We start from the raw sequence: 61,213 nt of genomic DNA on the forward strand, positions 1-61,213 counted from the left end.
GGATAATGTGTGGGGGAGGGGAAATGAGGAAACTAGTGAAATCCACAATAATCCTGTGTGGTTGCAGGGTCCCAAGGCGGAAAATGTGGCTTTCTTCCTCCAAGCATCAGGGGGTAAGGATTTGGCAATTGAGGAGGCCCAGGGCATGGGAGGGGGAATTGAAGTGTTCACCCACAGGGTGATGGGGTTGGTTGGTGCAGGTGTTCCAGAGATGTTCCCTGAACTGATCCACAAGTAGGTGTCCTGTATCCCCAATGTAGAGGAGACCACATCGGGTGCAACAGATACAGTAGATGACATTGGTGAAGGTACAGATAAATTTCTGTCAGATATGGAAGGATCCTTTGGGACCTTGGACAGAGGTGAGTGGAGTGGTGTGGGCGCAAGTTTTTCACTTCTTGCAGTGGCAGGAAGTGGGGTGTGGGCTGGTGGGGTGGGGGGGTGCTGGGGGTGATGGTGGTGGTGGATCTAATGAGTGAGTTGCAGAGGGAACGGTCTCTCCGGAACACTGATAGGGGTGGGGAGGGAAAAATATATCTGGTGGTGGGGTCCAGAAACTAGCTGACTCCTCTGGGTCATTTCCAATCGCCAATGTCCATCTTTGAAATGAGGTTAGAGACATTTCCTCCAGTTGCTCCATGACAGTGACAGATTGAAGGAAATCTATTGCTGTTATTAGTTAGAGGCAACCCTTTTTGCCACTGAAATTGCTTATCTGCAATGATGAGGCAGCTCTCTCCATACACTGAGTGGGAGCACCATTACCTGTGACACATGATGCTGTAGCAAGGCCTGAAGTTGACCTGAAGGAGACAACTGGCATGGGCCTTCAAGTTCAGTGACATTGTGGCTGGGTAAAGGAACAGCCTGCTACCCGGCTACTCGATCAGTTCCAGGGTCCTGATATTCCTTGTGTGTGTGGAGAAAGGTCAAAGACTTCAGAGTTCCGTCTGCCAACCTTGTATTTGCTGCTTAGTCTGGATACCATGCAGACTTTCCAAGGGTATCAGGATATCTCTCAATACATTCGACACCTCACACTATAAACCCTTGGAGTTTCAATCAAGTCATGATCTTCAAAAAACCTAGGAAAGTGTGATTGAAGAATTTAAGGCAGAGCTTGATGTAACCATGGGAAGGGATCTCTGACCTTACAATGCAGAGACCAGGATTTGGAAGCAATATTGATCAGCTCCCACTCTTCAGCAAGGTGTTCATGTTAAAACTAACATTAATTAGGCACAATATTTCTACCTTGCCAAATTTCAGTCCCACTGTAGGGCATGTCCCTATCACTCTACATAAGACTGAGTTCCTTCCTGAATGAACCTTGCTCCTCTATGTGGTACAGCTAGTATAACACCTGGTGAGAAGGAAGGGCCATCACACTGGACAGGACCCCTGTGCCTGACAGCAATGGGAGTCGGGCTGGTACAGGGCAGTCTCATTTAAAGGGCCCAGCCCTGGCAAGATTCCAATATCACTCGAAAGGGAGCATCCCTCAAACGGGATTGGCTGTGAGGATTACCAAGGAGTTAGGACAGCAAGGAACAGATCTGAGATTGCCATGCATCAATCTGTTTCACTGCCTCTTCAGCCCAGGCTGTACAGCCCACAGTCCTCGTGTTAAGAATGAATTCAATTCTCAAATCCAGATGATATGATCCTATATGTCAAAGAAAGACAACTGAACTTTGTCACGATGAGTTAAGAGTGTGGTGCTGGAAAAGCACAGATGGCCAGGCAGTGTCCGAGGAGCAGGAGTGTCGATGTTTTAGGCATAAACCCTTTGTCAGCCCTTTCTGGTGAAGGGCTTCTGCCTGAAACATCAATTCTCCTGCTCCTCGGATGCTGCCTGACCATCTGTGCTTTTCCAGCACCACACTCTTGACTCTGATCTCCAGCATCTGCAGTCTTCATTTTCTCCTTTGTCACTATGAAGCTTCCTCAAGGTTCTCTTGTACCACAGTCCTTCAGCTGCCTGCTCCTGCTGATTTGGAGAAGGGAGAACAAAGTCGTCAAACAGTTTCACCAGATCAAGGGATATGAAGACCAAGTCCTCACTTTCAGCTTACTTGTACACATACAAATTCTCCTCCAATTGTGTCAGGTTACTGCTGTACCCTAAAGCCTTTGTTTGTGCCATTGTGGACTTCTTTGAACATCTGTGCCTCCTCCTCTCCTGTCATACTTTCCCACATGGGCATCATCTGCTCGCTCACCATAGACTATCTAAACAGCGTTACTACTTCCTTCCTTGTAGTATCGAGGGAATGCGTGTGGGGAGCCTCTATCTCAGTTTGGTCTAATGTCTAATCTCCTCCATTGATGCTTGAGCCTCCAAAGATCTCAAAGCAGCTTCAGCCTCTCTATGGATATTGTTAATTTTAACTCCTTCATTGTCGGCACCATCTCGGCCAAACACATTTCAACCTCAGCCACCATGACGTGATGTCTGTGCTGCGGAATCTTGCTTATCGCAGAAAATACCATTGAAATCAACAGGAATGCTGTAAGTTTAGGAACACAGGAACAGAGTAGGCCATTCAGCCCCTCAAGCCTGTTCTGTCATTCAATGAGATCATGGTTAATCTGTACTGAATTCTGTATACCTGCCTTTGGCCCATATTCCTTAATACCTTTGCTTGACAAAACTTTATCTATCTCAGATTTAAACTTGACAACTGATCCAGCATCCATTGCCATTTGTGAAGCATCTACCACCCTTTGTGTAGAGAAGTGCCCCTTATCATCTCTTTTGAATGGTCTGGCCCTAGTTTTAGACTGTCCAACCAGTAGAGATAAATTATCTTTATCTACCTTATTTTTTCCTATTAATATCTTGAAAACTTTGGTCATATCACACCTTAACCTTCTAAAGTCAAGAGAAAACATACCTACTTTGTACGATCTCTCCTCATAACTTGACCCCTGAAATCCAGGTATCATTTTTATCAACCTAGGTGCATTCCCTCCAAGGTCAATCCTAAAGGTGTGGTGTCCCAGTTAAAAAAAACACCAAACAAGGAAAGCAAAGAAGAACTATGAGAAAACGGTTAACCTGAAGGGGAATACCAAAGTCTTCTATAAGGCGTATAAAAGGTAAGAGAATACTTAAAGAAAGAGACCAAAACAGGGATTTACAGATGAAGGCAGGGTCATGGATGAGGTGTAAAATGGTACTTTCCATCTGTCTTTACAAAACAGGAGAATGCTGCTCAGGCCACATTGACACAGAAAGAATCTGTCACTCAAAGATATCAAAACTAATTAGGAAGAAGTTTTGGATAGATTGTTGGCACTTAAAGTTAGCAAAACACTGGTACCAGATGAGATTAGATTAGATTAGATTAGATTACTTACAGATGTATCTAAAGATTTTGAAGGAAGTGAGGGTAGAAATTGCGGAGGCATGAGCCATTATATTTCAGTCTTCCCTAGACTGCAGGGAGATACCAGAAGACTGGAGAACTGTCAACATTACGGCCTTGTTCAAAAAAGATTGTCAGGATAATCTCAGCAATTATAGAACAGTTAGTTTAATTTAGGTAGTGGGGAAACCTTTGGCAACCAATCGTTGGGATTGAATCAATAGTCATATGGAAAACGGTGAGTTTATTAGGAAAAGTCAGCATCGATTTCTAAAGGGGAAATTATATCTATCTAGCTTGCTGGAGTTTTTTGAAGAGGTAATGGAAAATGTTGATGAGGGTAACACTTTTCACATGGTATGCATGGATTTCCAGGAGGTCTTGTGACTCACAATGACTCACAGTAGACTTGGTGATGGTGTAAGAGGATCAGTGACAATGTGTACACCAAATTGACTGAGTGTTAGAAAACAGACCGTAATAGTCAATGGATATTTATTTGGTTGGTGTAACATTTGTCGTGGAGTTCCCCAAGGGGTCAATACTGGGGTCCCTAGCCTTCCCTGATATATATTACTGCTCTGGATCTCGGTGTGTCGGGGACAATTTCAAGCTTGCAACAATTGGACCAATTGTAAACTGTGAGGAAGATAGTTTGGAACTTCAAAAAGACAAATTGGTGAAGTGGGTGGATATGCAGCAGATGAGGTTCAATGCAGAGAAGTATGAGGTGATACATTTTGGTCAGAAAAACACCAAAAGAAAAGATAAAATAGGAGGCACAATTCTAAAGGGAGTGCAGAAGGAGAGGGACCTGGATGTATATGTGCAGGACAGGTGGAGAGAGCAGTAAATAAAATGGATGACATTCTCAGCTTTATTAATAGGGGCATTGGTAGGTAATGTTGAACTTGTACAGAGCACTGGTTAGACCTCACCTGAAGTATTATGCACAGTTGTAGTTGTCACATTGTAGGTTAGATGTGAATGCATTGGAGAGAACACACAAATGATTCCCTATATAGTTCTGGGGAAGAAGATTGAAGAAGTTGGGACTGTTCTCCTTGGAGACAAGAAAGCTGAGAGGAGCTTTAGTTGAGGTTTTCAAAATCATGAGAAGGCTGGACAGAGATTGAATCTGATTCCACTTGAAGAATCTGCCACTGATTCCACTTGTAAATCAAACAAGAATGAGAGATCATGAATTAAAAGTGACATGCAAATGAAGTAAGGGTGATGTGAGAAAACTCTTTTTCACACAGCAAGCAGAAAAGGTATAGAATGAACTGCCTGGAAATGTGATGGAGACAGGTTCAATTCAGGCATTCAAGTTGGTGTTGGACAGTGATTTGGACAATAATGGTGTGCAGGAAAATGGGGACAAGGCAGGAGACTGGCACAATCTAATAGAGTGGTAGAGGCACAATGGGCCAAATTGTGTTAAGAGGTAAAAACAATGACTGCAGATGCTGGAAACCAGATTCTGGATCAGTGGTGCTGGAAGAGCACAGCAATTCAGGCAGCATCCGAGGACAGGCAAAATCGACATTTCGGGCAAAAGCCCTTCATCAGGAATAAAGGCACCCTCTCCTCCCTGACCTATCACCTTCATCTCCTTCCCCACTGACCTATTGTACTCTATGCTACTCTCTCCCCACCCCCATCCTCCTCTAGCTTATCTCTCCACGCTTCAGGCTCTCTGCCTTTATTCCTGATGAAGGGCTTTTGCCCGAAACGTCGATTTTGCCTGTCCTCGGATGCTGCCTGAATTGCTGTGCTCTTCCAGCACCACTGATCCAAATTGTGTTAAGGTCATTTTATCAGACGTGATAAGTGTAAGGAGGATTAAAGTAAGTGCGCCTGAAGACCAAATATCAACTTGGCAAATTGTAAAATTGAATTCAATAAGTTTGATTCATTGTGATTGGCACAAGAAATAAATAGCTTGATTGATTTCCCTAAAAGTTCAAGTAGTTCACCATTATCTCCAGGGTACTCTTAACTAACTTGGCCTCATGAGATTAAGGCCCCATATTATACAGGTAGGGTTGAATCATATTAAAATCTGAAGTGGACTTACACAAATATAGTCACTAAGTAGGTAACCCAACACCTACAACTGAATAAACGAGAGACAAATATGGTTTTGGCAGTGCTGCCCACATCTTAAAAATGAACTCAATTTTTTCAATAAATCAGAAATGGAACTTATCAGTCAAGGCGGGAAAAGAAAAAAGTCACTTTTGTTCATGAGTCAGATTTCACTTCTGGTGGTAGCAGAAGAATAATGACTCGTAAGCCAGAGGTATGACCTACTTAAGGGGCAGAATGAGGCTGCTGGTTTTGGTGAGACAGTTTGTCAGGATGGGATGGAGCCATTGTGACTTTGAAAAGCCATGTTCTGCAATAAGGGTGCATTGAACTGCATAATCCAAAATCACTTTTCATCAGAATGAATTTAAAGAACAACAAAGAGGAGATGGTAGGTTGGAAATAGAAGTATTCAGGAAAGCTCTGTTGTGTTCCATTGAATAGACACATAATCACAATGAAAATCACATAATTGTGCATAATCATAATCATATATAGTCATGCTAAGTATTAACTGTGTTATTTACAATAGACACAGAAAACTCTTCATAAATTATGGTCATGTATGTTCAATGGCCTACGTCAGGCATTCATACCTAATCAGATAAATCTTTCACATGTAAAACCCCCATCTGATCTGGTGTCACTTTAAAAACCCTGATGCTATTTCTGAGAGGCAGGATGAGGGTGAAGAATTAGAACAGTTGTGGTGAGGAGGGAGGGGCCATTCATGGTATTACAATCCTAGTGATGTAACAGAATGAACAACCAATGCTGGAAAACCAGATCCAAGAGGATCCATAAGGTGCACTCATGAATGATTATCCTTGTTTGCATCTGAGGAAAAATGCTACAATAAATGTATATAATAGTAATCTTAGAAATCATCAGGAAAGCAGCAATATCCCTTTAAATTACATCCGTACCCTTCACTTTTAGAAGTGCTGTTGCTCAGCAACTGGGAATACTTTCCAGCAACTATGGTGTCAAACTACAGCAAATTGACTGTCACTAAGCAACATTTGTAAATTCTGTGGCTTCCTGTACATTGGAGGTACTAAATCTTGCTGAGGGATAATCTTTCCATTGTCAAGAAATGTTCAGGCTATCGCCTTCCCTACATACCTAGACGTATCCATGGTACTTAAAACCATTTAATCTAGGTCAAATGGACACTTTGTGGTATCAGCATTTGGAGAATTGAACTGCTCATGTTGTTAGACTTCTGAAAACATATGAAATGGACGTGGTTACTGCTTTCAAAGCTTTCCAGCAAGAGATGAAGGCTTTGTCTCTGAAAGGTTTTCCTTGTGGTATTGGAAGTTGGGTAAGAATGTACAGCCTATTCCAGTTAAACAATTTTAGAACTTGGAAATTAATTCCCAGTAAGAATACCAGTTAGGTATTTGAAAAATTGGTCTAAAATTTAAAATTCTTAACAAATTTTCTTGCATGTTGTAATTTGCTAAAAAAAATTTTAACGAATAAACCAAAGATTATTTTTGTCACATTCTTGTTTGTCTGATCAATGTATAAGAAATTTTCCAATTGTAATATGGAACAATTTGTAACATTAATATGGAGAATTATCAGGTTGTACAAATATGACTTGTGAGAAAATACTTTATTCATTTGTGTCATTTATCTGCTACTGAAAGAAACGGTCACGTCCATGTTTAAAATAGGAAATCACCTATCTAGTCACAATTGAGTGCTTGCATTAACATTAATTGAAAAGTTGCCACTTACAGAATCTTAAGTGCTCTGTTTATTTCGGGCAGAAACAATTTATACAATAGTTCATGCTTGCTCAGATGTGCATGTGTATAAATGTGACTCACTAGATGAGCAACTCGAATTTCATCCATGAATATTCTAAGCTGGACATTCCTCCAGTGTCAAGTATTGATTCCCAATTTATATTTAATAAACTAGTCGGATTATTTGAAACCATCAGCTTGCAAAATAAATAGCTCATAAGTTCATAAGATATCAGAGAAGAATTAGGCCATTCAGCCCGTCAGGTCTGCTCCGCCATTTGATCATGGCTGATATGCTCCTCACCCCCATTTTCCTGCCTTCTTCCCATAACCCTTCAAATCTGTCTAACTCCTCCTTATATTTACTCACTGTCCCAGCATCTACAGCACTTTGACGTAGTGAATTCCACAGATTCACAACCCTTTGGGAGAAGTAGTTTCTCCTTAACTCTGTTTTAAATTTGCTCCCCCTTACCCTGAGACTATGACCTAGAATGTCCCACAAGAGGAAGCATCCACTCCATGTTTATTTTATCATCTTGAATACCTCAATTTGATCTCCCCTCATTCTTCTAAATGCCAGAGAGTACAAGCCTAAACTATTCAATCTCTCTGCATACAACAAACCCCTCAGCTCTGGGATCAATCTATCGAACCTCCTCTGAACTGCCTCCAATGCCACTACCTCTGTGTTCAAATAAGGAGATCAAAACTGTGCTCAATACTCCAGGTGTGGTCTCAGCAATGTCTTGTATAGATGAGGATTAATTTTTAAAAATGTATTCATAAGATATGGACGTTGCTCACTATGCCAGCATTTATTGTCCATCGCTAATTGCCCTCGAGAAGGTAGTGGTGAGTACCTTCTAGAAGCACTTGGTGTGTAGAGCCACCCACAATGCTGTTAGGGAGGGAGTTTCAGGAACTTCACCCCAAAGACAGTGAAGGAATGGTGATAATCCTCCAAGTCAGGAGGGTGAGGGGCTTCAGCTGGTGGTGTTCCATTGCATTTGCTGCCACTATTCTTTGAGACGATAATAAAAGGTGTGAGTTTGGAAAGCAACCTCACTAAGTTGTTGCAGTACATCTTGTAGATGGTATAAACTGCTACCACTGTGCATCTGAGGTGGCTTGAAGGAATGTTGAAGGTTTTAGATGGGGTACCATTCACCTTTATTGCTTTGTCCTTAATGGTGTCAAGCACTTTGAGTGTTGTTGGAGCTGCACTCCAGACAAATGCAGAGTGTTCACACTCCTAACTTGTGCTTTGTAGATGATGGAAAGGTTTTGAACATTATAACTGTAACTTGTTGATTATAGATGATATGGCTTCTCTCACATCGTCTGGCATACTGCCAAGCAAATTTAGGTTTCACCCACTAACATTAAATCCGGTGAATCTTCCTTGTCTTCAACAGAAGGAATAATCACTCAATAAGACAGGCTGACTTATAGTTCAATCAATTAATCGTATTTAAAGGTAAACATGAAGCACATTAAAACAGTTAGCTCAACCAGGTTCACTACCTTACAACATAAAGCTATTAAGTCCTGATTGTTCAACAATAAATGACCTATACTCACTAACTCTTTTGAAAACTCTGAACCTGGAAATTACTCATTAAAAACTCAAGAATATGAGGTTTAAGTCACCTCACAATGTTCACTGACAGAACCTGAAGAACGACTGAGCTCTCCAAAAGCTGAAAGATACATTTCTCTACTGGCGTTAAATTGTCAGCCAACAATGGGGGTCAGTTTGCACAGTTGGCTGGACAGCTCATTTACAATGCAGATTCCCATACTGACTGAGGTCACCAGGAAGGCCCTATCTTCTCAATCTCACCTGAATTGTAGTGACCCTCAGGTTAAACTTATCACCAGTTCTCTCAAATAAGGGAGCCGTCTTTGGGACTATGGCAACTTTCATTTTCTTTAATCAAAAATCAGAAAATCCCACAGCTGAAAGACCTGTTAATACCCGACTTCCTCTTCGCTAGTTTGGCAATGATCTCTGTTTTAGTAAATCGGATCTGAAACAACGTCTTGGTCCAACTGAGCATCGCAGGCTATTTTTATAATCTGAACATATTTGAACCAATATTCCAAAATCAAACCCTTCAGAGTGATATGTTTCTACAATTGAAATCAGGCATCTGAGACACCTGAAAACATCTTTAGATGTTAGCCTGTTGTAAGTGAATATCGATTCATTTCTAACACTGAGAAATATCATCTGTAACGATCAATTTAAACTGAATATCTCACTAGCATTAATAATTTTAAAAAATCATAGCTTGGACTCTCCTGTGATATTAAACATGACAGGTTTCTGATTTAAAAATAGAAAATGCTGGAGAAACCCAGTTTCAAAATGAGTCACATTGGATCCAAAACTCTGTTTCTGTTTATCTGTTTGCATAAAAAGCTGCCAGACCTGCTGTATTTCTCTAGAAGTTTCTGTTTTTATTTCAGATCTCCACAGGAAGATTCAAACAGTCTCCACAGAAATTTCCTTGTGTTTTAGGTTTCTGGTTTGTTATGACTCAATGTGAATCACAAGATACCACATTGGAGACTGTTTGCCAAAACCAAGGTAAACAAGGATGTTACCAAAACTGGAAGGTTTGAGATATAGGAAGAGGTTGGACAGGCTGAGACTTTTTTTCCCTGGAGCATTATCAACTAGAGGTTGATAAAATCATGAGAGGCATAAATAAGGTCTTTTACCAAGGGTAGGGGAGTCCAAAACTATAGGGTCTAGGTTTAAGGTAGGAGAGGAAAAATTTACAAGGAGCCCTAAGGACAACTTTTTCATGGAGATGGTATGGTGTGTGTATGGAACGAGCTTCCAGAGGAGATGGTGGTGACGTGTACAATTAAAACATTTAAAGACATATGGACAGATACATGATTAGGAGGGGTTTACAGGGATATGGGCCAAATGCAAGCAAATGGGACTAGTTCAGTTTAGGATATCTGGTTGGCATGGACAAGTTGGACCAACGGGTCTGTTTCCATGTTGTATGACTCTGTGATTCTATATAGTTAGGGGGAAACCTTAAAGTGTGGACAAAAAACTAATTGGGAAGCTGATGGCAGAATATTAGCATGACAAGAACCAGGATACATTTCACCATGACAATGGCATTGGCCAACTTTTATATGTTTAATGTGAAGGAAAATTTTCTTGGTTGTACTGTAGCTGGGCTTATCCTATCCACCAGGACTTTGCTCACCTGACATTTTCAGAGGTTTCCTGTTTCCAGTGAGATGCTAATCCAAGCCTCCCTCTACCTTCCTTGATGGATGCAAAAGCTCTCATAACACTACTGTACAAAGGTCAGAGGAGTACTACTGGTCTCCTAGCCAAAACATCAACACCACCAAATTTGATTGGTCATTTCCCTCATTGATATTTGTGTGATTTTGCTTTGGGAACATTTATTCATGCTCTTTCTATAATTGTTTTCAATTTTTTCCCCCCAAATTCTTGGTACTATCTCCAGTTTGCATACAATACTTTATGATCTGAAGTACACTTCTCCCTCTGCTGTTCAACTTGAAATATTACATTACAGGTGAGTAATAGGTGTGAATGCATCTTGACATAGACAAGATTACAGTGCACTGCATTGTCTGAATGCTTTTTTCTTCATTTTATCATCCAATAAACTGGGCAATTTACAGTGTACGATATTTATATTATATATAAATCTATTTTATAGATTTTTGAATTAGAATTAGAATTAGCTTTATTGTTACATATACTCAAAAGAGTGCAGTGAAAAGTTTGCAAGTCACCACTTATGGTGTTATCTCAGGTATAGAGGTACATAGGTACAGATTCTTAAGTACAAATTCTTAGGAAAAGAATTTTGAAAAATAAAGAAATAAGAAGTCTGGCATTACAGATCACAGGGACAAATTAGAAAATAAAGAAATAAAAAAGTTCAGAATAACATTCCTTTCAACGAGGTAAAAACAATGACTGCAGATGCTGGAAACCAGATTCTGGATCAGTGGTGCTGGAAGAGCACAGCAATTCAGGCAGCATCCGAGGACAGACAAAATCGACGTTTTGGGCAAAAGCCTTTCATCAGGAATAAAGGCAGAGAGCCTGAAGCGTGGAGAGATAAGCTAGAGGAGGGTGGGGGTGGGGAGAGAGTGGCATAGAGTACAATAGGTCAGTGGGGAAGGAGATGAAGGTGATAGGTCAGGGAGGAGAGGGTGGAGTGGATAGGTGGAAAAGGAGCTGGGCAGGTCGGACAAGTCCGGACAGGTCAGGGGATCGAGTTGCTGGAGGTTAGAAGCTAGGATGAGGTGGGGGAAGGGGAAATGAGGAAACTGTTGAAATCCACATTGATGCCCTGGGGTTGAAGTGTTCCGAGGCGGAAGATGAGGCGTTCTTCCTCCAGGCGTCTGGTGGTGAGGGAGCGGCGGTGGAGGAGGCCCAGCACCTCCATATCCTTCCCTAATTACACCGGCACCACTCCCCACCTCTTCCTCCGCTACATTGATGACTGCATTGGCGCCACCTCGTGCTCCCGCGAGGAGGTTGAGCAATTCATCAACTTCACCAACACATTCCACCCTGACCTTAAATTTACCTGGACCATCTCTGACACCTCCCTCCCCTTCCTGGACCTCTCCATCTCCATCAGTGACGACCGACTTGACACTGACATCTTCTACAAACCCACCGACTCCCACAGCTACCTGGATTACACCTCTTCCCACCCTACCTCTTGCAAAAATGCCATCCCGTATTCCCAATTCCTCCGCCTCCGCCGTATCTGCTCCCAGGAGGAGCGGTTCCACCATAGAACACACCAGATGGCCTCCTTCTTTAGAGACCGCAATTTCCCTTCCCACGTGGTTAAAGATGCCCTCCAACGCATCTCATCCACATCCCGCACCTCCGCCCTCAGACCCAACCCCTCCAACCGCAACAAGGACAGAACACCCCTGGTGCTCACCTTCCACCCTACCAACCTTCGCATAAACCAAATCATCCGCCAACATTTCCGCCACCTCCAAACAGACCCCACCACCAGGGATATATTTCCCTCCCCACCCCTTTCCGCCTTCCGCAAAGACCGTTCCCTCCGTGACTATCTGGTCAGGTCCACACCCCCCTACGACCCACCCTCCCATCCTGGCACTTTCCCCTGCCACCGCAGGAACTGTAAAACCTGCGCCCATACCTCCTCCCTCACCTCTATTCAAGGCCCCAAAGGAGCTTTCCACATCCATCAAAATTTTACCTGCACATCCACTAATATCATCTATTGTATCCGTTGCTCCCGATGCGGTCTCCTCTACATTGGGGAGACTGGGCGCCTCCTAGAAGAGCGCTTTAGGGAACATCTCCGAGACACCCGCACCAATCAACCAAATCGCCCAGTGGCTCAACATTTCAACTCCCCCTCCCACTCTGCCGAGGATATGGAGGTGCTGGGCCTCCTCCACCGCCGCTCCCTCACCACCAGACGCTTGGAGGAAGAACGCCTCATCTTCCGCCTCGGAACACTTCAACCCCAGGGCATCAATGTGGATTTCAACAGTTTCCTCATTTCCCCTTCCCCCACCTCATCCTAGCTTCTAACCTCCAGCAACTCGATCCCCTGACCTGTCCGGACTTGTCCGACCTGCCCAGCTCCTTTTCCACCTATCCACTCCACCCTCTCCTCCCTGACCTATCACCTTCATCTCCTTCCACACTGACCTATTGTACTCTATGCCACTCTCTCCCACCCCCACCCTCCTCTAGCTTATCTCTGCACGCTTCAGGCTCTCTGCCTTTATTCCTGATGAAAGGCTTTTGCCCGAAACGTCGATTTTGCCTGTCCTCGGATGCTGCCTGAATTGCTGTGCTCTTCCAGCACCACTGATCCAGAATAACATTCCTTTCAACCCAGTCCACACTGGCACTAGTCTCGAGAGTTATTTATTGAAAATCCTCCCAGACAGGAGAATAATCTCCAGTACATTAAAATGAGCAACGATAGGCGCATTTAAATATTTGATTTGTCATTTTCTTTGAAACATTATATTTATTAATGAAAATGTATTGGAAATGGAAAAATGGCTGTTTGATTGACAGTCACACACTGTCCTAGTGAGTCTTGAGAAGATTTGTAGCTCAGGTTGAGGTTCTGGATGTAGGTTTGCTCACTGAACTGGAAGGCTTGTTTTCAGATGTATCGTCATCATACTAGGTAACATCTTCAGTAAGCCTCCAGATGAAGCACTGGTGGTGTAGCCCACTTTCTATGTATGTGTTTGGGTTTCCTTGGGTTGGTGATGTCATTTCCTCTGGTGGTGTCATTTCCTGTTATTTTTCTCAGGGGCTGGTAAATGGGATCCAAGTTAATTTGTTTGTTGATAAAGTTCTGGTTGGAATGCTATGCTTCTAGGAATTGTCCTGCGTGTCTCTGTTTGGCTTGTCTGAGGATTAATGTGTTGTCCTTCCTCATCCGTATGTAAGGATACTAGTGAGAGTGGGTCATGTTGTTTTGTGGCTAGTTGATGTTCATGTATCCTGGTAGCTGGTTTTTTGCCTGTTTGTCCAATGTAGTGTTTGTTACAGTTCTTGCAAGGTATTTTGCAAATGACATTAATTTTGCTTGTTGTCTATTTAGGGTCTTTAAAGACTCTAAAGACCCTAGGCAGACAACAAGACATAGCCACGATAAGACATGACCCACTCTCATTAGTACCTTTACATAAGATGAGGAAAGACACCACTTTGACTGGGACAACATACCCAACCTCGGACAAGCCAAACAGACACACGCAGGAGAATTCCTAGAAGCAAAGCATTCCCACCGGATGTCTATCAACAAACACATTGACTTGGATCCCATTTACCACTCCCAAAAAAAAGAACAGGAATTGACACCACCAGAGGAAATGACATCACCAACCCAAGCAAACTCAAACACATAAATAGAAAGTGGGCTACACCACCAGTGCTTCATCCGGAGGCTCACTAAAGATGTTACTTAGTATGGTGACAAAATGATTGAAAATGAGCCTTCCAGCTCAGTGAGCAAACCTACATCCAGAACCTCAACCTGACCTACAAATCTTCTCAAAAATTGCCAATACCTAAAATGCACTAAAACTGGCCCAAAAATGGGAAACCAATGCCATCCGGCAGAGCACCACCCGTGAGCAGCTGGACTTCCTGCACAAATGCCTGAGGAAATATGTTCTACCTAAATGTCTTAAATACAAACCTCCCCTTAACACCCCACTAGCTAAAAGAATAGCAGAGCAAAACGGCCGCAGAATGCTTAGAGAAATTAGTAATGATGCCCACAACACACTCCGTAAATACAACCAGGAAATTTTGCACCAAAAATCTTTACTCACTAATGCAACAGACCATGAAAGGACAGACACAGTACAACAAGCCGTAGATATTAGACAGCGACAAACACAGAAAATGAAAAAAACTGGACCTGCAGAAAAAAACTAGACAAACTAGACAAAATAACAACACTGACAACACAGAAGTGTGGATGAAAAACTTATTTGACCAACCCTTAACAGACATTGAAAAAGCTGCCTTGTTAAGAGGCTTAAATTACAACTTGCAGGATGCGGACAAGAAAGATTTCTTAGCAGCATTAGAAACAACACTGAAAGACAACCAACTCACAGAAGAAACCCAGCAAACCATCAGACACACAGTCATACCAACATTAGGCAGGAAAAAGAAGGAAACACACTCAATACACAAGAAAGGAAAGCACTAGAAAGACTAAAAAAAGATAAAAACATTGTTATCCTACCTGCAGACAAAGGACGCTTGACAGTCATTTTAAATCAAAAGACTATATTGAGAAAGTGAACACATTACTTGCAGATACCAACACTTACCAACAAGTGGTGATAGACTCAACCGCACAACTAGAGAACCGAAACACAGCCCAACTCAAAGTTCTTCATAAATCTTGAGAAATAAATAAGACCGACTTCCAAAAAATGAAACCAGACAGATCCAACACACCACATTTCTATGAATTACCCAAAATTCACAAACCAGGAGCCCCCCTCAGACCCATAGTCTTGCTACCTGGAACACCAACTTACAGATTGGCCAAGGGCTACACCAAAGACTAAAAAACTTAGGAGAAGACTCACACCACTCCATCCACTCTACCCAAAAATTCCTGAAGACCCATCAATGACACTAAGATAGAAGAGGATGAAATAATGGTCTCCTTTGATGTAACAGCTCTGTTCACATCCATCAACATCAACCTGGCCAAGGAAACACTGACTGCACTATTAGAAGAACCAATGACACATACACCAAACACCACCAACCTGATCAACAAGGACAATATTTTCAAGGTAGTGGACCTATGCCTTACCACCCATTTCACCTTCAACAACAAAACCTACAGACAAACCAATAGAACACTCATGGGAGCTCCAATATCAGGGTTCTTAGCAGAGGCAGTAATGCAAAGACTCGAACAAATAGCTCTGCCAACCATCCAACCCAAACTTTGGGTCCACTATGTGGATGACACCTTTGTCATCACTAAATGAAACAAATTAGAGGAAACCTTCAAGACCATCAATAATACTCTTACTGTCATAAAATTCACTAAAGAGGAGGAAATCAACAACAAACTGCCATTCTAAGGTGTTGCAGTAGAGCAAACAGCCAATGTGGAACTTCAAGCCAGCGTCTACAGGAAAACAACACATACGGACCAAATACTGAACTGCAGAAGCAATTATCCCAACACCCACAAACAAAGCTGCATCAGAACATTATTTCAATGAGCCACCACACACTGCAGCACAGAGGAACTACACAGGGCAGAGGAAAAATCACCAATACAGTGTATTCAAAAAGAATGGGTACCCAATGAAAACAGTCTGCCGATTTCTCAGCAACAAACCCAAACTAGCAAACAGAACACACCCAGAAACCCTCGCCACTCTCCCCTACATTAAAGACATGTTGGAAATGACAGCCAGACTATGCAGACCCTTGACATCATGGTAGTCCACAAACCCACCAACACACTAGAACAGCAGCTAATGAACTTGAAAGACCCTATACAGACAACAAACAAAACTAATTTTTATGAAATACCTTGCAAGAACTGTAACAAACATTATATTGGACAAATAGGTGGAAAACTAGCCACAAAAAGACATGACCCACTGTCACTAGTATTCTTACATATGGATGAGGAAGGACACCATTTCAACTCGGTCAACACATCTATCCTCAGACAAGCCAAACAGAGACATGCACGAGAATTTCTAGAAGCATGACATTCCAAGCGGAAGCTTATCAACAAACACATTGACTTGGATCCCATTTACCACTCCCCAAAAAAAGAACAGGAAATTACACCACCATAGGAACTGACATCACCAGAGGAAACAACATCACCAACGCAAGGAAACCCAAACATGTAAATAGAAAGTGGACTACACCACCAGTGCTTCATCCGGAGGCCCACTGAAGATGTTACCTAGTATGGTGATGAAACATCTGAAAACAAGCCTTCCAGCCCAGGAAGCAAACCTACATCCAAACACTATCCTGTTTGGTAATAAATAGTCTTCACATTTTCCAATTGTTGCATAGTCATGATTTTAACTCTGCCTCCCTAGCTATTTGTGTTCATTTTAATACCTGGGTTTTCAGGGGTGTTAAAGCTTCAGATAAGATGTGACCCTGTGATTATCAAAATATTTGTGTTAATTGATATTATTCAAAACCTGTACACTTTTATTTAGGAATGGGGACTGCAACAGCAATTTTGAGGTTGCCAGGGAAAACGTTATTTAAAATTTGTTCATGTTATCTGCTCTGGATTAATTGCTGGTCAGCTCATTAAACTGTTTCTGTCGATTTGATGAAGGTGGAGAGTTTAAGAATTTTGACCTGAGGCCAGAGGACAAATATTGATATAGTTCCAAATCAGGAAGTGGTGTGAAATGGACAGAAACTCACAGGTGGTTATGCTAGTTCTTCTAGGTAGTAGAATGTGTGGGTTTTGAAGGTACTAATGAGAAACTTTTAGTGAGTTACAGCACTACACCTTGTAGTTGGTATACACTGCTGCCACTGTGTGTCAGTGGTATAGAGAATGAATGATGAAGGTGATTGATATGGTGTTATTCAAATGAATTGCATGTCCTGGATGGTGTTGACCTTTTTGAGTGGTGTTGACATTACATCCACTTAGTCAAATGGAGAGTAATCCATCGTAGCCCTGACTTGTACTTTTTAAGTGCTGGAAAAGTATTAGGAAGTGAGTTACTTGCCATACACTTTGTAGGCTTTGACCTGTCTGATTTGACTGGTCCAGTGACTTTTCTGACCAGGATGTTGATGCTGGGAAATTCACTGATGGCAATGCTGTTGAATGTCAAGGGAGGTATTTAGACACAATAAAGTGCTGAGGATGGTCATTGCCTGACACCTCTGTGTGCGGTAGTTACTTGACACTAATCAGCTCAGTCTGAATAAGGTTCAGGTCTTCCATATGTGTATAGACTGTTCAGAGAGTTAAATAGGTTTTAATCTAACTGGTGAAACAATTGAACGCGGCACAGTCCATGTGTCTGCACTGTGACGATACATGTCATCAGTAAATAGATAGAAGACTTGGCCGTGGTTACAAAGAACACAATCTCAAACTTTGCCAATCACACAGAAGAAGGGGGTTTGGCAAATAATATGGAGGACTATCTTCCTGGTGATATGATGTGGAGGAGCCGGTGTTGGACTGGAGTGGACAAAGTTAAAAATCAAACAACACCAGGTTATAGTCCAACAGATTTGTTTGGAAGCACTAGCTTTTGGTGTGCTGCTCCTTCATCAGGTAGCTGTGGAGCAGGACCATAAAACACAGAATTTATAGCAAAAGGTTACACTGTCATGCAACTGAAATGATATATTGAACAAACCTAGTTTGCTGTTAAGTCTTTCAACTTTTAGAATAGTTTGCAGGTTTCGATTCATTAATTTGTAAATCCCAGAACTTCTTTTAAGCCACATTCTCGAGATAACTTAAGGTTTCATAAAAAAAAGCTCAAGATAACTTAAGGTTTATATAAAGATTAACAGAATAAACTAATTGATAGCCAATACAATTTCAAATGGATAAATGTGAAATTATTAACCTTGGGAGAGAAGAAAAGCAGTGGGTACATACACTCAATGTTGGAGCATTGAAAGAAAAGAAAGATGCAAGAGTTCAAATTGACTAAAAATGTATGTAGGCAAATAAAGTCATAAAACAGGACACAAGGGCTTTGAATTCTAAGTGCAAGAATGAAACCTTTGCTGAATTTACATACGGCCTTGGTTAGGCCCCGTTTAGAACTATGTCGAGAGTGTGGCGCTGGAAAAGCACAGTAGGTCAGGCAGCACCTGAGGAGGAGAGTCAACGTTTCAGGCATAAACCTTTCGTCAGGAACACCTCATTCCTGATGAAGGGCTTATGCCTGAAACATCGATTCTCCTGCTCCTCAGATGCTGCTTGACCTGCTGTACTTTTCCAGCGCCACATTCTCAACTCTGATCTCCAGCATCTGCAGTCTTCACTTTCTCTCCGTCTAGTACTGTGTCCAGTTTTAGGTGACTCATAAAATGACATTAAAGCCATAGGAAATGAATGGACCAGATTCGTCAAGATTACACTATGGGTGAGAAACTTGAGGAATGAGAAGGAATTTGAGGCACTGGAACAATCTCCACTGCAGCATTGAAGGTTCAGAAACAATTTAACAAACATACTTAAAATTGTGAAGAACTTGATGTGGTGAATGAAAAAAGAACTATTCCCTCTACCTTGAGAATTAGTTATGAGGGATGACAAGTTGTCAATATGAGGAGAAAAGCTGGTAGAAAATTGCAAGGGAAAATTGGATAAAAGCTGAGAAGGAGTCAGATTTACCTTACTTGCTTGAGTAAAGAATTGGCATTCAGAAGATGGGTTGAATGGCCACCTTTATACTATGTAAACCTCAATGGTTCCACTACAGTAGGAATGGTGTTGGAACTTATTTTGAATGCTATTCAATAATTCTAATGTTTAAAAAAATATGTAAAATGTTTACTTTTTGCTGGCACTAGTTTATTTCATTGCTGATTAGTTGCCCCTCAATAGTAACTGAAAGGGTTTGAGTTGAATTAACATTTCTAGATTCTTTTGTGAACTGAATGAATATAAAGCAATGTTAATGAAATAGAAATGCCCTGGCCTATTATTATAATAATTATTATAATATTATTATAATAATCCAAATCATTTCAACAATTAAATATAGATTTTTCATGAACAATCTATCCTTGGTATTATAAACAGAAGTTTATTTTGTTTTATTGAAGTTATTGAATCAAAGCTATTCACATACATACACAGACCATCAAAGATGTCATTGCAGTCTAGGACATGGGAAAGAACCATTGTCTCTTAAAATGACAATGATACTCTTCTTTCTTAAAACTGCAGCTATTGTTGTTGCTTGGCAACTGAGAGTGTACCCCTTAGCAACTGCAATATCAAGCTGAGTGAATGATTTGTTACTAAACCTCATTCACAAACAATATGGCACACGGGCATATTTGGAAAAGCAATTCTTTTAATTACAGATTTATTCTTGCTGAACTGTGTATATCCACAGGCTGTAGATATATCTACCATATCTGGAGCTCTACACTTGAGATCAAATGGTCATTGTATGACATTAACACCCAGGAAATCACCTTCTTGAAGGTTTAGAAATGAACACTGTTACAGCTTTCAAAGCTTTCCAGCAACAGATTCAGTCACTGTGTTTGAATGACTTTCCCTGTGGTACTGGGAGTTGGGTAAGGAATAACCAATCTATTCTAATCAAAATATTTTAAAACTAAGCTGAAAAATTGTTCAAGTACAATTAGATTATTCTCGGCACAATTTCATTGTGTAGGTGCTTTAGTTTTATCCTAATCACAGAAAATAAAACGTGTGTATTTTTAAACTGCAACAATGCCAGGTGTAAGATAACAAAAGATCAAAGTGTGAAATGCAGAGGTGTGGAGATGGAACCTCCAGAGGCAGGCTGAAGTGCACAGATGGCCAGCACTTAAGTTTGTTTTGACGAAATCTAATCCACCTCTGCATTCATGACCCTGTGCCATGTCGCTCTGTCCTTTTTCACGTTTGGGAGTCCCTAGTGTGTAAAAAGTACACTTACCCTCATGATGTTGAGTCCCAATGTATATGGGGAATGAAAACCGTTTACATCGATGGTGCAGGGATTTTGGAAGCCCATTCAAAGCACATTAGGTTTGAGAATTCATGAAGGAAACAGAAGTCTAGTCTAGAATCTGGGACATTCTGAAAATAAGTATAATAATATTTTCATATCTTCAAATGCCAATATTATTACGCCGATTTTATAAAAATCATTAAGGGACTTTTGGGCATAGATGGTTGGACCAGCATTTATTGCTCGTCCCTACTTGCCCTTGTGAAGGTGGTGGTGAATGTCTTCCTGAACCGCTGAAATCCATTTAGTGTAGGTTAATCCACAATGTTATTAGAGGGAATTCCAGGATTTTGACCCAGTGACATGAAAGGACAGTGATATATTTCCAAGTTAACAATTTCCTCCTGACTGTATATCACTGTCACCATCTCTGTGGGTCCGTCAGGTTGGTGGGACAGGGCATATCCAGAGCTGGTGATGGTGGTGTCTAGGACATTGTCTGTAAGATATGATTCCATGCGTATGTTTATGTCAGGCTATTGATTGACTAGTCTGTGAAACAATTTTGGTACTAGCCCCATATGTTTGTAAGGAGGACATTGCAGGATCCAGAGGCCTGAGGTTTGTCATTCTCGTTCTCAGTGCCTTAATCAATGCCAAGACATCTGCATGGTTCAATTTACTTTTTGAAACTTTTTTTTGCATTTGCACCTAAATCCCATTGCTGTTATCTGGTGTCACGTGTAAGCTAGCTCAGGTAAGACAAGTAGCTTTCCTTCCCTAAAAGACATTTGTAAACCAGATGGAATCACTTTCAATTCCAGATTTGTAGTGAGTTCAGATTCCATCACCTGCTGTTGGCTAGATTTGAACCACAGATCATAGTCTGGATGTTTGGATAACAAAGCCAGTGATAATACCACTACCTTCCCCATGTATTGCAACCTAGATATACTTTTAATACAGTGACTCATCATAAGGATTTGCCCATTAAAATTAATTTGGCTCTTACTTTGACCAGCCTACTGTATGTTTTCACATGCACTACAATGCTTTCCCAATGAAAGTATTATCAAAATACCAAAGCAGCCAGTGCTGTCATCTTTTCAACTGTGATGTAAATGGCTCTAACTGATAAGAAAATAAGCTCAGCTTTGACATTTGAAAAATCTAGCTAACTTTGTCATCGATTGACAGATATTCTGTTTTGAAATTGAATCAGGCATTAATTCTTTCCTCTGCAGCGAGCAGTCTTATTACTGAGACATAAGTGGTCAGCATTAGTGCTGCACAGTGCTTCAAAGATCTCAACGCAGCAGGCGTTTCATTCATCTGTTATGGACCAGGCCAGACCCCTCAAAACCTTTCAAGAAGGTAGCCCAGATCCTAGCTTTGCTCGTTGTTTTTAGCAAGTGTAAAGTGGGTATTCCAAAAGAGAATCAGCTGGTCAAACCACTTAGTGTTAAACACAACAGAATTTATTGACAAGATTACTGAATGAAACACAAGGAACAGAAAACAGAATACCAAATAACTTCTCCTATCTGGAAACCTAACAGACCATCCCACTTAATGATGCTGTTCCAAAATACTTGTAACAATCCCCAAAACATCCTTTGGCACAAAAGGTAAAATCAAACACAAGTTCTTACAGGATTGAAGACCTAAAGAGAGGACCTGCCTGAGTTTGCTTATGAATTCCAGCAGTTTTTCACACAACTGCTACAAAAAAAAACAAACCAGAGAGAAGTGAGCTAGGAGAACTGGGCACTCCCCTTTCATTATATAAGGTTTGTAAACTTGAAAGCCTTCTGTCTGAGGCAGTATCTGTTAGCTGTAAAGAAATTGGTCCTGAAACCCATCCAAGTCAGACTTTCCGAAACCTATTTTTATGACCTTCTGAACTAAAATAAAACCCAAAGACAACCTAACCTTGTTTAGTGAGCAGCTGCATCACATATCTGAGTGTGAGTGACAATTTCAAAAAGTTAGAAGAACTGGTATAGTGTCTTATAGGTGGTTTATGACCTGTTAATACAAAAAGCTTTCAGAATTAGATGAAATATAAATGTTTCTCCTATGGCTTACTTTCTTAGACCTTACTTTCAATGATACACAGATTTTTGTTAGATAATAAGAGGTTCATTTTCTTTCTCAGGGAATGCAAAGCATTTTCTACTGTTAGTGCAATGATTCTGAAGACTGTATATCTTCATACTGTATGAGTTAGTATTGAAGATATCTGAGGGAATAGAAGTGTCATAGGTAACCTGAGAGGACATGGAGGATACATGAGCACCATAGAGGCAGCATGACAGAGTTTTATGATGGAGGCATAGAAATAGCATAGGGAATCCAAGGAGGCATAGAGAATGTATGGAGGACAATTTGAACGGAAGGGAGTTGTGAATGGGCAAGGTAATTGAGGGATGAGGTTTAGGTGGCCTTTAAACACTGGTGGAAGGGCAGAGGTTGGCTTTCTAACCAGCTTGCCTCTGAACCCGACCTCCTTACACACTCCACTGTGACCCACTGACAACCCTGGTGTGAAAAGGCAAAAATGGCATGTGAAGTCACAAGTGGGTTGAGTGTGCAGTTTGAGTTGTGAAAGTGTGCAGGTCAGATCTTGCCCAGTCCACAGGAAGATTCAGTACCAAATCTATGTTAGAAGATCCGTGTTTAGCAGAGAAGGGAATGTTTCAAGAGCTTGTAATCATACTGCTGGCCAAGATTATATTTATTTATTAATTCTCTAAAAAATTCATCAAATTTTTAATGCATGTACAAAGTCAGCTCCAAGCTCTTACATATATGTAACATCCTAAACATTTACTGTAACAATATCAAGATCAACATAAGGAATACCATGTTACAAATCTTTACTGGATTTCATTTGTAGAACAGTTCAAGGCATTCAACAAAGAAGGATAAAAGTTTCAAATTACTGAAGGGTCATGGAGAGAAGGAAAAGACAAAGGGCAAAGATGTAAATGAGGAAGAGCCTGAGGCCTTGAAAGAGTACCTGACGTGTGAGCAATCACCGTGGAAAACAGAAAATGTGACCCCAGAGACCCAACATCTAAAGGAACTGGCAATCACTTCACCATCTCTCATTAATGAGCGCTTCCTTTGTTCCTATTTACAATCCTTAAGACTTGTTAATAAGCAGGTGAGCAAGTTATTTTGTTCTGTTTATGTGGGCACTGGGAATATCTGCTTATTTTACTTTAATAAATAGCTCAAAATGGAATGAACTAATCTTTCATTGTCATCACAGCTCCAGAGAAACTGCACCGATTCCGGCAGATCTGCTGAATCTTTCCTGCACTTTCTGTTTTTATTTCAGATCTCCAGCATCCAAAGTACAGTACAGCCTCAATTATCTGAACATCAATTATCTGAATTTCACATTATCTGAACGAGATCTCAAGGTCCTGTAAAAATGGCATTAGCTTTAGGCAACTCAGCGTTCAGTTATCGGTTAAACAGCATAATGGAGTGCATTGCCAGATAACCATGAAATGTTCAAAAACCAGCGCTCATAAATTACTGCTTGTTTACAATCAAATCGATTAACCAAATGATCAATTATTCGGGCAAAATGCTCCCCGTCCATCTCTTTTGGATAATTGAGGTTCTACTGTAATTTGCTTTTATTTGAGCAGCTAATAGCAAGCTTGGTTGCGGCCGCAAAGTTGTCAGACTTCTAAATATAAGTATGCAAATAATTAGCAAGAGTAACGCAGCCTCCCCAATTCAACACTAATTACAATGAATAAACAATTGTACATCATGCTTTTATTTTTCTTCTGTAGATCTGTGAGGTTGACAAGCAAATGTTGAAATTTCAGAATCTGGAAGAACTTATATTAAGTGTCAATAAAATCACCTCGTTAAACTCAGCAAATCTTCCGAGAAAGCTAGAGGTAAAACTGAAGAGTGGAACATTCACACATTCTCTCTTATAATACTAATTTTGTATGAGTGCTGTTTTTACTTTTTGTGAGCAATAGCTTTATGAACAATTATTTTGCTCTATTTGTGGAAAATGAAGTTTAACATCAGCGAGTGCCACGTTTGGAATACAGTCTTTGTTCTTTTGCCCTGTTTAAGATTCTTGAGCTCTGCTCCAATGAGATTTCCTCTTTGCAACAACTGAGCTCCAGTCCACCACCAATGTTGCAATACCTTGGGCTGTCATACAACAAGCTTTCACTGCCCTCTGACAGCAGATATCTCTCAAGCATGTTCTGGTAAATATACTAAGTCTAGTTCTGCTTGATTTGTAATATAAGGAGATGGAATGTACTACTCTTTACATATGACAGGAACAGCTTATATTGGGTTGCCATCCATTCAATGGCCTTCTGAAGAGCTGTGTGGAGAGATCAGGGGCCATATACAACAGATCTTTGTGGGCAGCTGGAGTGAAGCACTTAATGGTCTGAGACTCTGCAAATTGTTGACATGGGTGAAAAATCTTCTTGGCATTTTCACGGGTCAGGACCATTTGTGGCCCCCTTGTATTAGCAGGGCTCCCTCCAGGACATTCTTGCAGGAGCCATCCAGTTACCAGGCCACCTCCAATTTCACTTTCCAGTTAAGCACAGTGAGTGGTTGTAGAGCTGGCCTGCGAGGGAGAATACTAGTGGGAGGGCAGTGCAACTACAGCATTTGGGAAAGAAGAGGAAGCACCAGAACATGAGAGCAGTGTGGGAAAAGGGGCCAGAATGATCTGTCTGAATCCAACCACAGAAAATAAATGCAAACTCAGTAAAAAAGTTTCAGATTTCGTCTGTAAGATTTGTGTCGGATTATTTAATGTGTGTGGTAATTGTAATGAGGTCAGCCAGGGGGACCTCATAGAAGGGGCGGCACAGTGGCACAGTGGTTAGCACTGCTGCCTCACAGCACCTGGGTCCCAGGTTCAATTCCAGCCTCAGGCGACTGTGTGGAGTTTGCACGTTCTCCCTGTGTCTGCGTGGGTTTCCTCCGAGTGCTCCGGTTTCCTCCCACAGTCCAAAGATATGCAGGTCAGGTGAATTGGCCATGCTAAATTGCCCATGGTGTTAGGTGCATTAGTCAGAAGGAAATGGGTCTGGGCGGGTTACACTTCAGAGGGTCAGCAGACTGGTTGGGCCGAAGGGCCTGTTTCCACGCTGTAGGGAATCTAATCTAATATGAGTTCCCTGATTGGGACTGTTAATCTGGTCCAATCAGGGAGTCTTGGCTGACAGATAAGAACAGGAGTATCTGAGGTTCTGTTCACTCTAAGAGCTGGCTCTGAGGGAGCTGGATTAGACTCAAGAACTCTTCACATGGAAATAAAGGGTGGCTTGGTCTTGGGATACCAGCCTCTGTTGAGTTATTTCAGTGTGTTCCTCGATATTTTATATATTTTAACATTTGTTAAGAGGATCTGGATGCTTTCAGCATTTTTCAGTACTAATACTTTCTTCATCTTTTTGTAAAATAGGCCTAATTTAATATCCCTTGACTTGAGTTTCAATGACTTTGTCAATCTGCGGGATATTGTAGCTTCTCTCTCTTCCCTGCCAAACCTGAAGAACTTTATTCTCCTTGGAAATCCATTGGCTCTTTTTCCATATTACCGGGGTTTTACAATAGACATTCTGCAGAATCTTGTTTCTCTAGATGACGTTTTGATATCCCTTGATGAAAGACATCATTTTAAGGGTATTGCTTCACATCAAGGTAAGCATTTTAAGTATATGAAACCTTGATTGTAATTTTCCAAAAATCATTTAATTTGGAAAAGTATCAAAGGATTGGAAAACTGCTAATGTGACGCCCCCTATTCAAGAGAGAGGGAGGCAAAAAGTGGGTAACTCTAGGCCAATTAGCCTAACATCTATTGTTGGATTAGTATTGGAATCAATTATTGAGGATGCAATAACAGCACATTTGAAAAAATGTTATTTAATCAAGCAGAGTTAGCATGGATTTATGAAAGGGAAATTGTGTCTAACTAATTTGTTAGAGGTTTTCAAAGAAATCTCTACCAGAGTGGGTTGAGGGGAGCCAGCAGATGTGTTGTATTCGGACTTCCAGAAGGTATTCGACAAGGTACCTCTCAAAATGTTAAATCATAAAATAAGAACCCACAGTGTTTGAGGTAGTATACTGGCAAGAACAGGGACTTGGCCTATTGGTAGGAAACAGCGAGTGGGGATAAAAGTTGGTGATCTGTGACCGATGGGTTTTCACCAGGATCACTGTTGGGACCACAACTGTTTACAATACATTAATGACTTGGAGGAAGGAAGTGAATGTTCTGTAGCCAAGCTTGCAGACAACACAAAAGTCGGTGAAAAAGCAGGTTGTGAAAGGGGTACCAACAATTTACAAAGCTATTGATAGGTTAAGTAAATAGACAAAAAGTTGGCAAATTGGTGTATTAAGTAGGAAAATGTGAAGCTGTTCATTTGGAAGGGAGAACAAAGAAACGGAAGATTATTTAAATAGAGAAAAACTGCACAAAGCTGTAACACAAAGGGACATGGGATACTTGTACATGAAACACAGAAAGCTAGCACAGTGCACCAAGTAGTCAGGAAAGCTAATGGAATGTTGACCCTTGTTTAAGGGATTGAAGTACAGGAATTGGGAAGTCTTACTGCAACTGTACGTCTGGAGTACTGTGAGCAGTTTGATCTCCTTATTTAGAGAAAGATATAATTTATTTGGAGGCAGTTCAGAGAAGGTTTACTAGGATGAGCCCTGATATGGAGGGATTTTATTATGAGCAAAGACTAAACAAGTTGGAACTCTACTCACTGGAGTTTAGAAGAATGGGACGTGACCTCTTCGAAAAATATAGGATTCTTACGGGGTTTGACAAGGCAAAAGCTGAAAGAATGTTTCCCTTCATGGGAGAGTCTAGCACAGAGGGCATCATCTCAGATTAAAGGAGTCTCAATTTAAGACTGAGATGAAGAGGAATTTATTCTCTCAGGGGGTTGTGAGTGTTTGGAACTCATTGCCACAGAGAGCTGTGAGGACAGAGTCCTTATGTATATTTAAGACTGAGATAGATAGACTTTGATTAGTAGGGGATTCAAGGGTGATGTTGGCAGTGAAGTGGGTGTGGTAAATGATCCTATTGAACGGCGGAGCAGGCACGAGGGGCTGAATGGCCTACACCTGTTCCTATTTCTTATCATCTAATGAGTCAGTGGCTGCAGCTCTAACTCTGTTTATCTGCTTCTCCCTGAAGTTGTTGGCTATCTTCACTTTCAGTGTGAAAGGCAGAGAGTTGTGCGCAAGAGAGGTGGAATGAGCATGGAGAATAGATAGGAAACATTGAGAAGGAGAACTATGAGGAATGGGTGCAAAGGAGCAATAGATTGCAGTTGGGTGTGAGCATTGAATTCCGTGATTAGATTTAAGAAGGATGCTGGAGAGAAAGGAACAAGCAAGACAGATGGGGAGACCATTCACCTTGCTTGACATAATGAGGTCATTGATTCTTAATGGGCACTGAGTCAAATACTGGTGACCACACTGCTGCTGCTTAAAGCCCACAATCATTTCAGCCAAGTCTGATTTGTGAGGCTGGCAAAGTTCAGGGTCAAGATCAAGAACTTGGAATAGTAAGAGATGGCGGAGGAAGGAGGGTCTTATTTTGCCTGGACATTTGCTAGTTCATCTCAGCAAGAATTCCTGCAGTTATTCAGATACCTGTCAGAGTTCCTTTAAATGGAGCCTTTATTTACAAATCCAAAGGATGGTCCCAACCGCCAGCTTCCCTGATTGTTCATGGTACCTGCTAGTGCCATGACTCAATAAAGCCATTCCTGCAGGAAGTAACTCGAGAAAATTCTGCCCAAGGATCTGCACAGATGAGGTAGGGCACACATTTATATCACAATGAGGCTTAAAAGGTCTATTCAGCAACTGTCCACAGGAGAGAGTCATAGAGTCATAGAGATGCACAGCACAGAAACAGATCCTTCAGTCCAACTCGTCCATGCTGACCAACTATCCCAACCCAATCTAGTCCCATCTGACAGCACCCGGCCCACATCCCTCCAAGCCCTTCCTATTCATATACCAGATGCCTTTTAAATGTTGCAACTGTACCAGCCTCCACCACTTCCTCTGGCAGCTCATTCCATACACATACCACCCTCTGCATTGCCCCTTAGGTCTCTTTAATATCTTTCCCCTCTCACCCTAAACCTATGCCCTCTAGTTATGACTCCCTTTTAAGCACCAGGGAAAAGACTTTGTCTATTTATGCTATCCATGCCCCTCATGATTTTATAAACCTCTATAAAATCACCTCTCAGCCTCCGATGCCCCAGGGAAAACAGCTCCAGCCTGTTCAGCCTCTCCCTATAGCTCAAACCTTGTATCATCCTTGTAAATTTTTTCTGAACTGTTTCAAGTTTCACAACATCCTTCCAATAGGAAAGAGACCAGAATTGCACACAATATTCCAACAGTGGCCTAACCAATGTCCTGTGCAGCTGCAACATGACCACCCAACTCCTGTACTCAATACTCTGACCAATAAAGGAAATCATACCAAATGCTTTCTTCACCACCCTATCTACCTGCAACTTCACTTTCAAGAAGCCAGGAACCTGCACTCTGAGGTCTCTTTATTCAGCAACACTCCCTAGGCCCTTACTGTTAAGTATATAAGTTCTGCTGAGATTTGCTTTCCCAAAATGCAGCATCTCACATTTATTTAAATTAAACTCTATCTGCCACTTCTCAGCCCATTGGCCCATCTGATCAAGACCCTATTGTAATCTGAGGTAACCCTCTTCACTGTCCACTACACCTCCAATTTTGGTGTCATCTGCAAACTTACTAACTAGACCTCTTGCACGGACATCCAAATCCTTTATACAAATGACGAAAAGTAGTGGACCCCGCACCGATCCTTGTGGCACTCCACTGTCACAGGCCTCCAGTCTGAAAAACAACTCTCCACCATCACCCTCTGTCTTCTACCTTTGAGCCAGTTCTGTATCCAAATGGCTAGTTCTCCCTGTATTCCATGAGATCTAACTTTGCTAATCAGTCTCCCATGGAGAACCTTGTCAAATGCTTTACAAAAGTCCATATACATCACGTCCACCGCTCTGCCCTCATCATTCCTCTTTGTTACTTCTTCAAAAAACTCAATCAAGTTTGTGAGACATGATTTTCCACACACAAAGCCATGTTGACTATCCCTAATCAGTCCTTGCCTTTCCAAATACACGTACATTGTGTCCCTCAGGATTCCCTCCAACAACTTGCCCACCACCGACGTCAAGCTCACTATCTATAGTACCCTGGCTTGTCCTTATCACCTTTCTTAAAGAGTGGCACCACATTAGCCAACCTCCATCTTCCGGCACCTCACCTGTCCCTAACAGGAATATACTTTCTCTGGACTCTCGTTATCCCATTTCTGAAGGCTTCCCATTTTCCAGCCATCCCTTTACCTGCTAACATCTGCCCCAATCAGCTTTTGAAATTTCTTGCCTAATATCTTCAAAATTGGCCTGTCTCTAATTTAGAACTTCAACTTTTAGATCTGGTCTATCCTTTTCCATCACTATTTTAAAACTAATAAAATTATGGTCGCTGGCTCCAAAGTGCTCCCCCACTGACACCTCAGTCACCTGCCCTGCATTATTTCCCAAGAGTAGGTCACGTTTTGCACCTTCTCTAGTAGGTACATCCACATACCGAACCAGAAACGTTTCTTGTACACACTTAACAAATTCCTCTCCATCTGAACCCTTAACACTATGGCAGCCCCAGTTTATGTTTGGAACGTTAAAATCCCCTACCATAACCACCCTATTATTCTTACAGATAACTGAGATCTTCTTACAAATTTGTTTCTCAATTTCCCTCTGACTATTAGGGGATCTATAATACAATTCTAATAAGGTCGTTATTCCTTTCTTATTCCTCAGTTCCACCCAAATAACTTCCCTGGATGTATTTCTGGAAATATCTTCCCTCAGTACAGCTGTAATGCTATCCCTTGTCAAAAATGCCACTCCCCCTCCTCTCTTGCCTCACTTTCTGTCCTTTGCGTAGCATTTGTATCCTTGGACATTAAGCTGCCAGTCCTTTCCATCCCTGAGCCACATTTCTGTAATTGCTATGATATCCCAGTCCCATGTTCCTAACCATGCCCTGGGTTCATCTGCCTTCCCTGTTAGGCCTCTTACATTGAAATAAATGCAGTTTAATTTATCAGTCCTACCTTGTTCTCTGCTTTGTCCCTGCCTGCCCTGACTAGAAAGGAGAAGCTCATTTATTGCACATAACAAACCTGTTAAATCAGTATCAGAGCACATATTCATTTCAAGGTTAGTTACATGAAGTATCACAGATTAAATAAAACTCAAGGCTAAAAGAAAAATATGAGAGACAGAAACTTCCAGATTACATCCTGACACGTTAATTATTTTTATGCTGCTACTGTATATAAATGTACTGCATATGCAAGTATTTGAAATGCTCAACAGTTCAATTTTCATCTGAAGAAATGAAACAAATTGATATTTTTGTTATAGCATTTGGATCAAATCCAAATGTAGTTGCATTAGAAAAATTAATCTACATTTATTCCTTCATGTGCTATTAGGGTCGCTGGCCCCAAAGTGCTCCCCCAATGATACCTCAGTCACCTGAGAATTATTCAGTTTTACGTCTCTAATTCATTCAACCATTTGTTTTAATTTGTGGTTTTTACAATAATGTAAGGTATAGTGAGTTCAGTCTTTAAACTGGGAAAATGCATTTTATTTCAATTTTTTTTCCAACTGTTGTATGTCTTACTTCAGATTTTATTGCTCCTGAAACCAAGGTAACAATAGAAATTGGAAAAGTTACAGGTATTCCCAACCCCATCGACCCTCTGGATCATCCAGAATTTCCAGTTGTCAATAACAATTACTTTGTGACCTATGAGTTCTTGGAAAGTCCCAAAAGTGCTGACAAAGTAAATGAATTAAATGAACCAGGCAAAGAAGAAAACAAGGTGAGTGACAGACTGCTGCTTTGGAGGGACCAAACATCTCTTTCAATTTTCATCTGTTCTTTTTGAATTCTAGATAAGGTGTCCAGAAGAACAATTTGGTTCCCATCCACTGTCATATTCAAACGAGAGGGCATAGGTATAGAGTGAAAGGAGAAAGATTTAAAAGGGACGTAAGGGGCAACTTTTTGATGCAGAGTGGTGCGTGTATGGAATGAGCTGCCAGAGGAAGTGGTGGAGGCTGGTACAATTACAACATTTAAGAGGCATCTGGATGGGTAAATGAATAGGAAGGGTTTAAGAGGGATATGGCCAGGTGCTGGCAAATGGGACTAGATAATTTTAGGATATTTGGTCGGCATGGACGAGTTAGATTGAAGAGTTTGTTTCCATGCTGTACATCTTTATGACTCTGACTCTATATTGACTGAAGGTAATAATGGTCTTATATAAAATACTGAGAACGAAGAACTATATTAAATAAAACAAAAACAAAGATTGCTGGATATGCTCAGTAGGTCTGGTAGCATCTGTGGTGAGAAAGCAGAGTTAAATTTTCAAGATCCTTCTCGAAGTTTCAGCAATTTCTGGTTTTGTTTCAGACTTCCAGCAACCACAGCTCTTTGTTTTATAACTAGGTTGAATATATTGCAGTAAAAATTGTAATCTTGGTCAAATTTAGGACACTTTCTTGGCAAGATTCAATTAATTGTATGTATATCCCATTAATTTCTTGTTCTAGTAATGCAGATGTATACAGAAAAATTTTACAATTACATAGTACCTTTTATAATCTGAGTACCACTTAAACACTTTTGCCTTTAATTATTGTTGGAGGGAAACATGGAGGTATTCCTATGCATCCACTGTCCTTAGTCTTTTAGGTGATAAAAGTTCCACCCTCGTCAAGGGAATCTTGGTAAGTTGCTGCATTGCATTTTGAAATGTTACACATAGGTACTGCTGTGTGCTGGTTGAATGTTTAATGCAGAGGATAGGATCAAGTAATCAATTCGGCTGCTTTGCCTTGAATTGCATTTAGACTTTGGGAAGCCAGGAAATGACAGCAATCCCAGAATTGTCACAGAATTCCCAGCCTCTGACCTGCTGTTGTAGCTATGATTGTTACGTCACTCGTACAGGAATATTTCTGGATAGTGGTCACCATCAAGAGGGATTCTGTGTTATTAATGTCATTGAATAGTAAGGAGAAGTGGTCAGATTCTCTCTTGCTTGGAAATGGTTATTACCTTGTGTGGAATGAATTTTTATGTACCATTTATCAGCTCAAGCCTGAACATTGTCCAGCTCAGTCTTGCAGTATGTCGGCACACACACTGTTCCTGAGGATTTGTGAATGTTATTGAAAGTTGTGCAATCATCGGTTAACATCCCCACCCCTGACCTTATGGTGGAAGGATTGATGATGTAGCTGCATGTGGTTAGTCCTTGGATATTATGAGGAATTCCTGCAATGATGTCACTGATTGGAAATGATTGGCCTGTGACAAACAGGCCCATCTTACTTTGTACCAGATATGACTCCCTCCAGTGGAGAGATTTACCCATGATTCCCATTGGCTTCAGTTTTGTTTGGGCATCTTGATGCCACACTCAGTCAAATGATGCCTTGATGCCATTGCTTCACTTTTGGAATTCATGTTTCTGCCAAGACTGTAATGAGGTTTGGAATTGAATGACCCAGACAGAACACAATATGAGCATTGGTGAGCAGGTTACTCATAAATTAATGCTGCTTGCTTACATTGCGGATGACACTTACCATCACTTTTCCAATGATTGAGAGTTAACTATTGGTAATCTACTGAGTTGAGATTTGTCCTGTTTTTAATGGACTGAATATGCTTGAGCAATTTTCTATATTGTTGGCAGATGCCAGTTTTTAAATACATTTTGGCAGCCTTGGTTGCAAAAGGAGTGTTGGCCTTAGATACCACAAAAACTTCTTCATTAAATAGTACCTTCACAAGCTCCAAAATCTACTTGATCTCATCCTCGTCAATTTACCTTTCGCAGATGTATCAATTCGTGATTGTATCAATAGGAGTGACCACCACGCAGACTTGTGCAGACAAAATCCTGTTTTCACATTGAGGATACCCTCCATTGTGCTGGGTGGCATTACCACCAGCACACTTTGAAGAGATCTAATATTTCAAAACTGGGCATCCATGGCATGCTGTGGTCCCATCAATTTCAACTACAATTCTCATCTGGTATATCCCCCACTCAACCATTCCCATTGAGCCAGAGGATTAGCCCCAGTTCAATGAGGAATGTAGGAGGGCAAGCCAGAAGCAGCACTAGTCTTATCTAAAAATGAGATGTCAACCTGGTGAAGCTTCAGCACACAACTGCTTGCATTCTACAGCAGAAGCAGTGGGCATTAGATGAGGTGGAGTGACCTCACCACACACTGAAGCTTTCCAGCCCTGCAATATCTAGGCATGAATGATGGTGAACAATTGAACAGCTAAAAATGGGAGACGGCTCCACAATGGCCATTCTCAATGATAGGGGAAGCTCGATACATCAATGCAACAGTCAAGGCTGTAGAATTTACATCCATCTACAGCCAGAAGCGAATACTTCATCACGGCCTCCTCCAGAGGTCTCCATCATCACAGATACCAGTATCCGGCCAATTCAATTCACTCCACGTAATGCCAAGGAATGGCAGAAGGCACTGGATACTGTAAAGGTTATGGGCTCTGACAAATTCTGGCTGAAGACTTTTGCTCCAGAACCAACCACTCCTCTAGGCAGTGGAGTTAAAACATTAAAAAAAAAACAAAACTGAAATCCATGGACATCAGGGGGAAACCCTCCACTGGTTGGAGTCGTACCCAGTAAAAATGAAAATGTTGTGGTGTTGGAAGTCAGTCATCTCCGCTCCAGGACATCTCAAGTTAGTCAGGGCAGTGTCCTAGGCCCAAACATCTTCAGCTGCTTCACCAATGACATCCATCATGAGGTCAAGGTGGGGTAGTTCACTGATGATTCAGCACCATTGGGTACTCCTCAGAACTGAAGAAGTTTCTGTCCAAATCAGCATGAGCTGGACAACATCCAGACTTAGTGGCAAGTAATATTTGTGCCACAGATATCCCAAACAACAGTGAGCTCCAACAAGATAATCTAACCATTGTTCTGTGACTTTCAATATCATTATCATTACTGAATACCACACCATCAACATCCTAGGTGGTGATCATTGACCAGAAACTGAACTGGACTAGCCATATAAATGATGCAGCTACAAGAGCAGGTCAGAGGCTAGGAATCCTGCAGCTAGTAACTCACCATCTAAGTCTCCAAAGCCTGGCCCACCATCTAGAAGGCACAAGTCAGCAGTGTGATGGGATATTCTCCACTAGCCTGGAGGAGAGCATCTCTAGCATACTGAAAACCTGAGACTATCCAGGACAAAGTAGCTCAGATGAGTGGCATCCTATCCACCATTGGTGGCCATCCACTCTCTCCACCACTGCTCAATAGCAGCAGTATGAACAGGCCACAAGGTGTAATCCAGCAATTTTCCACAGCTCCTTGGACAGCAGCTTCGAAACCCACAACCTCTACCAACTGAAAGGACAAGGGCAGCAGGTACATGGGGAACACCATCATCTCCAAGTTCCCCTCCTAGTCACACATCATCCTGAATGGGAAATGCATCACTATGCGTTCAGAGTCACTGGATAAAAATGCTGGAACTCCTTTCCTCACAGCCTTGTGGATGTGCCAATGCCAAATGAACTGCAGTCGTTCAGGAAGCAGCTCACTAGCATTTTCTCCAGGGCAATTACTAATGTTCAATAAAGGTTGACCAGCCAGTACTACCCCCATCCCATGAGAAAATGAAAAGAAAGGCTCCAAACCATTCCTCCCTCCTTCAAATCTTCTCCCCTCTCCTCAAAAGAACCCTCTCATAGCCCCTTTGTTCTGACAAACTATAATCTTACCTCGTCTCCTTCATCCCAGTCCTTGAATATGTTATCAGCTCCCATACCTGCACTCACTTCTTTTGAATTCCTCCAATCAGTTTCCTCTCCCACTTAATATTCTAAACAATTCTTACTAAGGTCACCCTTGATGTCCTCATTTTCTGTGACAAATGTAAACTATCACAGCCCATTTTCCTCAATCTGTCTCCAGCATTTGATATATTTGACTCTGACATTGTGTTCCAATTAACCAATAGGCAGAACGATGCCTGTTTGCTGTTCCAGTCACAAACTCCATTCTCATGCCACCCCTCCATCCCTCTCCCTAGCAAGTGTCTGAAACTAAATCAAGCTGGTTGTAACCTTGGTGCTGAATAAGCTCTAAAATGAGCTTCCAACTAAAAGTCTGTACCATCACTAACAATTTCCATCTTTCTAACATCTTACAACATTGATATGATTGGTTTATTTCTGCTTAAACTCTCATCAGTGCCTTTTTTTAAATTCTAAATTTGCTATCTCACAAACTTGATTGAGTTTTTTGAAGAAGTAACAAAGAGGATTGATGAGGGCAGAGCAGTAGATGAGATCTATATGGACTTCAGTAAGGCGTTCGACAAGGTTCCCCATGGGAGACTGATTAGCAAGGTTAGGTCTCATGGAATACAGGGAGAACTAGCCATTTGGATACAGAACTGACTCAAAGGTAGAAGACAGAGGGTGGTGGTGGAGGGTTGTTTTTCAGACTGGAGGCCTGTGACCAGTGGAGTGCCACAAGGATCGGTGCTGGGTCCTCTACCTTTTGTTGTTTGGATGCAAGTGTAAGAGGTACAGTTAGTAAGTTTGCAGATGACACCAAAATTGGAGGTGTAGTGGACAGCGAAGAAGGTTACCTCAGATTACAACAGGATCTTGACCAGATGGGCCAATGGGCTGAGAAGTGGCAGATGGAGTTTAATTCAGATAACTACGAGGTGCTGCATTTTGGGAAAACAAATCTTAGCAGGACTTATACACTTAATGGTAAGGTCCTAAGGAGTGTTGCTGAACAAAGAAACCTTGGAGTGCAGGTTCATAGCTCCTTGAAAATGGAGTCGCAGGTAGATAGGATAGTGAAGAAGGCATTTGGTATGCTTTCCTTTCTTGGTAAGAGTAATGAGTACAGGAGTTGGGAGGTCATGTTGCGGCTGTACAGGACATTGGTTAGGCCACTGTTGGAATATTTCATGCAATTCTGGTCTCCTTCCTAGCGGAAAGATGTTGTGAAACCTGAAAGGGTTCAGAAAAGATTTACAAGGATGTTGCCAGAGTTGGAGGATTTGAACAGCCTGGGGCTGTTTTCCCTGGACCGTCGTAGGCTGAGGGGTGACCTTATAGAGGTTTACAAAATTATGAGGGGCATGGATAGGATAAATAGACAAAGTATTTTCCCTGGGGTCGGGGAATCCAGAATTAGAGGGCATAGGTTTAGGGTGAGAGGGGAAAGATATAAAAGAGACCTAAGGGGCAACGTTTTCACGCAGAGGGTGGTACGTGTATGGAATGAGCTGCCAGAGGACATGGTGGAGGCTGGTACAGTTGCAACATTTAAGAGGCATTTGGATGGGTATATGAATAGGAAGGGCTTGGAGGGATATGGGCCGGTGCTTGCAGGTGGGACTAGATTGGGTTGGGATATCTGGTCGGCATGGACGGGTTGGACCTAAGAGTCTGTTTCCATGCTGTACATCTCTATGACTCTATGACTCTAATTTCTGGCTTCCTATGATTCTATTTTCTCGAAACAAAAGGTCAATCTAAACGTTGTGACCAATAGCCCTAATTCCAGGCCAGCATTTATTTCCCAACCCTTAACCACACTCAGAGGGTGCTTAAGAGTCAACCACATTGTTGTAGCACTGGAATCACATGTAGGCCAGACCAGGCAAGGGTAGCAGTTTCCATCCTTAAAGGACATTACTGACCCAGATGCCAACAAACAGCAATGGTTTCATGGTCACCACTGAACTCTTATTTTGAGAATTTTAATTCCACCATCTGCCATGGCGGGATTTGAACCCAGGTCCCAGAACATTACTTGGGTCTCTGGATTAATAGCCCAGTAATAATACCATTCGACCATCACCTCCCTATTATGGTATGTAGAAAAAGGTATTTCCATCATTAAAATGCGTGTCAAATATTTCTTCATTTGTTTACAACATTTGACAAAATTCCCCCGAATTAATTCACATCATCATGTCACTCATGTCTGATGAAACCATTGTGGAAATGAAGCGCAAAAGGAGAGTTGCAAGCTGCCTGTTGATGAAGACAGGAACATTTTTGCCTCTTGAGTATGAAACATTTGAGACTCCTATTGGCTGCCATTGAATCTCAGTTTCCCCACAAAGAAAAATGATCTTGATTGAGATTATGGAACCAAAATCAAAAGTCTTTCGCTCAATTACGAGGGTGTGGTTCTGTTCGCCGAGCTGGAAGTTTTTGTTGCAAACGTTTTGTCCCCTGTCTAGGTGACATCCTCAGTGCTTGGGAGCCTCCTGTGAAGCGCTTCTGTGGTGTTTCCTCCGGCATTTATAGTGCCACTATAAATGCTGGAGGAAACACCACAGAAGCGCTTCACAGGAGGCTCCCAAGCACTGAGGATGTCACCTAGACAGGGGACGAAACGTTTGCAACAAAAACTTCCAGCTCGGCGAACAGAACCACAGCAACGAGCACCCGAGCTACAAATCTTCTCACAAACTTTGAACAATTACGGGGGTTTTAAAAATGCTTCAATGAGCAACAGCTTTCTACTTTGTATCTGAAGTATAAATAATTTCAAAAATGGAAATTTATTAACAATATATCTATTTCAAAAGACAGTACTAAAGAATGATGACCCAGACAGAAGAGTTGTAATTTGTGTTTACAGTGCATCTAGATGGTTAGCTTCTCCCTTTCATTTTCAAATTAATGTTAACATTTTTGTAAAATATTTTCCGTAGGATGTGGAACGTGAAAAGTCCTCCAATGCTAAATTAAGTGAGAAAGACTCACCTTCACCTCAAGCACTCCCTGATACAGTTCTTGATAATACTGGCATTAATAGTGCTCCCAGTGACAATGAGGAAAACTGGCGTGGTAAAATAAACCTTGTTATAATACAGAAAGATTTAATCCATGTCTTGGTGGTCATTTTATTTAAATATTGTACTTTGGTGTTATTTAAGGAATAGTGTCTTCGAAAAGCCAGAAAAGTTATGCATCGCTTGAGTCACTCAGGGAGCTGGCTGCAAATCAGGCAGGACCCTTCCACAACCCCTGCCCCAGTGCCCTGTCAACCCCACCCTGCACTTCTGTAATATTCAGCGTGATGATGAGTCAGCAATCTAATGTGATCACATCATTTTTCCAACATTACAGTAGGTGTGCGGGTGGTGGAATTGGAAGCCAAACTTCATTTTTTAGCAGCAAATGACAAACAATTGACCTTCGTTGAAAATCCAATTCAAACCCAATATTGCCCGCTCCATTCTTTTGTTAGGCACACAAGAAAACCTCTTGCAATAAGTTGCCCCAGTATGAGGCGATGGCACAAAGGCAGATAAAATAGGCCTCCAACTGGGACCATGGCTACTCAAGGCACTGGCATCTCCTGGTGAAGCTGGCGCCTGATGGATGCTGTTAGATTTTTGTTTTTAAGGTGCTTTAACAAATAAAAAGAATGAGAGGGCTAGGAGAGGGTCTCTAAATTATTGTTAGTCTGATTCACAGCCTAACCCTCTCCTTCCAGATGTCCAAAATTAAACATCTATTTACTGCTGAGCCCCCACGTTGCCAGGGCTGGTTGGCCTCTGTCCGGTACACTGTCGGATATTTGACTTATGTTGAGATGGTGGGTGCAAGAACAAACAGGCCACTCACTTCCTGTTCCACCTCCCTCACCTGCCAGAAATTGTAAAATCCAGACCATTGCTGTCACCTTTTAGTACAAAGCTGCAAAGCTTGTTTATAAGGAACTGTCGCATGACAACTGTAGCATATAAACAGTCTGTTCAACCCATCCAATTCACGCCAACATTCAACTCTTCTTGAGTCTCTTTACACCCTGCCATATCCAGTGCTGTCAGCATTCCTCTTTATTCCTTTTCTTGTTATATGTTTATCCAGCTTCACTTTCAATGTAGTAACTTTGTGATGAATTATGTATTTAAATTGACAGAAATTTACAGTGCAGACGGCCATTTGATCCATAGTGTCTGTACTGGCAATGTTACAGATTTTCTTTTCTCAAAAGCCAAGTTATGGTTCAGCCTTTGCATACTCTTGTTTTTTGTTCTATGTGTATTAAAATTTAAGCTAGTTAAAACTCACACAACACCAGGTTATAGTCCAACAGGTTTATTTGGAAGTGTAAGCTTTCAGAGCATGCTCCTTCGTCAGGTAGCCAGCTAAGCTACCTTGGCTTAGGTAGGACCCAAGTTAAAAAGTAGAATCTCAGAAGTAGTAGTCTCAAGTCTGCTACAAGTGCCACATGCTAGTCAGATTAGAAATAAAACAATAAGCAGGATTAATGCGCGGCTTGAGAGATGGTGCAGGAGGGAGGGGTTCAGATTTTTGGGACATTGGGACCAGTTCTGGGGGAGGTGGGACTATTACAAACTGGATGGTCTATGCCTGGGCCAGACTGGAACCAAAATCCTAGGGGGTGTTTTTGCTAACGCTGTTGGGGAGGGTTTAAACTAATGTGGCAGGGGGATGGGAACCAAATGAGGAGGTTAGTGGACAGTAAGGAGGTAGTAACTAAAGCCTGTAAGGAACTAGATAATGAGGTCAGCTTGACTAAGGGAAAGAGTAGGCAGGGAGTGGATGATGAATGCAAAGGGACAGGTGGTCTGAGGTGCATTTGTTTTATTGTGAGAAGTGTAGTAGGTAAGGCAGATGAATTTAGGGCTTGGATTGGTACCTGGGAGTATGATCTTATTGCTATTACTGAGACTTGGTTGAGGGAAGGGTATGATTTGCATATAAATATCCCAGGATATAGATGCTTCAGGCAGGATAGAGTAGGTGGTAAAAAGGGTGGAAGAGTTGCATTACTGTTCAGAGACGATATCACAGCTGTACTGGAGGAGGATACTATGGAGGACTTGAGCAGCGAGGCCATATGGACAGAGCTCAGAAATAGGAACAGAGTTGGGGCCTCCCAACAGTGAGCATGAAATAGAGGTACAAATATGTAGACAGATTATGAAAGGATGTAGGAGTAACAGGATGGTGGTGATAGGAGATTTTAATTTTCTCAACATTGACTGGGATTCACTTAGCGTTAGAGGTCTAAATGGAGTAGAATTTGTAAGGAGCATCCAGGAGGGTTTTATAGAGCAGTATGTAAATAGTCCAATTCAGGAAGGGGCCATACTGGACTTGGTGTTGGGGAATGAGCCCGACCATGTGGTTGAAGTTTCAATAGGGGATTACTTTGGGAATAGTGATCACAATTCCATAAGTTTTAGAATATTCATGGACAAAGACAAAGAGTGATCCTAAAGGAAGAGTGCTAAATTGAGGGAAGGCCAACTGTAGCAAAATTTGGCAGGAGCTGGGTAATATGGATTGGGAGCAGCTGTTTGAAGGTAAATTCACATTTGATGTGTGGGAGGCTTTTAAAGAGAGGTTGATTAGAGTGCAAGACAGACATGTCCCTGTGAAAATGAGGGATATAAATGGCAAGATTAGGGAACCATGGATGACAGGTGAAATTGTGAGACTAGCTAAGAGGAAAAAGGAAGCATACATAAGATCTTGGTGCCTGAAAACAGATGATGTTTTGGAAGAATATCAGGAAAATAGGACCAATCTGAAACGAGGAATTAAGAGGGCTAAGACGGGTCACAAAATATCTTCAGCAAACAGGATTAAGGAAAATCCCATAGCCTTTTTTTTATATATAAAGAGCAAGAGGATAACTAGAGAAAGGACAAAGGAGGAAAGTTATGCTGGGATCAGAGAAAATGGTTAAGATTCTTAATGTGTACTGTGCATCAGTATTCACTGAGGAGAGGGACATGACGGATGTTGAGGTTAGGGACAGATGTTTGATTACACTAGGTCAAGTCGGCATAAGGAGGGAGGATGTGTTAGGTACTCTAAAAGGCATTTAGGTGGCCAAGTCCCCAGGTCCGGATGGGATCTATCCCAGGTTACTTAGGAAGCAAGAGAGGAAATAAATGGGTACTTAACAGATATCTTTGCAGCATCCTTGAACGGGATCGAGGTCCTGGAGGACTGGAGAATTGATAATTTTGTCCCCTTGTTTAAGAAAAGTGGCAGGGATAATCCATACAATTATAGACTGGTGAACCTGACATCAGTGATAGGGAAGCTGCTGGAGAAGATACTGAGAAATAGGATCTATTTACATTTGGAAGAAAATGGGCTTATCAATGATAGGCAATAAGGTTTTGTATAGGGAAGGTCATGTCTTGCCAACTTAATAGAATTCTTTGAGGAAGTGACAAAGTTGATAGATGGGGGAAGGGCTATAAATGTCATATATATGGACTTCAGAAAGGTGTTTGATAAAGTTCCCTATGGTAGGCTGATGGAGAAAATGAAGTCGCATGGGGTCCAGGGTGTACGAGCTAGATGGATAGAGAACTGGCTGGGCAGCAGGAGAGAGAGAGTAGTAATGGAAGGGAGTTTCTCAAAATGGAGAACTGTCACTAGTGGTGTTCCACAGGGATCTGTGGTGGGACCACTGTTGCCTGTGATATACATAAATGATCTGGAGGAAGGTAGGTGGTCTGATTAACAAGTTTGCAGATGACACTAAGATTGGTGGAGTAGCAGAAAGTGAAGAGGACGATCAGAGAATGCAGCAAAATATAGATAGATTAGGGAGTTGGGCAGAGAAATGGCAGATGGAGTTTAATCTGGGAAAAATGTAAGGTGATGCATTTTGGAAGATCCAATTCAAGAGCGAACTATATGGTAAATGGAAAAGACCTGGGGAAAATTGATATAAAAAGAGATCTGGGTGTTCAGGTCCATTGTACCCTGAAGGAGGCAATGCAGGTCGATAGAGTGGTCAAGAAGGCATATGGCATGCTTTCCTCCATTGGACGGGATATTGAGTACAAGAATTGGCAGGTCATGTTACAGTTGTGCAGGACATTTGTTCGGCGACATTTGGAATACTGCGTACAGTTCTGGTTGCCATATTACCAGAAGAATGTGGATGTTTTGGAGAGGGTGCAGAGGTGGTTCACCAGGATGTTGCCTGGTATGGAGGGCAGTAGCTATGAAGAGAAAAGGATTATTTTCATTAGAAAGATAGAAATTGAGGGGGAGCCTGATTGATGTCGACAAAGTCATGGGAGGTATAGACTGGGTGGATAGCAAGAAGCTTTTTCCTAGAGTGGGGGACTCAATTACTAGGGGTCATGAGTTCAAGATGAGGGGAAAATGTTTAAGGGTGACATGTATGGAAAGTTCTTTATGCAGAGGCTGGTGGATGCCTGGAAATGTGTTGCCAGTGGGGGTGACAGAAGTGGGCATGATAGTGTCATTTAAGCTGTATCTAGACAGATACATGAATGAGCAGGGAACAGAGGGATACAGATCCTTAGAAAATAGGCGACAGTTTTAGATAGAGGACTCTAGATTGGCGCAGGCTTGGTGGGGAGGGGTGGGGGGGGGAGGGGGGGGGGGGGCGGTGAAGGGCCTGTTCCTGTGCTGTAATTTTCTTTGTTCTTTGTAGAAGAAAGCTAAATTGGGTTCTGACTGAAGTTTTTAAAATCATGAGGGGTTTGGGTAGAAAAAGTGATTCTGCCTGTAAAAGGATCAAGAATAAAAGGGCACAAATTTGAAGTGATTCTTTTAAAAAAACAAATGTGATGTGAGAAAAAAACATTTTTTGCACAACATTATGCACATTATGCACAGAGTGTTGCTGAACAAAGAGACCTTGGAGTGCAGGTTCATAGCTCCTTGAAAGTGGAGTCGCAGGTACATAAGATAGTGAAGAAGGCATTTGGTATGCTTTCCTTTATTGGTCAGAGTATTGGGTACAGGAGTCGGGAGGTCATGTTGCGGCTGTACAGGACATTGGCTAGACCACTGTTGGAATATTCCGTGCAATTCTGGTCTCCTTCCTATTGGAAAGATGTTGTGAAACATGAAAGGGTTCAGAAAAGATTTACAAGGATGTTGCCAGGCTTGGAGGATTTGAGCTATAGGGAGAGTCTGAACAGGCTGGGGCTGTTTTCCCTGAAGCATTGGAGGCTGAGGGGTGACCTTATAGAATTTTACAAAATTATGAGGGGCAAGGATAGGATAAATAGACAAAGTCTTTTCCCTGGGTTGAGGGAGTCCAGAACGAGAGGGCATAGATTTAGGGTGAGAGGGGAAAGATATAAAAGAGATCTAAGGGGCAACCTTTTCTCTCAGAGGGTGGTACATGTATGGAATGAGCTGCCTGAGGATGTGGTGGAGGCTGGTATACAATTGCAACATTTAAGAGGCATCTGGATGGGTATATGAATAGGAAGGGTTCAGAGGGCTATGGGCCAGGTGTTGGCAGGTGGTCGGCATGAATGGGTTGGACCGAAGAGTCTGTTTCCATGCTGTACATCTCTGTGACTCTATGACTCTATAAGTGGTTTGGGTGTGGAATGTGCAGCCTGAAAGTGAGGTGCAGCCAGGTCCAGTTGACACATTCAAGAGTATATTGGATGGTTGTTTAAATAAAAATCATATGCAAGAGTAAACTGTAGGGCTATGGCATTAATTTGTGATGCTGATTTGGAAGCTGGTGCAGATACATGGGCTGAATGGCCTCTTCTTACATCATTACTTTTCCATGGTTCTGTGAGATGATCCCAGCTGATGGTATTCCGGGACATGTCAGATCCTGGAATGAAATCTGGCTTGACAGATCATATACTTTCTGTTTAGTTAATTGGTGTACACAGTTCTCTAGGTATTAAAAATGTCTTATATTAGTTCAACATTGCTTTCTTTCTCTTATATTTTTACTAATAAAGCCCAGAAAACTATGGGTTTTATTAATTGCTCATATGCCCAGGTCCTACTCCTCCTCCACCCCCTATAAATTGTACCCCTTATGTTATACTGTGTGTCCATGTTCTTCTTATCGAAAGATAGCACCTCACATTTCTTTGCACTGAACTTCATCTACCCTCCAACAAATGGTTTCTGCTCTTTCAAAGGTCTACACTTTTTCCTCACAGGTTACAAGTTTCATATTTCCCCAAACTGTGAAATTGTCCCCAATACAAAGGCCTACATCATAACAAATGCCAGGAAAAGCAATTCTTTCCCTGAGAGAACTCCACTGCAAGTTTTTGTCCAGCCTGAAAAATATCCATTAACCATTACACTCTGTTGCCTATCCCTCAGTCAATTTTATATCCATATTGCTACTGCCCCTTTTATAGCATGAGCTATAACTTTTCTCAGAAGTCTGTCGTGTGACAGTATATTGAATATCCATGAACCTCAACAGCGATCCCTCATCAACCCTGTCTGTCATCCTTTCAACAAACTTTCCAGCAAGTTAGTCAAACACAATTTCCCCTTTAGAAGACCATGCTGGCTCTTCCTAAACAATCCAATGCTCTTTCTTTGTGACAATTAACTCTATCTTGATATCATCCAGAATCCCTCCCATCCCATCACATCAATCTATCTTTTTCTATCTATTCTCTTCAAATGTCATCCATTTTTAGTTGTCTACTCTCTTCTGGTATTGAGCTTTACCTTGTAATTTTTCCTTCCTTGTTCATCTCAAATGATGTTGATCTACTGCCAATGGCTGATGCCCAACACTAATTTCTACAATTCTATTGTGCAAGGCGATAGGAAACAAGATTCTACAGAAAGGAAAATGAACCACAATTTTTTTTTAATTGATTTTTTTTCTCTTCAGTATTCCCTCACAAGGTACCTCAAAAACCATGGGGAGATCCTATAGTATACAACTATATCAAGGTTCATACTGTGAAAGACTTATATGCTCTTAAGCAATTGCTACAAAATGGTCTGACAGTAACTGTAATAGAAGAAAAGGTAGGCTTTTTGATTATCAGCTTATAATTCTGTTATGATCACAAAATTTGGAACATTGTTTTACAATCTATTTTGATTTCTGCAAACATAATCAAAGAGTGAAAAGGCATGGTAGCTCAATATGCACCAAGGTTGATATGAAAGCATGTTGGATAGACATAAAGAGTTTGCAAGATAGAAGTAGATTGAGTGAGTGGAGTCAAAACTGACAGTTGAAGTATAATGCTGGAAAATCAGAAGTTGCTCATTTTAGCAGCAAGAATGAAAATTCTGATTGGTCACAGCATTGCCATAGCGTTGAAGCAGAAGTTGTCCAATCAGAATCTATCAACCTTGTCTGAGAATTAAGATTGACAGTTAATTTCTCCATGCCAGTGGTGGCCCAACCAATCAGCACCCCTTCTCACCCTTTTTGCAAAATGTTCAAGTCTGTTTCTCATGTTCTAGTTCCGATATGGAACTAGAACATATGGACAAGATGAAAAGCTTCAACTTCTAATCTCCTTTGAACAATATATATTTGTAAAACATTAAAATCTTGTGTTGTTTTCATAACTACTGCATTTCATTCTCTTTAAATATTATGTGTTTGCTTGGTATGCTCTAACACCTCTGACTGAACATTTGTTAAATAATCATTTTATTTTGAGGATTAAAGTCTTGTATATTCTCATAGATCCTGTCATGGCCTATCGAGACAGAAGATGACAAAATCCCAGAAGCTTCCATGAAAGAGAAGGTCCAAGGTCCTGGAAAGGTGGTAGTAATAAATGCAGAAAACTGTAGTATGCACTGCAGAGAAAATTAAAGGGTGCTCTTATACCTCACAGTAGGTGTCATATCTTAGAGAAGATCACCTACTCCTTCAGTCCTTCCCATTAACACATTTTGCTAAAAGTTTTTCTCATTTAGAAATCCTCCAAATATTGGTAAACATTGCTCTTTCATGCCTTTAATTTGGGACACAATATTTAAGTTATTTTGAATGTAGTCAGAGATATCAGTTGCAGACTCACTGGTATCAGATCAATAGGTTTTATGCCAACCTAAAATGGCCAATCATTAAATAGCGAGGTACAAATGTTTTTTGTTTCTTGATGTTTGCAAATATTGATTTAACTATAATGTATCTTTTGCTCTCTGGAGGAATTAGGGAGACAAAGGCAGTGCTAAAAATGCAAAAGGGCAAGACAGCACAAAGGAAAAGAGGAAATCACCTGCTTCATTTCGAAGTGATCCACCCATTCGGAAAATACTAGGAAGTTACCATATGGATTTGTACTCCATTGTAACAGGAAATCATAACTACCAGACGGTTTGTGATTTAGGAGTTCCCAAGATTGAGGAAAAACTCAAGTCCCCAACACCAGAGATAAAGGTAATCTACAAATATGGACAACTTAAGTAACAGGTAGAACAGGATAGTGAAGAAGGCGTTTGGTACGCTTCCCTTTATTAGTCGGTGCATTGAGTATAGGTGTTGGGAGATCATGTTGCAGCTGTACAGGAAATTGGTTAGGCCACTTTTGGAATATTGCATTCAGTTCTGGTCTCCCTGCTATGGGAAAGATGTTGTTAAACTTAAAAGGATTCAGAAAAGATATACAGGGATGTTGCTAGGGTTGGAGGGTTTGAGCTATAAGGAGAAGCTGAATAACTTGAGGCTATTTTCCCTGCAATGTCGGAGGTTGAGGGGCAACCTTATAGATGCTTATAAAATCATGAAAGGCATAGGTAAGATAAAATACCAAGGTCTTTTCCCCAGAGTAGGGGAGTCCAAAACTAGAGGACATAGGTTCAAGATGAGAGGGGAAAGATTTTAAAGGGACCTAAGGGGGAACTTTTTTACACAGAGGATGGTGCATGTATGGAATAAGCTGCCATAGAAGGTGGTGGAGGTAAAAACAATGACTGCAGATGCTGGAAACCAGATTCTGGATCAGTAGTGCTGGAAGAGCACAGCAATTCAGGCAGCATCCGAGGACAGGCAAAATCGACGTTTCGGGCAAAAGCCCTTCATCAGGAATAAAGGCAGAGAGCCTGAAGCGTGCAGAGATAATCTAGAGGAGGGTGGGGGTGGGGAGAGAGTGGCATAGAGTACAATAGGTCAGTGGGGAAGGAGATGAAGGTGATAGGTCAGGGAGGAGAGGGTGGAGTGGATAGGTGGAAAAGGAGCTGGGCAGGTCGGACAAGTCCGGACAGGTCAGGGGATCGAGTTGCTGGAGGTTAGAAGCTAGGATGAGGTGGGGGAAGGGGAAATGAGGAAACTGTTGAAATCCACATTGATGCCCTGGGGTTGAAGTGTTCCGAGGCGGAAGATGAGGCGTTCTTCCTCCAGGCGTCTGGTGGTGAGGGAGCGGCGGTGGAGGAGGCCCAGCACCTCCATATCCTCGGCAGAGTGGGAGGGGGAGTTGAAATGTTGAGTCACTGGGCGATTTGGTTGATTGGTGCGGGTGTCTCGGAGATGTTCCCTAAAGCGCTCTGCTAGGAGGTGCCCAGTCTCCCCAATGTAGAGGAGACCGCATCGGGAGCAACGGATACAATAGATGATATTAGTGGATGTGCAGGTAAAACTTTGATGGATGTGGAAAGCTCCTTTGGGGCCTTGGATAGAGGTGAGGGAGGAGGTGTGGGCGCAGGTTTTACAGTTCCTGCGGTGGCAGGGGAAAGTGCCAGGATGGGAGGGTGGGTTGTAGGGGGGCGTGGACCTGACCAGGTAGTCACGGAGGGAACGGTCTTTGCGGAAGGCGGAGAGGGGTGGGGAGGGAAATATATCCCTGGTGGTGGGGTCTGTTTGGAGGTGGCGGAAATGTCGGCGGATGATTTGGTTTATGCGAAGGTTGGTAGGGTGGAAGGTGAGCACCACGGGCGTTCTGTCCTTGTTGCGGTTGGAGGGGTTGGGTCTGAGGGCGGAGGTGCGGGATGTGGATGAGATGCGTTGGAGGGCATCTTTAACCACGTGGGAAGGGAAATTGCGGTCTCTAAAGAAGGAGGCCATCTGGTGTGTTCTATGGTGGAACCGCTCCTCCTGGGAGCAGATACGGCGGAGGCGGAGGAATTGGGAATACGGGATGGCATTTTTGCAAGAGGTATGGTGGGAAGAGGTGTAATCCAGGTAGCTGTGGGAGTCGGTGGGTTTGTAGAAGATGTCAGTGTCAAGTCGGTCGTCACTGATGGAGATGGAGAGGTCCAGGAAGGGGAGGGAGGTGTCAGAAACGGAAGTCTTCCCGGCCCCCAACGCCTCATCTTCACCATGGATATCCAATCCCTCTACACCTCCATCCGCCATGACCACGGCCTCCAAGCCCTCCGTTTTTTCCTCTCCAGACGTTCCCAACAGTACCCCTCCACCGACACTCTCATTCGTTTGGCCGAACTGGTCCTCACCCTTAACAATTTCTCCTTTGAATCCTCCCATTTCCTCCAGACCAAAGGGGTAGCCATGGGCACACGTATGGGCCCCAGCTATGCCTGTCTCTTTGTTGGCTACGTAGAGCAGTTGATCTTCCGTAATTACACCGGCACCACTCCCCACCTCTTCCTCCGCTACATTGATGACTGCATTGGCGCCACCTCGTGCTCCCGCGAGGAGGTTGAGCAATTCATCAACTTCACCAACACATTCCACCCTGACCTTAAATTTACCTGGACCATCTCTGACACCTCCCTCCCCTTCCTGGACCTCTCCATCTCCATCAGTGACGACCGACTTGACACTGACATCTTCTACAAACCCACCGACTCCCACAGCTACCTGGATTACACCTCTTCCCACCCTACCTCTTGCAAAAATGCCATCCCGTATTCCCAATTCCTCCGCCTCCGCCGTATCTGCTCCCAGGAGGAGCGGTTCCACCATAGAACACACCAGATGGCCTCCTTCTTTAGAGACCGCAATTTCCCTTCCCACGTGGTTAAAGATGCCCTGCAACGCATCTCATCCACATCCCGCACCTCCGCCCTCAGACCCAACCCCTCCAACCGCAACAAGGACAGAACGCCCGTGGTGCTCACCTTCCACCCTACCAACCTTCGCATAAACCAAATCATCCGCCGACATTTCCGCCACCTCCAAACAGACCCCACCACCAGGGATATATTTCCCTCCCCACTCCTCTCCGCCTTCCGCAAATACCGTTCCCTCCGTGACTACCTGGTCAGGTCCACGCCCCCCTACGACCCACCCTCCCATCCTGACACTTTCCCCTGCCACCGCAGGAACTGTAAAACCTGCGCCCACACCTCCTCCCTCACCTCTATCCAAGGCCCCAAAGGAGCTTTCCACATCCATCAAAGTTTTACCTGCACATCCACTAATATCATCTATTGTATCCGTTGCTCCCGATGCGGTCTCCTCTACATTGGGGAGACTGGGCGCCTCCTAGCAGAGCGCTTTAGGGAACATCTCCGAGACACCCGCACCAATCAACCAAATCGCCCAGTGGCTCAGCATTTCAACTCCCCCTCCCACTCTGCCAAGGATATGGAGGTGCTGGGCCTCCTCCACCGCCGCTCCCTCACCACCAGACGCCTGGAGGAAGAACGCCTCATCTTCCGCCTCGGAACACTTCAACCCCAGGGCATCAATGTGGATTTCAACAGTTTCCTCATTTCCCCTTCCCCCACCTCATCCTAGCTTCTAACCTCCAGCAACTCGATCCCCTGACCTGTCCGGACTTGTCCGACCTGCCCAGCTCCTTTTCCACCTATCCACTCCACCCTCTCCTCCCTGACCTATCACCTTCATCTCCTTCCCCACTGACCTATTGTACTCTATGCCACTCTCTCCCCACCCCCACCCTCCTCTAGCTTATCTCTCCACGCTTCAGGCTCTCTGCCTTTATTCCTGATGAAGGGCTTTTGCCCGAAATGTCGATTTTGCCTGTCCTCGGATGCTGCCTGAATTGCTGTGCTCTTCCAGCACCACTGATCCAGAAGATAGAAGGTGGTGGAGTCTGGTACAATTACAATATATAAAATGCATCTGAATGGGTGGGGGAATAGGAAGGGTTTGGAAGAATATGGGACAAGTGCTAGAAAGTGGGACTAGATTAATTTAGGAGATCTGGTAAGCATGTACATGTTGACTTAATGGTCTGTTTCTGTGTTGTATATCTCTATGACTCTATGGCTCTACAGGAGTAAGGAAGTCTTGCTGCAGCTGTAGAGGCTTGGTGAGACTAATCTCAGGGTATGTGTGTAGTTTGGTCTCTTTGCTTGTGAGAAGGTATACTTGCCAGAAGAAATGCATCAAAGGTTCACCAGACTGATTCCTGGGATGGCAATTTTGATATATAAGGAGAGATTGGACCAACTGTGCATGTTGAAAGTTAGAAGAAAGAGAGGAGATCTCATTGAAAATGTGTAAAGTTCTGACAGAACTGGATGGACTGTATGCAGGGATGTTACTTCCCCTGGTTGAGGTCTTTAGAATAAAGGGGTCATTGTCTCAGAATAATGAGTGGGCCATCTTGGACTGAGATGAGAAGAAATGTCTTCACTCAGAAGCTAGTGAACCTGTGGAATTCTCGACTGCATAATGTTGTGGATGCCAAATCACTGAATATATTTAAGAAAGAAATAGATTTCTGGGGGCTAAAGATGTCAAGAAGTATGGAGAGATAGTGGGAATAAGATGTTAAGATAGAGGGGAAGATGTTAAGATAGAGGATCAGTCATGATCATGTTGAATGGTGGAGCAGGCTCAATGGGCTACTTGTGCCTCTATTTTCTACGTCTATGTTTCTACATTAATCTTTATAATTCTCTTCCATAGCAAGCAATGGAGGCTGTGTCATTGAATATAATCAAAACTGAATGGATTTCTGATTGAAAAGGGAACCTGGGATGATGGTGGCAAGCAGCAAAGTGCCATTCAGATCAGCCATTGACTGGCAGCGCAGGATTATTGGGCCAATGGCCAACATGTTGAATGGCTGTCCCTTGCTACTACATGTTACAGTGTAATATTTCAATTCTCCATTAGGAAACTATAAGAGGAAAAGGTGATAAGAAAAACAGTGCTGTTTCGAAATCAAGAACAAGTGCGAAATTGAAAACACCAGACAGTAGTAAGTGCAGTAATTGTCTTAGAAAGTCATGTGCCAACCTACTATGCTTCACATGGCCTGAGGCTTTGTACCCAGTGTTTGATCAATTACAATGAATCCTCACCATATTCTAAGTATTGTGAGTTATGAAATAACTGCAATAATGATGCTAACATTATGGATAAATGAAACAGATGGCACTAACATTCAGGGAATTCAAAATGGGCATTAGCCTTCAGCATCTGATGCAACATCTGTCACTGAATTTGACAAAGACATGATATGAACAAAGCAATAAACAAGGTCGGCACAGAGAAACTGCCAATGAGGTGGTTATGTAGTCCAAAGAAGAAACTGAAGTATCCCATGAGAGTATCAAAAACCCAAGAGTTCTTAATTCCCAAAATGAAGTTGAAAAGACCCTAATTTAGGTCAACAATTATCTGAAAGCAGTAGAATTCTTGTTAGTGCACAGGAGGCACTTGAAACCTGTCTTTGGCAAAAGAAGGATCCTTTCTTTCCCATGTACAATTTTCCAAGTTACAAATTAGGAACTTAACCATACTAATTAGATGAAATACAGATCAAGGAAAACCCTACAGATGAAACCTATTTCATACTTTACAATTTGAACTAATAAAATCACACAATTATGTTTTACATAGTGATTCTGATGCTGTTTCAGTTGGCTGGCTTAGCTGCATTTGTATTTATACACATGAAATGATTAACATAAGAAGCACAAAAACACCAAGAATGGAACAAATGATTTGTCAAAAATGTAGAAAAGAGCAAGTTAATAGGCAAAGTTAATGGAAGAGACATTTCTCTCACCCAGTGCAGCTCCTCTGTTTGTAGTCTGGGACTTGGGCTTTACTTCACTCCCAATAGCTGCACATCTTTGAAGACATTGTGTTCCTGTGAAACAACGTTACGTATGTGCCATAGAGATCCATTACTTAGATTACTTACAGTGTGGAAGCAGGCCTTCGGCCCAACAAGTCCACACCGACCCGCCGAAGCGCAACCCACCCAGACCCATTCCCCTACATTTACCCCTTCACCTAACACTACGGGCAATTTAGCATGGCCAATTCACCTAACCTGCACATTTTCTTTTGGACTGTGGGAGGAAACCAAAGCACCCGGAGGAAACCCACACAGACACGGGGAGAATGTGCAAACTCCACACAGTTGCCTGAGGTGGGAATTGAACCCGTGTCTCTGGCGCTAACCACTGCTGCCCCTGCATTTTCACCTGCTTTTCCGAGAACACAGCATAAGAACCTGTGTCACTGATAACAAACATCCAAAAAATACACACAGCAACAGAATAGAGTAAAAAGATGTAGGAACAGAGGGATCAAATTAAATGGAATTCTTCTCAGAATTTCATATGCTTATGGACTAAATAACTGGGTTAATATCTGAGCTAAATATTAATTGGGGAAGGGTTTTTTAAAAATGCTTTCAAGGAATGTGGGTGTTTAATGTCCATCCCTAATCACTCTTGAGGAGCTGATGGTGAGCTGCATTCTTGAAATACACAGCTGTTGTCCATTTGGGATATGACAATTTGCGGGATACAGTGGTGTTAGGAAGGGAGATCCAGGACTTTTACCCAGCGACAGTGATAGAATGGTGATATAGTTCCTAGCTAGGGTGCGTGGCTTAGAGGTGAAATTGCAGGTGGCAGTTTTAGCTCAGTGAGTTGGGGTTGGGGAATGTGGTGTGAGAATCAGAAAGGGATGGGTGAAGCCTGAGCTCAGACATTGTATCTGCTGATGTTGGTCAGTCAGGGTTGGACATCAGCAAGTGACATCTCCTTAAGTGGAGACTTGAAAATCACCTCAATACAAAACTGGACCAACAAAAGCTATAAATCCCCCACAAGCAAAATCTCTTTAATAATCTTGGAAATAACTGAGGAGAATGGTGAGAGCCCATCTAAAACAACCCTCACGAATTCACAAGTAACAACATCAAGGTTGAAATTTGCAATGCAAAAGAAATGAGCAATAAATTCTTCCAATCATAGAATTCCTACAGTGTGGAAGCAAGCCATTCAGTCCACTATAAAAAGCATTCCACCCAGACCCACCCCCTTCCCTGTAACCCTGCATGTCTCATGGTTAATCCACCTAGCCTGCACATCCCCGGGCACTGTGGGCAATTTAGTGTGGCCAATCCACCTGACCTGCACATCTTTGAATTGTGGGAGGAAACAGGAGCACCCGGAGGAAACGTACGCAGACACAGGGAGAATATGCAAACTCCACACAGACAATTGCCCGGGGCTGGAATCAAATCTAGGTGGTTGATGCTGTAAGGCAACAGTGTTAACCACTGAGCAATCATGCCACCCAAGTCATGAGAGATCAGATCATTAGAATGGGAAAAACAAATGATTAATTTATTGCGATAGTGTGTGTTTGCATTCTTAAGTATTCTTGTTTTCCAGCAAATTTGATAGTTACCAATGAATCAGACTCTTTTTTTTCACAGTTTTATTTGCACTGATAACAGAGGCAGTTCTCACAAACTGACCAAGTCTCTCATGGACTGGAATTGTCACAAGTAGGACACACTTGTTCCCTTAATAGTGAAATACAATGCAGAAAAGTAAAGGGATTTACATGACTCCAGAAAACCAAATTACCAATGGTTCTAGGCTGCTGGAACTCATTAATTTCACAGCTTTCGCAATTCTTTGAAAATTCCTGTGGAGCAATTTGTACTTTTTGGATTATCTTTCAGAGAAAGCAAAAGGTAAAAGAGACATGGATTCAAGGATTTCAATGGATATCACACCAAAGCATCTCTTTGTTGAGTTTAAGTTACACCTGCAGCAGTGGTTGACACGAGCAGATGCAGAAAATGAAATATACATGAAGAATACTATGTTCAGTCTATTCAATGATGCATAAAATGCAACCATTGAAATGCATTTAAAAGTTTGAAATTCAGCATTAAAAATAATTGTCATTATTTTCAACCTGCCTATTCTGTTGTTTAATTTTTTCTGAGATTTATATTTATTTTGAGATTCAAAGTTTGTGTTTCTGGCCACTTAACCAGAATGTGGAAGTTTACATTTGTGTCACTTGACCCATAATTGAAGACAAGGTTTGGTTAGCTCAGTTGGCTGAACAGCCTGAGTAGCCTCTCTCTAATGAGAAAGCAGCCCAAAGGATCAACTGGGATTATAGTGAGTAAATCTGGGCTGCTATGCCTGACTTGCTGACATTTTGAAATGGAGGGTGCAGTCTGCAGAGGGATGTAAAAAAGTTAAGAGAATGGACAAAAGCTTGGCACATGGAATATAATGTGAGGTTATACATTTTGGCAGGAGCCCTGAAGAAAGGTTACACTTAAAACGTTGATTTCTCCACCTCCTGATGCTGCCTGGCTTGCTGTGTTCTTCCAGCCTCCTGCTTGTCTACCTAGGAAATATATCAGAGCTGAATATTACCTAAATTAGGAAGACTGCAGAAAGCGACAGCAGAAAGGGATTTTGGATTCCTTATGCATAAATCACAACAAGCTAGCATTCAAGCTCAGTGAGTAAAAGAGAAGTCAAATGAAATGTTGGGCCTTTATTTCAAAGGGAATGAAATAGAAGAAGCAGGAGGTCCTGCTAAAACTATACATGGTACTAATTAGATCACACCTGGAATACTATGAACAGTTTTGGTCCCCTTATCGAAGGAAAGAAAAGATGGTTAAGAAAGCAAACGTAATGTTGTCATTTATCTCAAGAGGATTGGAATGTAAAAGCAGCGATGTGCTACTGAGACTTTATAAAGCTCTGGTTAGGCCCCATTTAGAATACAGTGTCCAGTTTTGGGCCCCACACCTCAGAAAGGACATACTGGCACTGGAGTGTGTCCAGTGGAGATTCACACGGATGATCCCTGGAATGGTAGGCCTAACATACGATGAATGACTGAGGATCCTGGGATTGTATTCATTAAGAGGAGATCTAATAGAAACTTACAAGATAATGTACGGCTTAGAAGGGGTGGATGCTGGGAATTTGATTCTGTCAGGTGGGGATACTAGGATCCGTGGGCACAGCCTTAGAATTAGAGGGGGTCAATTTAAAATGGAAATGAGGAGACATTTCTTCAGCCAGAGAGTGGTGGGCTTGTGGAATTCATCGCCACAGAGCTCAGTGGAGGCTGGGACGTTGAATATCTTCAAGGCAGAGATTGATAATTTCTTAATCTCGCAAGGAATTAAGGGATACGGGAAGAGTGCGGGTAAGTGGCATTGAAATGCCCATCAGCCATGATTGAATGGCAGAGTGGACTCGATAGACCGAATGACCTTACTTCCACTCCTATGTCTTATGGTCTTATAGTCTTATATAGTACCATTGGAGACTGTCCAGAAAAGGTTCACTGGGCAGATACCAGGTATGGAGGGATTGGCTTCTGTGCAGAAGTTGAGTAGGTCAGGATTGTACTCATTAGAATGAGAGGGAGTTGTATTGAAAAATACAATATTCTTAGGGACCTGACAGGGTAGATGCCGAGAGATTATTTCCCCTTGTGGGATAGTCTACAACCAGAGGACATCATCTTAGAGTAAGGGATTGCCAGTTTAAGAAGGAGATAAGAAGGAATTTCTTTTCTCAGAGGGTAGTAAATCTGTGGAATTCTTTATGACAAAAAGTTGTCTAGGTTGGGTTGTTAAGGGTATTCAAAATCAAGGTAGCCAGATATTTACTCAGTAAGGTATACAGGGCTATGGAGGTGAGGCAGGAAACCCATGGACCCAAATCCATGACCACTAACATCTAGAAGGACAAGGGTGGTAGACACATGGGAACACTATTACCCGCAAGTTCCCCTCCAAATCACTAACCATCCAGACTTGTAAATACATTATCAATCCTTCAGTGTTACTGGGTCAAACTCCTGTAACTCCCTCCCTAATGACTCTGTGGGGAGAGACTTTGAGGTTCTCTGGGGCAGAGGGATCTGGGTGTCCTCGTTCATGAGTCACAGAAAACTAGCATGCAGGTTCAGCAGATAATAAAGACAGTGAATGAAATGTTGGCTTTTATACCTAAGGGAACAGAATATAAAGGTAAGGAAGTATTGTTGCAACTATACAAGGCATTGGTGAGACCGCATCTGGAGTATCGTGCACAGTTTTGGTCTCCTTATTACAAGAAAATTGCAGTGATATTGGAGGCAGTTCAGAGTAGGTTCACTATATTGATCCCAGAAATGAGGGGTTTGTCATATGATGAGAAATTGTGGAATTTAGGAGAATGAGGGGAGATCAAATTGAGGTATTCAAGATGATAAAATACACATGGAGTGGATGCTTCCTCTTGTGGGACATTCTAGGATGACAGGTCATAGTCTCAGGGTAAGGGGGAGCAAATTTAAAACAGAATTAAGGAGAAACTACTTCTCCCAAAGGGTTGTGAATCTGCGGAATTCGCTACGTCAAAGTGCTGTGGATGCTGGGACAGTGAGTAAATATAAGGAGGAGTTAGACAGATTATTAATTAGTAATAGGTTGAAAAGTTATGGGGAAGAAGGCAGGAAAATGAGGGTGAGAAGCATTTCAGCCATGATCGAATGGAGGAGTGGACTTGATGTGCCAAATGGCCTAATTCTGCTCCTATATCATATGAACATATAAACTTATGAATGTGGACTGTAGTGGTTCAAGAAGGCACCTTCTCAAAGACAACTAAGGACAGGTAATAAATCTTGGCTCAGCCAGTGACATCCACGTGCAGTTGACAATCAGAAGACCCAATGGGCCAAATGGCCTACTTCTGCTTCTTATAGTCATATGTGGCAATACTGTGCATTCCTCAACCGGAGGAATTGGCATTGAGTATGATGGATTCTGGGCCTCCAATACACTCCCCACATCCTGGGATGCCTCCAGCTGTAATGCCTTGACGTAGAGGTTGTTTGGCAGCCAGTGGATGTTGCAGCTGGTCCTGGGCTTGCTGATGCATTTATTCTTCCTCAATTTCAATGTACCATCACTGTACCACAGTGACAATGACCCCAGCTACATTCATCCAATGAAACTATATAGGGAATATATGAAACAGGACAAGTCTTTAGTAATGGGAGCAGTCAACATTTGCATCACTCATACATGACATTTTAGCATTGTCTCCATTCAGCCCGACAAGGAGAAATGCTTCCAACATTCTCTTGAAGCTGTGTGTCTGTCTGTCTGTGTGACTGCCTCTGTGTGTGCGTGTGTGTGTGTATCTGTGTCTGTGTGTGTGTGTGTGTATATGTATGTTCATGCACAGCAACTGGCATTGTGGCATTGTCTCCTGGTTCTGGAAGTCGCTGCTGCACACTGGCCTTGGAGTCCCATGCAGCCAATAAAAAAGTTAGAGGGAATGCTGAATGCTTCTACATGGAACTTTAGGGTAGGAACCTTATTCCAATGTAGCACAAGGCGTGTTATGTCAAGAGAGAGGATGATTGTAAATGCAGTAGGGTTACCAATACTATGCTCCCCCAAATCCCCAGAAAGGCAGTATTGCATACAAAATCATGGTGGTGAATACTTACAGTTAAAGGTGAGAGGACATCAGCTCTGTGACCTTGAATAGTCTGTCAGGTCTTGAATTGTCTTTGTGAATTGTAGCCTGCAGGTGAGACTTTTAAGGCCACCTGTGATTACCTCTGCTTCTCAGAGGTGACAGTGATCAAGATGCAATAACCAATGACATGGGAAGATTACTTGGGACCAGGATTGGTATCCCATCAGTTGGACACTGTGGGGTTTCACCTGCAGGGGACTATGATTACAGATGACTTTAATTTGAACTGTGTAAGTGCTTCATTCATGCAAATTTCTCTTGAAGGGCCTCACATTGCTCACAAGTAAGAGTTCATGCTTAGAAAAAAATAAAACACTTACATTGTGTGCTCCAGGTGTGTTCACAACTATTTGCATTTCCATCAGGTATTTATGGTGGGGGGGTATGGGAGATAGTGCAGGTTGCACATGGCACAGGGAGTCACAGGTTCCATCTGGTAAACCATTAATTTGCATGTTGCTTTCTTCCCTGCCTTCCCTGCAAGCCATCAACACTGAACTTCCCACACACCACTTTGAATTACAAGTTCACTTCCCAACATTATCCCCTGAGCCCCACCCTACAGCTTAACAGAGGGATAATGGAGCGATATTACATTGAAAACTTGTCAGTCTCTGAAACAGAAGTATGCCTTTTAGATATAAAAGAGACAAAGTTGTGAAGAGAAACTGATATAGTCAGCAGATAATGCTCTGTGTAAGTAGCCATCCCCACAAGGACCACAAAATTAAGATGCACAAGAGCTTTGCAAAATACTGTGAGATCATAAGGGGAGAATTTACAAGATCTGCATTAAGGCACACTGAACTAGTTTGTACTGTGAGAACATTAGACAGGGCAGAACTGTAAAGGAGTGCAGCTCATCTTCCTACACATAAATTATTGGAAGGAAAAATAATCAACTCCTGTATCGATATATCATTCAACTCATTCAGTTTTCCATGTGTTTACTGTACTGAGACATTGCAGACACTCTGCTCCCGCTCCCGCTCCCGCTCCCGCTCCCATTTCCAGCCTCTGCTTTTCCATTTCTCTGTCTCCTCCGCCTTTTACTAATCCTTTGATCTCCAAAGACTATTATTTAGCTCCAGCTGCCTGGAGTGCAGTGGAGTGTGAGATCCTCCTACTGTGATCACTGAGTTAAAACAGCTGAATGGGTTGCAGGCCAAAGCACAAGTTGTGACTATGATGTAAGTTGGTTCTGCTGTAACATGTGTTTCTTCAATGCAAATTGGCTTTAAACACGATGAAGTATTTCAACCATTGTTTATAGAATGCAAACTTTCCTTAACTGAATGGGCTAAACCATGATTCTGGCCCCATTAGTTTAAATGGTGTGTTTATTGCAAGGCTTTCTTATAAAGAGAGATTGCACAAGAATGAAATGATTGCATTACATCAGAAGCGACTGTACTCTCCACTTGCCTGGATGCTGGGTAAATGCACCTCCAACAACCCTCAAGAAGCTCAATGCCATTCAGAACAAGGTAGCTAAGTTGCCTGCAGGGCCAGTGCAACCATGAAGGCAACATGGCTGTTGCCTAGGGTTGAAAATGTGTTGCTGGAAAAGCGCAGCAGGCCAGACAGCATCCAAGGAGCAGGAGAATCGACGTTTCGGGAATAAGCCCTTCTTCAGGAATGTTGTCTTGGGTACCAAGATGTGATGGGAAGGGACTGCAGCCATGACGTTATAGCCACTATGCCAGGGACTGCAGCCATGGCGTTATAGCCACTACGCCAGGGGCTGCTGTTATGGTGTTATGGCCACTACGCCAGAGACTGCCGCTATGGCGTTATAGCCACTATGCCAAGGAATGCCGCTATGGTGTTATAACCACTACGCCAGAGACTACCGCTATGGCATTATAGCCACTACGCCAAGGAATGCCGCTATGGAGTTATAGCTACTACGCCAGAGACTGCCGCTATTGTGTTATAGCCACTACGCCAGGGACTGTCGCTGTGGCATTATGGCCACTACGCCAGAGACTGCAGCCATGGCATTATAGCCACAATGCCAGGGACTGCCGCTATGGTGTTATAGCCACTACGCCAGTTACTGCCGATATGGCGTTATGGCCACTACGCCAGTTACTGCCGCTATGGTGTTATAGTCACTACGCCAGATACTGCCACCATGGCGTTATAGCCACTATGCCAGGTACTGCCGCTATGGCATTTTGGCCACTACGCCAGGGACTGCCGCTATGGCATTATAGCCACTACGCCAGGGACTGCCGGTATGGGGTTATAGCCACTAAGCCAGACACTGCCACTATGGCGTTATGGTCACTAAGCCGGAGACTGCCACTGTGGCATTATGGCCACTACACCAGGGACTGCTGCTATGGGGTTATAGCCACTACACCAGGTACTGCCACTATGGCGTTATAGCCACTACGCCAGGGACTTCAGCCATGTTGTTATAGTCACTACGACAGGGACTGCCGCTATGGCATTATAGCCACTACGCCAGAAAGTTCATCCATGTTGTTATTGCCACTACGCCAGCGACTGCTGCTATGGCATTATAGCCACTACGCCAGGGACCGCCGCTATGGTGTTATAGCCACTACGCCAGGGACCGCCGCTATGGTGTTATAGCCACTAAGCCAGGGAATGCCGCTATGGTGTTATAGCCACTACGCCAGGGAATGCCGCTATGGCCTTATAGCCACTATGCCAGGGAATGCCGCTATGGCCTTATAGCCACTATGCCAGGGACTGCCGCTATGGCCTTATAGCCACTATGCCAGGGACTGCCGCTATGGCGTTATAGCCACTATGCCAGGGACTGCTGCTATGGTGTTATGGCCACTACGCCAGGGCCTGCAGCTATAGTATTATAGCCACTATGCCAGGGACTGCCACCATGATGTTATAACCACTACACCAGGGAATGCCGCTATGGCATTATGGCCACTATGCCAGGGACTGCCGCTATGGTGTTATAATCACTATGCCAGGGACTGCAGCCATAGTGTTATGACCTCAGTGCCATGGCGAAAGACTGAAGTGTCTGAAATCTTGAAGTGG

The 61,213-nt window shown here is 42.5% G+C and overlaps 1 protein-coding gene across 2 annotated transcripts; it reads left to right on the forward strand.

Moving 5' to 3' along the window:
• The first annotated feature begins 6,561 nt into the window (after window positions 1–6,561).
• Window positions 6,562–54,548, forward strand: LOC122562469 (leucine-rich repeat-containing protein 43-like). Of its 2 annotated transcripts, XM_088000310.1 has the most exons (12): window positions 6,562–6,789; window positions 23,370–23,639; window positions 24,286–24,396; window positions 24,584–24,723; window positions 25,947–26,185; window positions 31,294–31,490; window positions 38,443–38,578; window positions 45,390–45,529; window positions 46,206–46,286; window positions 46,683–46,907; window positions 51,516–51,600; window positions 54,337–54,548. In XM_088000310.1, exons 1-12 carry the CDS (start codon window positions 6,703–6,705, stop codon window positions 54,504–54,506), a joined length of 1,881 nt encoding a protein of 626 aa, XP_087856436.1. In that variant the 5' UTR covers window positions 6,562–6,702; the 3' UTR covers window positions 54,507–54,548. The 2 variants fall into 2 exon arrangements, with proteins under 2 accessions (XP_087856436.1, XP_043571244.2); XM_043715309.2 differs by lacking the exons at window positions 31,294–31,490; window positions 38,443–38,578.
• Window positions 54,549–61,213: the final 6,665 nt, after the last annotated feature.

The sequence above is a fragment of the Chiloscyllium plagiosum genome, unplaced genomic scaffold (genome assembly GCF_037043375.1).
Source record: "Chiloscyllium plagiosum isolate Xiang-an unplaced genomic scaffold, Cpla_swu_hap1 HiC_scaffold_24, whole genome shotgun sequence".
NCBI classification, from domain to species: domain Eukaryota; kingdom Metazoa; phylum Chordata; class Chondrichthyes; order Orectolobiformes; family Hemiscylliidae; genus Chiloscyllium; species Chiloscyllium plagiosum.

Bases quoted from the DNA above. Each gene is read 5' to 3' on its own strand.
- LOC122562469 (XM_088000310.1), top strand. From the start codon at position 6,703: ATGGACGTGGTTACTGCTTTCAAAGCTTTCCAGCAAGAGATGAAGGCT. The intron at 45,530-46,205 runs GTAGGCTTTTTG...ATATTCTCATAG, and splicing joins TAACTGTAATAGAAGAAAAG to ATCCTGTCATGGCCTATCGA. The intron at 46,908-51,515 runs GTAATCTACAAA...ATTCTCCATTAG, and splicing joins CCCCAACACCAGAGATAAAG to GAAACTATAAGAGGAAAAGG.